General features: G+C 42.8%; 1 protein-coding gene across 1 annotated transcript; it reads left to right on the top strand.

The window, feature by feature from the left end:
- The first annotated feature begins 22,291 nt into the window (after positions 1 to 22,291).
- On the top strand, positions 22,292 to 58,004 carry SNX19 (sorting nexin 19). The gene is made up of 11 exons (XM_039334536.1): positions 22,292 to 24,734; positions 25,218 to 25,356; positions 26,589 to 26,689; positions 27,357 to 27,476; positions 28,985 to 29,115; positions 31,519 to 31,606; positions 31,708 to 31,885; positions 34,007 to 34,136; positions 53,135 to 53,319; positions 55,065 to 55,152; positions 56,915 to 58,004. The coding sequence occupies exons 1-11, from the start codon at positions 23,085 to 23,087 to the stop codon at positions 57,048 to 57,050; spliced, it is 2,946 nt and encodes a 981-aa protein (XP_039190470.1). The 5' UTR covers positions 22,292 to 23,084; the 3' UTR covers positions 57,051 to 58,004.
- Positions 58,005 to 72,089: the final 14,085 nt, after the last annotated feature.

Raw genomic sequence — 72,089 nt, 5'->3', positions numbered from 1 at the left:
TGAACTGTGGTTTTATTGGCCCTCAGTTTGTGGACATGGTACAGTTTCATTAACTTTTACCGTTATTCTATGATAGCATTTGCAATCCAGCCCATCAGAAGGGAAACAGTTTGGGGAAGAGAGACAGGCTGTCCTGATGCTTTTAGATTCCTGGACTTGGCCCTTATTTTATGGCCTTACTTCGTCCATTGTTTCGACCGCTTTATGTAAAGTGCTGTTAAAAGCTGCTGTAATTAAAAAGCCAGCAATGCCATAATGATAATTTCTGCATATAAGTGGTCTTTCTCTGCTCCCCTAGAATCCATTCCAACTCTGCAATTTCTTTTGACCATTATAGAGGCAGATCTGATTTGACTTTAAGGACCTTTATGTTTGCACTTGCAAAACTATTAAAATCATGATGACCGAGCATTAGGGAGAATTTTTCTTCCTTTCTTCCTTTTAATGTTAAATAATGTAGTGTGGGAACAAGGAGAGTTCTAATTATAATGACCAAAAGCAAGCAACTCCACCAGACAATTTTCTTGAGGACCTCAAGTGGGCTACATTCCTTCTTCCTTTTCTGCTCTCCCTCAGGTTTCCTAACTGAACCAATTATTATTTTTATTTTAATCCATTTCAACTAATGGATTAAGGACTAACTTAATCCATTAGCTGAAGGGCTTACAGAATACACAAATGCACAATTGATCCAACTTTTTTGTCTAAATAATAAGCATAAGACGGCATATATAGAGAGCGATGGTTAGCCGCTCTGAATAGTATTCAGTGTGATGGAATGTAGTCTGACCTCAATCTTAAACTCTTTGTCCTCTGGGAGGCAGCTCCTCCCTCCTGAAACTTCACACTCCACTCCACCACTTTCAGTATTCTTGGTTGTTCAAAAGGAGCACCGATTGCTAGGGCCACTGGTGCTGAACTTTGCCTTGAAATTCTCAATGGTGAATATCCACAAGCTCCCATTCAGATTCCATGCAATGTTCAGAAGCATCAAGGTGGCAATAATTTGTGGCCCACTGTGTACCATTAAAATAGGGTCTATCAGGAACCTTCCAATGGGGAGCAACCAGTCAAAGGAATAACCTCTGGGCCACTGGATAAATCCACCAAGTTAGTTCCGTGGCAGAAAATTGAGGATAGCAGTAGACACTACTGTATACAGAGGAGCCGTTTAAGTCTGGGCCTTTCTGCTCCAGAATAACAGAGTTGGAAAGGGACCTTGTAGGTCTCTATACTATTTCAGACAAATGGTTGTCCAATGTCTTCTTAAAACCCACAACTTTGGAGGAAAATCATTCTACTAATTGTTCTAACTGTCAGGAAATTTCTTCTTAGTTCTAGGTTGGTTCTCTCCTTGGTTAGTTTCCATCCGTTGCTTCTTGTCCTGCCTTCTGATGTTTTGGAGAATAGCTTGACTCCCTCTTCTTTGTGGCAGCCTTTAGATATTGGAAGACTGCTATCATGTCACCCCTAGTCCTTTTTTTCAATAAACTAGACATACCCAATTCCTGCAACCGATCTTCATATGTTTTATCCTCCAGTCCCCTAATCATCTTTGTTGCAACATCTTTTTTATATTTGGCGACTGAGCAGTTCTCTATTGCTCACTTGAAGAACTACCACAGGTAACACTCCTTCTAGTATTGCCTGTGTTTCCAATTATTGCAAACTGACTTCTCTCCCAAGTAACAAAGCCTAACAGATATTACATACCTTTGCTAATATCTGCCTTTGGATTTGGTCAGAATAAGAAGAAAAGACTAGTTTAATATAACTAAGAACAATTCAAGGCCGCCTCATTTATGGAACACACAGGGCTACGCTGAAGGCAATTTCATAGGTACATGGCAGAAGAGAGCTTGCCAGCTCATGTCTGGATGATAGTTTAGCACAAAGGCCCATGGAGATAGACTGGGTTCATACACTATTAACCTTAGATTGTTGAGTAAGCCAAAAACACCTGGCTTCATAAAGCTGAAGTGCACAGGCAGATGTTCATGCCTTGTTGACCAAACAATGCTATGAAGACAAGCTTGCAGTGACTATCAGAAATCAGTTCTTCTCCCATAGGAGAAAGTCTTCTACTGAAGCTTGACCAACTGCTGTTGTTTCTCTCCATGCTTGCTAAGTCCAACCTCTGGGGCATCCTTTATTTAAACCTGTTCACATTCTCCTTTTGGATGAGAGTAAGACTGGATTGGTTGGTTGATTCTTCTGTTCCTGACTGTGATTTTCTTAAACAAATAGGAAGAGCTGCTACCACATCACATGGAAGAATGGGGGGGGGGGGTTATTGGGTATATTTCATTGGGCAGGAAGAAGGCTGATCCAGGCATTATTACATGTCTTTGCATGCTACATTTCTTTGATTTGTTAAAAGTAAGGCTTTGCATATCATGGAAATCCTTTAATGCAGTGTTTCTCAACCTCAGCAACTTTAAGCTGTGTGGACTTCAACTCCCAGAATTCCCCAGTCAGTCTCGAGTTTAAATTGCTGAGGTTGACAAACACTGATTTAATGAGTTGAAATAGGGACAATAATGGCACCATCCACATCTCCCAGTCTCTTGTTTAGCACACTACTGGACAAAAATCAAGCTGTCCCAAAAGACAAACATATACTGTATCATTTGGAACATAAAATTCAATTTTGTGTGTGTATGTGTGGGATTGTCGATGGCTTCCATCTGGCCCACATTGGGCAGCCAACAGAAAGGTTTGGGAATAGCACAGCTCCAATGGGATTGTGGGGAGAATCCAGAGAAAGAAATATTTCGGGAAATATTAAAAAGGCAGAATATATTTATCCAAGGGAATAATGGAGAAGATCTTAAAGGCAGAAAAACAAGCCCAGTTTTTTTCATAGCCCCAAGCAGAAACTAGGCAGAGGCCAGCTTTTAGAAATGCAAATTCAATAATCCATTCAGGAAGGTTTGGGCCAGGAAGTTAGAAGCTATGAGATTAGGAAGACAAAGACCTCTAAAATCTACATACCCCACCCAAACTCTAAAAGACATGACCTTTGGGGACATAATAGGATTAACCCACCAATACCAAAAGGGCACACTCAGACTTAGGTCAAAGTACATGACACAGGAAATACAAAGCCTCAAATAGGAACAGGAAACAACTTCAAAAGCCCAAGAAGGTATAAAAGCCCACCACTCTGCTCCATGTGGTCAGCTTTCCCAAAGCCATGCTTCTGTCTGGCTCTGCTCTTCAATAAACTATAACCTTCTTTCTAAAGCAGTCTCCATTTCGTTTATTCCCTACTTGGACTGGACCTTGATGAAGATTTTTCTTTCAACAGGATTTAAAGCAGAAAGGATTTGGCTAAGTGGCTGGTTTGATTGTCAGAATGATAGACTTGTATGTGCTTCTTTTCCCTTGGCGGAATGGAACAACTGAATGCAGTGGCCTTACCACTCACACTTCATCCCAGGCCTCTCACTGCAGTTGACCCACCATGGGCATTCATGGCTGGCCCTCCACCAGCACCCCTCTCCCACCACTGGTGTGCTGCAGATCCTTCAATCCCCCTCATCCCTGGTGATTCTGTGGTGGGGAGGCTTGGGGTGAAGTGGGTGTGGTAAGGTGGCTGTATTCAATTGTCTTAGACCCTTCCTTGATACGTGCTTCCTTTTCCTTGGAAAAGAGTGGATGGATAAAGAATTTCACTGCAGCTGAAGTGAAATTCTTTATCCTATCCAACCTTTTCCAAGAATTTTGCCTGATCTCCAGGTGTTCCTTGGTCTACCTGCATTTGTCACGTCCCATTTCATTTGCTTCAAATGTCAAGTATTAGCACCACTCTCCCTCCAGTCTGTCCTCCTTAGCCCTTGCCAAATTCAATTCTGTCTCATTTCTGCAGAAGTGAAATTAGTTTTTACTTAACACCATGGACAATGCAGACTGTTGGTGCCTTTTGAAGGACACGGAGAGGACTTGGAACAAATCAGGAATGGAGCCAAGCAATATGATGTGAATGGAACTTCCTTGAATTGCAGAGTCCAGGGGACTGTCAACTTTTCAAAAAAGCAAGGTCATTTATGGCATCTTGCACAATGCCGGAGGGCTGGCCCCACGCCTATGAAATATAAATACATAAAGAATACAGCTGCATTTGATGCTTTCACTGAGCTGACAGCACCTACACCATAAATATGCAGCAGAAGAGGCATTAGTATGCAATTTTGCAAACTTCCCTCCTTTCCAACACACAGTTACTTTTATGCAGAGCCCAGACAGTTCTGTTTGCTGGCAGTGTCCTCTGGCCAGATTTAATGCTCTTCTACAATCTGTCATGCAATTTTTTAAAAATATTTTTTAATTAAATGTTTTACAAAGCATGTAAAAACTAATGCAAACTAGTAAAGAGCAGGCCATTTGCAGGCCCCATCCCAAATAAAGATCAGATTCAGATCCATAAAAGAAAATATTTATAGCTCAGGGTTGAACTGTGGGGTCCTTGGTGCTTGAAACACCTGATGATGCTACTTAGTATGGCAATGAAATGTCTGCAAGAAAACCACCAAGCTCAAAGAGCACCAAGGACCTCACAGTCCTTCTCCTTCTCCTCCTTCTCCTCCTTCTCCTCTTCCCTGCAAACCACACTTCCTTCTAGCAGTGATGATGTTACATAGTTGGGTCATGAAACGTCTGCAAGAAAACCACCCAGCTCAGAGAGCACCAAGGATCCCACCAATTCAAACCAATTTTTTCATCAATTCCAAAGAGAACTGTAGAAAAATTGAATGCGAATTATGGGAAAATATATAATTTGTTTGCGGAAAGCTAGATCAATGGCATTTGTGTGTATATGGAATGAATAACAAAGGCAGAGATGGAGACGGAGATTGTGTTCCTACAAGACTTTAAATGATAACCTATGTGAAGTTTGGAATACTGTGCAAATCATTAACTAGCCAACAAACCATTGTGAAGCAAGCCAAGGTTGAGTATGTGGTATAAACTCAGCAAGGAGAGAAAATAATATACATGGATAATATCCATGTATGTTATTTTAATGCTGGTTTTCAGTCCCCCCCCCTCCCCCAGCACCATCCAATCAAAGTAATCCCAAGCGATGTTACATCTAGTAAATGAGAAGTATCACTCAATCATCTTTTGGGGCTTCCTATGATTCTTTTCTGCCTATTGCTCATTCTGATCTCACCTTTTTCCCAATTACAGTATAATTTGGAAAGGCCATTTCGAAGGCCCTTCTTTGTCTTTCGACAACATTGCAGAAACACGAAATGTTGCCGTTCTTAACTGAAGCATTGTGCACCTTAAATACACAACACTGCTTTGCTGCATTGGCCTCTGTGTGTGTGTAGTCAGTAGCACCAAGCCAATAGATTTTGGAAATCTCTTCCCTCGACGCATCTCTTCCTAGTTTCACACTGGCAGCTGGTTCTCCCCAAAGTGATCGGAAATCTGTGTGACTCAGCACATGCCCGCCCCAGGCCGAGCAATGCAGTCAGCATCTGTGATCCAAGCTGCTCCTGCAAGCAAGGGGCTGAGATGTCACCATGCAAATCAAGAATGACAAGAGGCTTAGCAGGAAGATTGCCGGCCCAATCTAAGGAGGCCCCTTGGAAAATATAGCTATCAAAAGATTGGCTGGAGGAGATGATTTACTTTCTTTCTCAAAATGCCAGGCAGCTCAAATTTCGCTTCTCATCCAAGAAGCTTCTTCAGCTCTGAGCTGAAGAAACTTCTTGGATGAGAAGTGAAACGCCTTCAAAGGAAAACAAGGAAGTCCAGTTGCCTCTTGAAAAAGCACCTTTGAGACAACCGTGACCTGGATGACTGAGAATCTCCGTAGACAATTTTGAGTTTTCTACAAATTTGGAAGAAAATTACTCATCCCGTATCCGGCCTACAGCATTTCAAGCTATGGACAGAGATTCGGGTAACTAGTCCCCATTTCAAAACTCCAGACTTGGGGAAAATGGCATGCTGTCAATGGGACAGCCAGTTTGGCATATTGGCGAAGACACCAGCCTAGGAACCAGGAGAACCAGTTCTTAGGCATGAAGGGTGGCTGGGTGAGTTTGAGCCATCACTAGGAGATGATGAGTTCTAGTCCTACCTTAGGCACAAAGCCAACTGGGTGACCATGGACCAATCACCAGGAGATGGTGATTTCTAGTCGCACCTTAGGGAAAAAAACCAGCTGAGAGGCCAATCACCAGGAGACTGTGAGTTCTAGTCTCGCCTTAGGGACAAAGCCAGTGAGTGATCTTGGCCCAATTACTGGGAGATTGTTGAGTTCTAGTCCCACCTTAGGGACAAAATCAGCTTGGTGATCTTGGGCTGATCACCAAAAGACTGGACGTTCTAGTCCCATCTCTCTCTCTCTCTCTCTCTCTCTCTCTCTCTCTCTCTCTCTCTCTCTCTCTCTCTCTCTCTCTCTCTCTCTCTCTCATCTGTCTATCTATCTATTTATCCATCCATCCATCCATCCATCCATCCATCCATCCATCCATCCATCTATCTATCTATCTATCTATCTATCTATCTATCTATCTATCTATCTATCTATCTATCATCTCTATCTGCCTACCTATCCTATATCTCCCTCCCTCCATCCCTCCCTCCATCCCTCCCTCCTTCTCTCTTTCCCTCTCTCTCAAAACCTTAAGAAGGAAACAATGGCAAGCCACTTCTGAAATCTTGTCAGGAAAATTGCAGGGACTTGTCCAGGCCAGTCCCCAGGAGTCAACACTGATTTGAAAGCACGTTAAATAAAAAGCCAAACACCACAAAGCCAGAAACCCAAAGAATATTATATATAAGCAGCAATTCAAACAATTGCTTCTATCTCGAGCAGGGAGGCAAGCAAGAAGACCATTAGAGACACCCAAGGATTTCTGAAGGGTCATTGTTAATAATGCAATTATCCCTGATCCTCTACAGTTCTATTCCTTTATTGCCATTGTGTTCTTCTTATGGAGTAATGCTAACTGTACAGTCTTATCTCTGGAATTTATATCATAATATGCTCATTTTAAGCTGTGGCAAAAGTGTTTGCTTATTTGTTCCAACATTTCCTTAGAAATAATAAAGCAATGGAGGGCATACTCATTTCCACTTATTATAGCATCGGGTTTTTTTCTGTCTTTTTTCTTGCCAGTGACAATCTGTTAAACAAAGATGAAAGAACTACACCATGCTTTTTGATTATTCTTGCTGGAAGGTTCCTCTCTGAAAATACCCCAAATATATTCAATTTCTTCTTTCCGTTATCAAGGTAATAAGTATCACAACTAATCGCTCAGTTCAATCAACCCAGATAATTTCTCACGCTATTCAAAATGTTAATTTTTTTCCCAGAGGTAATTTTAATAAAATGGTTTATTTCCATATGCTATAAATCAATTCTGATTTTTTTAAAAAAAAATCCTAAGATTATTTAGCATTTCTTTTCCTTTATGGAATTAGGTTATGTAAAATGAAAAACTTTAATCATTATTATAAACATTCCTCTGGCATCTTTTAAGTCATCAGCAGAGGGAAGGCCTTTAGCTATTTATTGGTTATATGTATAATTGCCTTTCAGCCAGAAGCATCTCCTATGTACAATTAGAAGCCAAATAGATGTAGAACAGAGTTAGGGAAATGAGTTAGGGAATGAAAAAGATTTTGGCAGAAGGAGATCCATCTTCTTATTTAAAGGATTGTTTTTCTCTCCAGAGATGAAAAAGGCTGTGATTTGGCACGCTTATGGGTGTTTTCTTATGAGGTCATGTAAAGCCAGGTTTATAAACTGAGATTTATAGTTTAGCATGTTCTGTAAACTCATCCATGATTCAATAAACCATGACCATATGTGAACCCTATGGATCTGGTTATCACAATAAAGACATCTGGTTACCACAATGAACCGGATGATCAAACCTGGTTTAGTTTTGTTCCTGGTTTTCCTGCTTTGATATCCCAGAGAGCAGGATGAGATAAACATTGGGATAAATATTGGTTGAATGTGCTGATATTTTTTTTTTTTTTACATGATTAGCTCAGGCATGGAACCACTGGCTGAGAAATGGATAGACTCCCCATTTTTAAGACAATGCAAGTGGAAATGAGTAGTCACTGCTGGGGCATCCTAGCACTATATTCTATGCACGGAGTATGGAGTTGAACAGAAGTGACTTGCTAAACTCAGAGGTGGCCCAGGGTGGCTTTTGGAATCTTACTTCATCTGGTGGCCAGGTTTGGAATGAGGATCTGTATCCCATTGTCCTACTGTTCTCCAGCCTCTGTAGCCTAAGGTGACAGTGTCACTTTGTCCTACCAATCTTACTGATTCTACAACTGAAGGATTACGCAACTGGAATTATACTTTTTCTTCCTTTTTTTCTTCCTTCCTTCCTTTCTTCCTTCCTTCCTTCCTTCCTTCCTTCCTTCCTTCCTTCCTTCCTTCCTTCTCTCCCTCCCTCCTCAATATTCATTCAATCTCATTCATTCATGCAAGCTTCCAAATCAACCTTCACAAGAACATTTCTTTCCAACGACACGAATGTGGATAGATAGCAGTGATAGCAATCTTCCCTTCCTCTTTCACTATGTAACACCATTTCTGCCATCCTCAAGAAGATCTTTTTACTATTAGTGCATCCATTTACAATTAGAAGGCCATAAAGCAGCTCATTTTTGTCTATTTGATGCATGGGAACATAGATGCTCCAGAGACAATGCAGCAGCTCTATGGAGCATCTGCAAATAAAAAGAGAGCATTAATTGAATATTCTGTTGAAACCACCTTCAATTAGTGCCTGGATATTTTTGCATGCACATCCATCACAGTGGCTATTCCAGTTTTCGCACATTGGATGTTTAGGGAGCTTGTGTGGTATGAACGCTTTAAATTCGCACGCGTCATTACTCCACATGCAGTAAAATTATTTACTAATGAGGCATTAGCAACGTTCCAAGAATGGAAATCTGCAGAGACGTGACACCATAATGCAATGCAAAGACGGGAGGAGTGAGCAATGCTTTCGTCTGATCCCACTGTAGAAGAGTTTCTGAATGGACATCTCTGCTCAGAGAAGGTGTTCTTGATTTCTGGGACACAGTTTCCAAGTTCAGTTATTGTGATGTCTCCTTAAGATGGGCAAGGTGTGGTTTTTTTCCATGTCTTTGTCTGTGGAGATTCTCAATCATCCAAATCATGGTTGTCCCAAAGGTGTTTTTCAAAAGGCAACTGGATCTTTGGGGTTTTTTTTCCTCCCTTGAAAAGTTTCGCTTCTCATCCAAGAAGTTTCTTTAGTTCTTACTATTCAGTCTTCACCATGTAGTCAGAACTAAAGAAGCTTCTTGGATGAGAAGCAAAACATTTTCAAGGAAAAGAAGAAACAAGAAAGCCCAATTGCCTTTTGAAAAGTACCCTTGTGATCTCCGTTTATTGTCAAATGCCCATCTCAGCTGCCAGTGGTGATGACCAGGCATGATAAGGCATTGGAACTGCAGTCCAGTACTATAGCTACAACTTATATAATTAGTTAGGATGATGATGGTGCTCTTGGGACTCCAGAAACCTTAGACTCCCAGATGATCCAGGTAGCATAATTATTCAGGAACTGTCGCACCAATATTTCTGCAGCACATCAGTTGGAAAGACTAGAATAGATACTGAAATTTGGACCAAAGCAAACATTTGTTTTAGAATAAATAAGTATTACAATTCCCATGAAATTTTTAGCTTGGGACTTCTGTAGGGTAGTTCAAATAATAATGTGAACCTATATATACGGTACACATTATTATTTGAACTTAGATTAGCCCTCCCCATCTTTTAATTGCGCTGCAGTGTTTGCCTTTATTGTACTAACTTATTTTTGTTTTTAGTTTATATAGTTTTTTATCTTTTACAACTGTAAGCTGCTCAGTATTACTTTGAGGTAACATGGGTAGCCAATAAATTTTACATATAGGTAGGTAAGGAGGTAAGGAGAGGCAGAGAGAGAGGGAGAGAGAGAGAGAGAGAGAGAGAGAGGATAGGTAGGTAGATAGAGATGATAGATAGCTAGATAGAAAGACAGATAGACAGATATGATAGTACTTAGCAATAGCATTTAGCTATATTCTGCCTCATAGTGCTTTACAGCCCTCTCTAAACTGTTTACAGAGTCAGCATACTGCCCCTCCCCAACAATCTGGGTCCTCTTTTACCAACCTCCGAAGGATGGAAGGCTGAGTCAACTGAGCTGGTCAGGATCGAACTGCTGGCAGTCAGCAGAATTAGCTTGCAATACTGCATTCTAACCACTGTGCCACCATGGATAGATAAGATAAACAGACTATAAAGGACAGATCATCCCCTTCATATCAGGCTGCAATTTTCCATGGCTGGACAAGTTAACTGGACACCAGAACAGAAAATCCCAGACCATTTCTTGGTTGCAATAAAATTGCAGTGTTAAGAAGTTTTTATCCACTTAGGCTGGATAACTCTAAGAACAGCAGCTGCAAAAGTGATCTGCTACTGGCCCAATCGTGGCTTAAGTGTGAAGAGGAAACTAAGGGCAACTTTAAACTATTTAACTTACAAGATGCTACAATTTCTAATCAAAATCGCCAGTGGTGGATCCATGCAGCGCCTTCTCAAAGTGATCCATGTCAAGAGTAGAGCTACTTAAAGATCACGGATCAAATCTGCACACAATCAGAAGCGTCCCACAACAGCATCTGCAAAAGCAAGTCGAAGAATAAATTGTTGATCCCCAGCTCACACACACACACATACATGCACGCACACACACAGAGAGACAGACACTCCAAATTCTGAACATGGAACGCCCCCTCATCAAGAGATGATGAAATTGCAATAAAAACAAAACAATCCACAGGCATCTTCATTTTAAAACTATAAATAAATTGAACTCCAGATCTAATGAGAATTGTATTTTCCGTGTTGCCGTGCTGTTGCGTCGCCACTGCTTTTTAACCCAGCAAGGCTCCACTTTCCAAAGGCTGGGATGCAGTTTATTAAACCATAAACCCTCTATGAGAGCGGATTAGTCAAGGAGGATCCAATTGACAAAATGTGGTTAGATCCCTGCTGCTATTATGATCTGCATAATTCTCCATTCACTTGTCTAATGAATAACAAACAGCCTCGTTACTGGCAAAATAGAGCTGGGAGAAACTCTCCAGAAGCCAAGATGGCGGAGGCAAAGCTGCTGTTGTCATGCATAGCTTCAGTTATTGATTTTGTGGGGAAAGAAACAAAAAGTGAAGATTTGAGAGAGAGAGAGAGAGAGAGAGAGAGAGAATTTTCTGGATTAATAGAGCTCTTTAGAATAAAACAATAGGCTCACACAGTTGTTGAATACCTGAAAACATTTGTTTGCAAATAACAGCATTCCCCCTTTCTGGCAAGGATTATCAGTAATCCTTTGCAAATAAATAAGTATGTCGATATAATCATGAGGAAACTCAGCCTGGGAACAGAAATGAGGCTAAGACTTGGGATGCACAATTCATTTACAAGTTTCTAGGCTTTAAAAGGCAAAGCAGATGGCAGAGAGTTGTTCCCAAAGATACGATTGTCTTCAGCAGTATCAATTAATTCCATATGTACCCACCTCAATCCACCAGACTCTCAGCAGTTTGACCACCAATGGGTGCAATAATGATACAATTCAACATTCACAGCAGAAATACAAAAAATGCCCAATACAATGGCTATGGGTATGGCTAGTCTAGTAAAAAGAAGGGCCAGGGGCGACATGATTATAGTGTTCCAATATCTGAAGAGCTGCCACAAAGGAGATGGGGTCAACCTTTTTTCCAAAACAACAGAAGGCAGAAGAAGAAACAATGGATGGAAACTAATCAAGGAGAGAAGCAGCCTGGAATGAAGGAGAAACTTCCTAACAGTGAGAACAAGTAACCAGTGGAATGGCTTGCCTTCAAAAATTGTGGGGGCTCCATCACTGGAAGCTTTTAAGAAAAGACTGGATAGCCGCCTGTCTGAAATAGTATAGGATATCCTGCTTGAGCAGAGTTGGTCCCTTCCAACTCTTGATATTTTAGGTTCTACAATGAAATACCAGTTCAGAAAAACAGGAAGATTTCAACATCAATCATTGACCAGTGTCGTCTCAGTCCCCATCAGACCTTCAAACCAATTAGAAGGCCATTTTGGAAGATCAAAAATATGAAAGCCAGTTTGATGTCCACCATAAGGCTGTCCCATAACAGAGGCCTTCGAAAAATAATACATCTCAACCCACGACTGCTCCCCTCCAACTTCACAAGTACCACAAATAGTTTCTCCTGTAATGTGAAGACCAAAGATGTGGATCTTGCCTCAAGAAAATGCAGTTATTCGGGCGTCCTAGAGCCAAGTCATATAGGGCTTTTTAAATTAAATAGAACTTAGAAAGATATTAGGCAGTCAGTCCAAGGCCTGGAGAACCAGCATAATGAATCTTCTGAGATGTCTTCAAAGATCATTGTAAATTCTTCACCTAAAGTGAGCATGGTTGTTAAGGCTTTGTGTCTATCTGCAGCCTAATAAACTTCCCAGAAAGTTCTTCTTTTGCTTTGTTTTCCCCAATTCTATTCTACGGCCTGACAGTTTTAGTTACACTTAACTAAGAGTGTAAATATTTAAACACCCATTAATTTTGCATCCAGAATTGATTGCCAGTTTCCATTCCCATTTACTATTAAGCATGCCTGGGATTTGTTGATTTGCTTTTCATCATGAAGCAAGTTGCTGTTATTTTAGCCCCATTCCCACTTGATCCCTTTAACAGTTTCCCTAGCGTTCGGTACGAAGGTCTCTCTTTTCATTAATACCCAAATTTGCCATTTCCTCATTATTATTTTTAATCACCACCACCCAATCTCGGGCAATAGTGATTTATCAAGCCTGGAGCCTGCGGCTTTGGTGTCAGCTTGTCACTGTGGCGTGATGAGCCAACTTTGGACAATCAATCAGCGCTCATGTGCAGAAGCCTTTTTGAGATAAGGACAGGTTACAATAAGCCACTCAACAGATGAGAATTTAGGATGATCCGAGATTTCATCTCTGTTACAGAATCATCTTCTCTTGCATTCTGGATGTCTCACTTAGACTTCTTAGCCTTTGTCTTAGATGTTTTAAAGGTAGAAGTTCAAGGGCCTTTGAGAACAATATTTTGCTCCGCCATTATTTGTTTGTTGGCTTGATCAATTTAGGTACTGCCCATCTCACTCTCAGAGTGACTCTAGGCAATGTACAGATAGTCCTTGACTTACAACAGTTCACTTGGTGACCGCTCAAAATTACAACAGCATTGTCTTGAACCCAGGCTGTCAGCTTTGCATCTTTAACCACTGAACCATCAGCCACCTCAAACATCTTTAAACCTTTAAATACTTTGCGACATTCAACAAATTCAATTCTCCATTTCTTAAATATGCAAGGAAGCAGCAATTGATCTGTATCTCAGCTCCCCTTCTGGTACTTAAGTCTATCCTGCATGTTTCTTTTAGCCTTTCTACGCTATTTATTTGTTTGTATTATTTTTACAAATAATTCAAGGTGGTAAGCATATCCAAACATTTCCCTCCTCCTATTTTCCCCACAACAACAATCCTATGAGGTGGGCTGGGTTAAGAGGAAATGGATGCCTCAGAGTCACCCAGCTGGCTTTCATGGCTAAGATGGGATTTGAACTCATGATCTCCCGCTTTCTAGCCTGGTGCCTTAACAAATGGACTAAACTGACCCTCGTTATTGCAAGGGACTCTGGTTGATGGACATCTGGATTTTAATCAAGAACGAAGTCTAACTCTGCTCATCCTTTCTCAGCTGTCACCCACTCCCATCAACCTGTCGTTCCCACTTCATGCCTTCCGTACATAAACACTGCCCGTTGCTACATTCATAAAGGGCTGCCAAATTCACAGCTTGTCACGGTTTCAAATTAATCTCTTTTTAATTGGTCTACTTTCCAGGCAGTGTACAATCAATAGCTCACAGCAGGATCCCCAATTCATCCTGGTAAGAAAATCCCCCGTTCCATTACCTAAGCCACCATCTTCTTCTCCAACAATTTTGTCTTCCCTTGCACTGTGCAATTTAAAACACCCAGCTGTCCTCCTGGGCGCAAAATGAAGTCATTTGTCATGTCAGGTGTCAGCCTCAAAATGACACTTCAGATACCTTGTCATTTGTTTCCACATCTTCCAGGAGTCTCAGGCTGAAATCACGTTTAGCATAAGAAATGGTTACTCAGACAATGTATGAGAGAGAGAGAGAGAGAGAGAGAGAGAGAGAGAGAGAGAGAGAGAGAGAGAGAGGGAGTGAGGGAGGGAGAGGGAGGAGGGAGGGGGGATGGCAGGTGAGGGAGGGAAGGAGGGAGGTAGAGGGAAGGAGTGAGGGGAGGAGGGGAGGGGGAGGGAGAGAGAGAGAGAGAGAGAGAGAGAGAGAGAGAGAGAGAGAGAGAGAGAGAGAGAGAGAGATAACAGCTTAATCTTCCCAAAAATAGTCTTTAAAAAAAAAACATCTCCCAAAGGAATGGTAGCTAAGGAAATTTACTCATCCAGCATTCTTGGTGAGGTTCAAATCTACTCCAAGAGCTTCTAATGGTGACAACTTTCTCCATCATTCATTTTGCCAAGATATATTTTCCTCTGTTTCAAAGTCACTGGAGTAATGACAGAATTGTACAATTCCCAAAACATTTTAAAACATGCTCCTGATTTTCACACACATAGCCGCCACCCTCCAAAACTTTTATCTTGTTGGACAATTTCAGCCCATGTTTGAAGATATTTTAACATGACGATCAAATGGGGGTGGATTTCATAAAATCGCTCTATTTATTACAGTGCAGTGGCGTCCCAAGAATAATCTAAGTTGTTTGGTTTGATCATTCTCTGATGAACAAGAAATTGGTTGGAAGCTTCAGCAGAAAAACAGGCTAGCCATCATCTTAAAGACAGCAGTAAGTACAAAATCATGTCAGGTGAGAGAGAGGCTTACAATATTAAAAAAAATGTCACAGTCAAATGATTGTGGTTTGGGAAAAGATTTGATTAAAATGCACGTCTACAAATACAGACATGACGCAGTCTTTGCAGGGTGGAAATGAAGAAAGCAACAGAGGAAATCAACCTTCGGCAGGTATTCTTCGACTTACGACCAGGACTGAGCCCAAAAATTCTGTTGCAAAGTGAGACACTTGTTAAGTGAGTTTTGCCCCGTTTTACGACTTATCTTGCCACCATTATTAATTTGTGGTTGTTAAAGAGAATCTGGCTTCCCCATTTGACTTTGCTTAGTCAGAAGGTCACAAACGGGGCTCGCGTGACCCCGGAGCACTGCAACCGTCATAAATACATGTCAGTTGGCCAGTGTTTGAATTTTGATCATGTGACCATGTGATGCTGCAGTGGTTGTAATTGTGAAAAACAGCCACAACTCCTCTTTTTCAGTGCCATTGCAACTGAATGGTCACTAAATGAACTTGTGTTAAGTCGAGGACTACCTCTATTTTATACTTACTGAGTGCAACTCCTCCAAATGATCCTTGCTCCAAGTGCTGGGTACTGTAGTGGCTAGTTTCAGTAAGAGTAAATGCTACTGGGAGAGGAGTGAGTGGTGTTTCACACTCCCAACGTGAGTAGCATTAACCCTGTCTGGAAAGAAAAATGGACCTTGACAACGGACACCGCCAGGCTTCTCATGATGCTGCTGTTAAAACCCAACAAAGGTGGGCAACCGGGGAAATTAAAAAGATCATTACAAGACATTTAACAGAATGACAGAGTTGGAAGGGACCTTGGAGGTCTTCTAGCCCAACTGCCTCCTTCAAGCAGGAGATCCTACCATTTCAGAGAAAGTGGCTGTCCAACTTCTTCTTAAAATCTCCAGGAATGGAGCACCACGAGTGCTGGAGGCATGCCGTTCCACTGATTAATTGTTCTAACTGTCAGGAAATTTCTCCTTAGTTCTAGGCTGGTCCTCCTCTTGATTAGAACGGAATTGCTCTTCTACCGATCAGAGGAAGGACATGAAATGGGTTCTGATTTTTCACTCTAAAGCAGAGGTGGGAAAACAAAGAGATGATCTGCAGGTAGCTAACACATCTGGAGGTAGTTTGTAGCCATGTCATCTCATCTCCTGTCCTATCCTATCCTACTATCCTATCCTATCCTATCCTATCCTATCCTATCCTCTATTCTATTCTATTCTATTCTATTCTATTCTATTCTATTCTATTCTATTCTATTCTATTCTACTCTACTCTACTCTACTCTACTCTACTCTACTCTATTCTATTCCCATCGTCATCCCCATATATTCTATTCTATTCTATTCTATTCTATTCTATTCTATTCTATTCTATTCTACTCTATTCTATTCTATTCTAATTCTATTCTACTCTACTCTACTCTACTCTACTCTACTCTATTCTATTCCCATCGTCATCCCCATATATTCTATTCTATTCTATTCTATTCTATTCTATTCTATTCTATTCTATTCTACTCTATTCTATTCTATTCTAATTCTATTCTACTCTACTCTACTCTACTCTACTTTAGTCTACTCTACTCTATTCTATTCTATTCCCATTGTCATCCCCATATATTCTATTCTATTCTATTCTATTCTATTCTTCTATTCTATTCTATTATTCTATTCTATTCTATTCTTTATTCCTATATTCTATTCTATTCTATTCTATTCTATTCTATCCTATTCTATTCTTTATTCCTATATTCTATTCTATTCTATTCTATTCTATTCTATTCTATTCTATTCTATTCTATTCTATTCTATTCTATTCTATCAGAAGCCAGGAGACTGTGAGTCCTAGTCCCACTTTAGGAGTAAAAGAAAGCTGGGTGATTTGGGGCCTATCTCTCTCAATCCAACCCAGTCATAAGATTATTATTGTGGAGAAAATAGGTGGAAGAAGGAGCATTAGGTAAATAAGTGGAGGAAGAAGCATTAGGTATGTTCACCACTTTGAGTTATTTATAAAGAAATAATAAAGGCAGGAGATAGGTAGGTAGGTAGGTAGGTAGATAGGTAGATAGATAGATAGATAGATAGATAGATAGATAGATAGATAGATAGATAGATAGATAAAAATTATCACTTTTGCAAATATCTGTTCAGTCCAGTTAAACTCTTTAAGTAAACAAAATTGCTAATCTGCACTGGATTATGCTGTGTTTTGCTTACAATACCTAGGCTGGGCTAATATTACCCAGTCTGTAGCTTGTGGCTTACCCTTCATATAAAACCTGCTAGGTCAAAATCAAACTACACAATGGCTTAATGTAATAGAAAAGCAGTAAGTCCTTCAACTGGAGGGAAGGCAAAACTGCACAAGCCTCTGACCTTCAGTGACCAGATGCGCGTCTTTTCCTGGGGCTTTCAGCTCTGTGTCTCTCCTCCTGCAGGCAACGGTGTAGAAATCTTAGGTCTTAATATATGTCATCCAAGCCTTAAAAAAATGAAAAAAAAAACAGAGAATCTTTGATTCACCAGCAAAGAAAAGTCCCTTCATTTCTTTTCCCTCAGCATCTCAGTTTTCACTCCCAAATGTACAGATCACTTTCAGAAGTGTGCTTATTATTGGGCTGGTTATGGGAATGGAAATGTCTTTTTTTTTCTTTTTTGGAGAGTTATGCTCAGCTTAACCTTCACCTGTTGGGAAACAAAACGCAAGGGAATTTCCATATAAGATTGCATAATGTGTTCTACTGCTGCTCATAACTGTAAAAAAAAATTTTAAAAAAAGAAGAAAGGAAGCTCTTAATAAGGTTCCTAGGAGATCTGCAAAAGTCCCTGCTTGGGAATTTTACTGGTCAGGTAGACCACTAGAGGTCCTTAAGGGAGTTTATTGGCTTTTAAGTTGTGATGTGAACAGTGAGATTTTATTTCTGATGTTTTGAATAGGCCTGGAGGCAACCAGATGCTGGAGATCGCATTTCGAAGGGGGACATTTTGAAGTGACTTTGTCCAAGCTTGAAAAAGCTAAGGAGAATGTCACCACAAAAGGACACCACACAAAAAAAGCAAACAAACCCTGAGAAGAGAATATTTGTACCTCAGGCTTCAACTGGAGGATTTTTGGCATTCTCTGAGCTTCGTTGTTTGCTTGCAGACATTTCATTGCCCAACTAGATAATTTCTCCAGTACTAAAAGGGAGTGGAAGAGGAGGAGGGGGAGGGGGAGAGGGAGGAGGAGGAGGAGGAGGAGGACGACGACGACTCTGGGGTTCTTGAGCTTGGTTGCTTTCTTGCAGACTTTTCACTAATAAAGGAGAATATTTGTAGCTCAGGGTTAAAATATGAGGTCCTTGGTGTTCTCTGAGCTTGCTTGTTTTCTTGCAGACATTTCATCACCCTAACTAGGTAACATCATCAGTGCTAGTAAGGAATGTGGTTTGCTGCAGGTTTATATTCTGGTGTCTTGCCTATCTGGGTGGGTAGGGGGTGGTCTTAGGGATTCTTTGGTTGGGCTGTTTACTAATGGCTCTTTGGCAGTTACTCAGTTGGGGTATTGCTTACTCGATTATTAGTCTGAAGTTGACCTTGGAGTTAATCTACGCTGAGTGCTGATTATTGGTGGGGACATGCTGGGGTCTTTTTCTCTTTTGGGCTGGTGGATTCTCTCTTTTGCATAGTCTATAGATGCTGTTGACGTTTATGTGTCTGTGGATGGCTGATTTGTCAGAGTGCCAGGTTTCTAGAAATGTCCTGTAGTTTTGGATTTGGCCTGGTCTAGGATTGTCACATTTTCCCAACTGAAACTACGGTTAAATCTGTCTATAAACCTGTGAAATTAAAGAATTTTCATCATGCATTTTGACTGCCAGTTGGAGTTCAGGGATGGGTTCATGGAGACGTTTCACTAACCAACCAAATAACAGTGCTAGTAGGGAGTGGGGTCACCTAGTTACTCAGCTAAGGACTAGCTGTGTAACGCATGGAGATCCACAGTTGACAAACCAGGTAGATGATTAAAGTTGAACCCAGAGAAAACCAAGATTACAGTGTGAACTATTAATGTTCAAAGCTCTAGCAGCCACCTTCCCCAACTTTCATCTTGAATGACAATTTCAGTCCATGTTTGAGGGTATTTTAAATTGATGATAAAATAGGGATGGATTTCAAAGTGTTTCTATATTTCTGTAAAACTTGGAATTCCCCTAAAAGTTCTGCTCACAACTGGGGCGTTTGCTAGAGCAGAATTTGCTGAAAAACCAATTTCAGCACAACATGAACTTCTTTGAATGTTAACAACTGTTGAGCGGTGGAAGGGCCCGCCTCAGGTGATTAAGGCGATGGACACACTTTAGTGGAAATATTAAGCTGAGGACGAAGGCAAGTAGAAGGCCACCAGGGATAGAACTGGACCAGAGCAGAAGTAGGTAATGAATTTCAGACCACAATCATACCTCACCCCCAGATTAGCTAAAGGCATGACTTCAATCTTCAATGAGGTGTTAGGATGCTAACAAGGCAAATACTGTTTTGGGGTGCATAAAAGGGAGCCCCACCAGAACCTTCCCTGGGAGCCACTTGGGTGTACTGCAGTGGTGAAAGTCACTGGAGAAAGCAATTTGGAAGGGCTTGAAAAGGAAACCAGGCCACCAAGAACATGGTGATTGGACACCATCAAAGCTGACCACACGCAGAGCGTAAAACAACTCAAATTTAAATCGCCAACTTGGACTGGACAGAATGGGTAATGTCATCATTAGTGATGATGGCATCACTCTAAGAATGGGGGTGTGTGTGGAGCGGACCAGGGTGGCATGAATTCTAGTCCTGCTTTAGGCACAAAGCCAGCTGGGTGACCTTGGATCAGTCCCTCTCTCAGTCCTAGGAAGCAATCATTGGCAAACCACTTCTATTAACACCTGGCCAAGAAAACTGCCAGGCAGGCAGGCAGGCAGGCAAGTCCTCCCTACTCCTGGCATGCTGTTATTATGGGATAGAGCCAGTCATTGGCATCATTCTTTGAGTAAAAATTCAAACTGGAGGCCTCAATGGAGATTCTCAACCATGGCTGTCCCAAAGGTGCTTTTTCCAAAAGACAACTTTCTTGTGTTTTTTTTTTCCCCCTGTGAAAACATTTTGCTTCTCATCCAAGAAACTTTATATGAAATAGAAACAGGGATAGGAGGAGTAGGAGTAGGAGTAGGAGTAGGAGTAGAATAGAATAGAATAGAATAGAATAGAATAGAATAGAATAGAACAGAATAGAATAGAATAGAATTTTGGGAGAGAGGAGAAGAGAAGAGAAGAGAAGAGAAGAGAAGAGAAGAGAAGAGAAGAGAAGAGAAGAGAAGAGAAGAGAAAATATGGAATGGAATGGAATAGCATAGCATAGCATAGCATAGCAAAGCATAGCATAGCATAGCATAGCAAAGCATAGCATAGCATAGCATAGCATAACACAGTTGGAAGGGACCTTAGAGGTCTTCTAGTCCAGAGGTCTCCAACCTTTTGGGCACCAGGGACCAGTTCCGTGGAGAAAGACTTTTCCACAGACCAGAGAGTGTTTGCTTTTGTGTGCTGCCTGCATCCCGCGGATGGAGCTTTGCTTGTTTGTGCGGCCCGGTTTCTGGCATGCCGTGGCCTAGTACTGGTCCATGGACCAGGGGTTGGGGACCCCTGTTCTAGTCCAACCCCCTGCTTGGGCAAGAAACCTTATAGCATTCCAGACAAATAGCTTTCCAGTCTCTTCTTAAAAACCTCCAGTGTTGGAGCACTCACAGCTTCTGGAGGCAAGTCGTTCCACTGCTTAATTGTTCTCACTGTCAGGAAATTTCTCCTGAGTTCTAGCTTGCTTCTCTACTTGATTACTTTCCATCAGTTGCTTCTTGTCCTGCCTTCAGGTGCTTCTCAATAAGGTGACCAACCGTCCTCCTTTTGGGAGAACAGTCCTCCTTTTTTGAGTTCTGTCCTCCCTCGAAAATGTCCTCCTAAATGTCCTCTTTTTCTATATTTGAAGACTAATCTGCAGGGCTTCTTTTTCCTCATAGAATGCCCAGAAGGCGTTCCGGGACCTTTTTTTGATGGTTTTTTTTCAACTTTTGCCTGAGCTGTGCTACTCCCCCTATTGGCTTTCGAAAGCCAATAGGAATTGCTGCTGAGTGCGCCAAAACACCCAGGCGGCAAACTTTGCACATGCAAGTTACAGGAACTTTGCACCCCTCACTGCTACCCAACTACACCATCTCTTACTTATTTCTGCAGATAGCTGGAGGAGACTGGAGCGGTAAGTTTTTCTTGATCTTCCCTGTTTGGTTCTACATGGGGATGCACAGGGTAGGCGGTGGTGCTGGGTGGTGGCTGCAGGGCCGGAGCCAGAGTGGCTGGTGCTTTGTGAGCCACGGGGCCAGCTCTACGGGGATGTGCAGGGTGGGCAGTGGTGCTGGGGGGCGGCTGGGGGGGGGGCGGCTGCAGGGCCGGAGTTGGCGCGGCTGGTGCTTTGCCTTTGCGAGTCGTGGGGCCGGCTCTACGGGGATGCACAGGGTGGGCGGTAGTGCTGGGGGGGCGGCTCAGGGCCAGAGCTGGCTCGGCTGGTGCTTTGCGAGCCGTGGGGTCGGCTCTCCATGGTAGGGCAGCAGTGCTGGCGGAGCGGCTGTGGGTGGGGGCGTGGCGGGCAGTTGACCTTCCATGGGCCGCGCCAGCTGGTGGTCTATGCAGTGCTGACCTGCGCTGCCACCACCTCACCCTGCACATCTACATGGCCATTCTGGAGCGCCTGGCTCACAACACCTGCCTCCGCTGCCCACCCCTGCACAGTCCAGCTGTGTAGATTTTTGGAGAAGTGAGAAATCACGGTTGAATGTTGATACTCTAGCTGCAGCACTTGCCATAAAATTCAATATGTTGTTGTTGTTTCTTGTTCAGATATTTCCAATATATTGTTAGAAGGTGATACATTGACAAAAAATATTCAATGGAAAAGTACTCATTTAAATAATTAATAGGCATGTAAGCATAATTACAATACAAAATGTTATTGTTACAAATGTTTTTATTATGCATTGATCATATTGTAGTGTATTCTGTATTATTCTTGCAATGAATACAATGTTTCTTTTATTTACGATGTTTTTTTCTTCTATTTATTCGTGTCCTCCTTTTTGTTGTAAAAAAGCTGGTCACCTTATTCTCAAAAAAGTCCAGTTGTCTTTTTTTTGGGGGGGGGGGGGGAAGCATCTTCATGTTGAACTGGAGACCGCAATTTAGGAGCTCGGGGGGGGGGCAGAAGAAACCCTGCCAGAAGCGGCGATCCAACCAAGCCCACGCGCACAGCCTCGATCGCCAGGTGGCACTGCGATTCCCCGACGCGCCCGGGCTCGCTTCCTTCTTGGCAGCTCTTTAGCGGGCTGGGGAAGGGCCGGCCAGGCCAGCCGGGGTTGCAAAGCTCCAGCAAAACGCCCGGTCGGCTTGCAAAGGAAAGGCCGGGCGGCGGGCGAAGGAGACCTTTGGGGCGTGGGGTGAAGGTGGGCGAGCGGGTGGCGCGCGCGAGAGAGAGCCGGAGGGGCAGATACGATGACGCGGCGCAGGAGCCTCCGGAGCGCGCGCGTGGGAGGAGCGGGCCCAAAACGTCAGCAAGCGGGCCCCCCCTCCTCGCTTTGCAAACGGGACGCTCGTGCGCTGAGTTGAGCTGATTCGTCTTTTTGCTTATTTTCTTTTTCTCCCCTCTTTTTTTTTTTGCATTTTATATTTTTGCATTGCTACCCTTGGAGAGGCGCATGCCGTGCAGCCTCTTGGGGAAAACAAACAAACAAACAAACAAACAAAAAACAAAACCCGAGAGGATTTATTTGCATTTATTTACTTGTGTATTTATTTACTTATTTACTAAAAGAGGGCTGAGCGCCCTCGCTTTGCCTTTTTTTCCGGTTTTAAATTGGCTTTCCGATGGCAAGGGAAGCTGCAAAATGGACTCTGTGTCGACTAAGCAAGAGAGATGGGCGGATGGGTTTTTATGAGTTGCATCCCTCACCCTGAATGCAAAGCCACCTATGGGGGAGCCATCCCGTTATTTTTAAAGCAATAGAGCCTAATTTAAGATTAAGGTCCGAAGAAGATGCTAAGGATGCCAGAACAAGGTGGGGGACTGGGCGATCTGTCTGGCAGTAGGAAGCTGATGGCCTTAGGGGCTCTAGTGGGCTGGTTGCTGGTGGTCCACTTACTGGTCAATGTTTGGTTGCTTTGCATCTTATCAGGCTTGTTGGCCTTACTGGGGGGCTGGTTGGGTTCCCAAATGATGGTGGGCACCAGCCACAAAATTCACCTGGAGAGGTTTCTTCCCCTCGAAAGCTGCCCCCCGAATCCCGAGGCAAAGAGGGAGTTGGATGAAGAGATCCGGAATATTATTCAAAAGATCATTCGGGATTTTGTATCTTCCTGGTACCGGTCTGTGAGCCACGAGCAGAACTTTGAGAAGGAGGTTGAAAAAGCAATGATGGGGTTGGCTCTGGAGCTCAAAAGGAGGATGCTTCTGGTGGACAAGACGGCCTTGACCCAAAAGGTCCTCCTCCTGGCAGGGTGCCACCTGCAGGCCTACAAGAAGGTCCAGGAGAAACGGAAGGAAGCAGAAAGCCTTGGAGACCCTTCCGAGGAGGCCAGTAGACTGTGGCAAGCCTACTGTGAATTCTCAGAACCTCATTTGGCTGTTCAAAGTCCTACACACCAGGTGGAATATACTAGGCGCATGGTGGACTTGCTGCTACGTGTCTTGGTGCCCGAGCCCCATCTGGAAAGCAGGACTGGGCGCTTTGTGGTGGTGGAGCTCGTGACTTGCAACGTGCTGATGCCTGTGATTAACAAAATGGCAGATCCTGACTGGCTCAACCAGCTGTGGATTGGCCTTTTCTCCAGGAAGGCCACCGGCACCACCGAGGTAGTGGAGACTTCCCCAGAAGTATCGCCCGCCTCCTCAAGCCAGCCCACGGTGCCCAGTGTTTTGCCCCTGGTCCTTCAGCCAGAAATGGCTACTGAGGGTGATAAAACCCTACCGAAGGATTTTGAGCCTTTCAACAGGAACGTGGTAGATAATTTGGAGAACTTCTTGGTGGAGGGAAAGGAACCAGTTGACCGAGCGCTGAGCATTCCCATGAATGAGAAAGATAATGGTAGCGTGGCTGCACCCCTACTTCACTCTGCTACCCTCGGGTCCTTCTTCCCCAGTGGAGACTTGGAAGTTGAGTCCCCCATGTCTGATGCAGGGAAAGACTCTAGTTCCCTGATTGTTGTGTCCGCAGAAGAGCTCTTTGCTAGCTCCCTTCTTGATTTGGAAGGGTCTGTTGAGGTGGATGCAGAAGACAGTTTGGGCGAGAAAGACAGGTGCGCAGAGGATATTGCTGAGGGCTTCCCCTCTGAAGCCAACCTCCATGCCGCCTCCCTCGGCCCATGTCCTGACATCCACATAGAGCCAGTTGCAGAAGACACCTTAGCTTCTTTGACTGCTCTTTTGGAGGATCCGGAAAAGACTTTCTTGAGACGGCCATCCTACCTGGTGAAAGAGTTGGAGCCACCTGGAAGCTTGGCACACAGCCCTCAAGATCTGCCAAGTCTGCTTTCTTCCTCCCCCACTGCCCCTATGGGCACCTTCAGCTTTGAGCCACTCAGTCCTGATGGCCCTGTCATCATTCAGAATCTGCGTATCACTGGAACAATCACTGCTCGGGAGCATAGTGGAACAGGATTCCATCCTTACACCTTGTACACTGTGAAGGTAATCCTGGTTTCCTTCCTTCCTCCTTCCCTCCCTCAATCCCTGTTTTTCCTCCCTTCCTCCCTCCCTCCTTCCATTTTTCCTTCCTCCATTTTTTCCTTCCTCTCTCCCTCCCAAGCAAATCAAATATGATACATGCTTGAAAATCTTTGTTTTTCATCAACAAAAAAACAGAAGCTAAACAGCCAACCAACAGTGTTTCTTGTCACGCCATCCCAAACATCTGAGATGACCCTTCTGAAATGCCAACAGAATCGGCCCATCTCTTGAAGTCAAGTCAAGCTTTAGACCAGGGGCCTTCAAACTTGGCCCCTTTATGACTTGTGGACTTCAGCGTGCCTGGCTGAGGAATTCTGGGAGTTGAAGTCCACAAGTCATAAATGGCCAAGTTTGAAGAGCCCTGCTTTAGACCATTATACAGTACAGGGTTTGGTTTGGCAAATAGTCACCTCACTCATGATGGTGTTTTTCTTCTTCCCGTAGTATGAGACAACATTAGACAGTGACAGCACTAACAGCCTCCAGCAAGTGGCATACCATACCGTGAACCGAAGGTACCGTGAGTTCTTGAACCTACAAACCAGGCTGGAAGAGAAACCAGATCTACGGAAGTTCATAAAAAGTTAGTCCTGAATTCCTTTTCTGTAGAACAGTGGTTCTCAACCTTTTTAATGCCGCGACCCCCAACCGGTCGTAAGTCAAGTCAACCGGTCGTAAGTCAACTGGTGCAGCACCATTTGCAGAATGGGACTTTTGGCGGACTCAGCAGGGCAGAGACAGCCTGGATAATTCCTATTGACTTTGGAAAGCCAATAGAATTAGACTCTATTCAAGAGAGTCTATTCTATTGGCTTTCAAAAGCCAATAGAATAAAAGGGAGTAGCACAGCTAAGGAAAAGGGGGAAAAAATGGCGGACTGCGTTGTTTGGCGACCCCCGTGAAATGGTCGTTCGACCCCAAATGGGGTCCCGACCCACAGGTTGAGTACCACTGCTGTAGAATCTTGTTATAGGCAAAGTGGGGGTTAATTAAGTTAATGTAGAATGTCTTATCTTGTTTGTTTTTTTTCTCTTCCCCTTTTCTATCCACTGGCGATTATCATTGATCATTTATTTATTTCATACGGCTCAGCAATAGGGTGCATAAAACAACATATAAAATGTGTATTAAAATGCACATAGTTTATATTTTGATACACATTATGGTTAAGTTGGGGACAACAATTTAAATGAACCATCTGCAAAATGTCTGGATATATTGTCCTTGGCCTAGGCAACTTCGAGGAACAAGCTTATTGTCAGAAAAATGGAATAAAAGCAGATAAAGGCATAGTTAGGCTAGTTCTACACCTAATCTCTTTTCACAATCTCTGTTTTAGTTTGAAGCACAGTTCTCTGGGGCACTTAATCCAATAATGTTGACTTTTCTGACATAGTATGCTAACCCTTGATCATCTTTTTGATATTAACCCTAATTGGGCAGGTTCTCACAATCTTCTGGACATTAATTTGACATGAGTCAAATTAATAGAACATAGACAGCAGAAACCACCAATCAAACAACAAATCATATTATGACCTAGTGCAAGGTTTCTCAACCTTAGCAACTAGAAGATGTGTGGACTTCAGCTCCTAGAATTCCCTGGCTGGCTGGGGAATTCTGGGAGTTAACATCCACATGTCTTCACGTTGCCAAAGTTGAGAAACACTAGCCTAATATGATGTAAAACCAACTGAAAAATGCTGGGTTTTATTGCAAGCAATTTGGAAATCTATATTTTAATCATGAATGATGAGCTAGTATGATTAACATGGCAGTAAAATTACTCTTTGTTTTTTTAAAAAAACATGGCAGACATAAAAGGTCCAAAAAAACTGTTTCCGGATCTTCCATTTGGTAACATGGACACAGAGAAAGTTGAAGCCAGAAAAAGTCTCTTGGAATCGTTCTTGAAGGTCAGGATTTCTTCCTGCTATTCATTTAAATCTGGCCTGGTTTTATTGTCATTTTTAAAAACTCACGTAAAAAATACCTCATAAACATAAAAGGAATAGCAGCCAGTGCAAATGTGATCCTCCCTCTTTTTCTTGTCTACTTCAGTATTCCCCTCGCTTCAAAATGTTGAATGCGGCCCTCTGCTCTTAATTATGACCCACCTCTGTCCTAAACCTCTGGTGGGATTGTGTCAAGGATGAAACTTTGGCAGCTACGTGCCTCTGCGTTTCATCTTGCTTTTAGGGGTGGATTAAGGGGTGGAGGGATGTTACTTTCAAGTGGGTTAAATGGAGAAATGAAACCTCTTCGATTCAGCTGAAGTCCGTGGGAGCCTGAAACCTTGTCAAGGACACCAGAACAGGTGTGGATTTGAAGCAGACAGTTCCCATAACAAAATGATATGAATTACGTAAGACGTTAGGGGATTTGGCTGGGAAAATGATTGTTTAAGTCTACGAATTGGTGTGGGAACCTCAGAGTCAGTTTTGCTTCGACAAAACCCTGCAGAGTGTTCAGTAAACAGTAATTTTCGGAAATGGAATCAACCTAGAGTTTTATTTGGATTCCCCAGCTGGATGTTGACAGAATTTTTCTTTGCTTCACTGCTTGTCTGCTTGCCCGTTGCAGCAACTATGCGCAATTCCTGAAATTGCCAATAGCGAAGAAATGCAAGAATTCCTGGCCTTGAACACGGACGCAAGGATTGCCTTCGTCAAAAAACCATTTGTGGTCTCCAGGATTGATAAGGTAATGCATTTGATGTTGTTACACTCCTATACATGATTAAACCAAACCAATAAGCTAGCTTCAAACCACTTCCTCCAATAGCTCTTAATACCTGGTGGGTATTTGAGGATTGTCCAGGTCCATTTCATTCTCTGGGACCTGATGGACATCAGATTGCCTATCCATAATTACTTCTTTAACTTCTTGTAAGATATCACGTTCATGATATCAATTATGGCAGAGGTCCTCAACCTTTTGGGCATCAGGAATCAGTTCTGTGGAGAAAGGTTTTTCCACAGACCGGAGGGTGTGTGGTTTTGTGTGCTGCCTGCATCCCACAGATGGGCCTTTGCTTGTTTGTGCAGACTGGTTGATGGCATGTTGTGGCTCAGTACCAGTCCATGGACCAGGGGTTGGGGACCCCTGAGCTATGGCATCTGGTAACCTGGTCTTCAGATGACCTCTTTCATTGTGTTTGAGTTTTCAAGCAACAGTTCAAAGATTTTTTTTCTATATCATTTATTCAAAATACTTAAACTTAACTTCCACTATGAATACTTCCAATGACTTATCTTGTTTAACTCCATCAGGTGTTGACTAATTTATTCTTGCTGTCCAAGGATGCTCTCTCTTTTATAGTACTTGTATTAAATTATTAGATCTATATTATAGAGATAAAACTAATACAATTTAAAAAGTATGAAGATGTATAAAATTTGTTTGAAAAAAATTAAGTGCAGAAAACAAAGACCCTCCAAATTGATTTAAGAACTAAGGTTTGATTGAACCTTGAGTTTATAAAAAGTTACATTAATGGCTGAACGGAATCCTACTTTTTGCAAGTCATCACAAAAACGTCACGTTACTACCGTGTAATCACAAAAAACGACAGTAGCAACAGAAACCAGCTGTCCAGAATACATATAGGTGATCTCAAGATCTCTCCTTTCTCCAGAGAGATTTCTGTGATACAGATCCACCCTCCATCTGTTGTTTTGCACTGTAATTTCTCCTGCTATCTACAGGACGTCAGTTTGCCATTTCCTCACCGGAAGTCTCCCCTGTCCAAGATACTCTCAACACTGCTGTCCAGCACTCCATGCAGTCCTCGACTTACAACAGTTCATTTAGTGACCGTTTGACATTACAACAGCACTGAAAAAAGTGACTTATGACAACCACTGCAGCATCCCCCTGGTCATGTGATCCAAATTCAGATGCTTGGCAGTTGACTCATATTTATGATGGTTGCTGTGTTCTGGGGTCATGTGATCCCCTTGGGTGACCTCCCGACAAGCAAAGTCTAGGAAGCCAGATTCACTTAACCGTGTTGCTTACTTAATAATGGCAGAGATTCACGTAACAACTGGGGCAGTGAAAGTCGTAAAATGGGGCAAAACTTAACAACTGTCTCAGTTAACAACCGAAATTTTGGGCTCTGGTCCTATGTTGTGGTCCTATGTTGTAGTTCTATGTCGAGGAGTACCTGTGCTGTCTTTTATGTCAGTGAAGGTTTCCTTTTATTGCAGATTGTAATGAACGCCATTGTGGATACATTAAAAACGGCGTTCCCCAGATCTGAGCCACAGAGTCCTACAGAAGAACTGAGTGAGGCAGAAGTAGACGGGAAACAGCAAAGTGATGGAAAGAAAGCCAGCAGGTAAGAGTTCCTGTTGAGCTCGAATGTGCAGATCCATAGTAGCAACTCTTTTCTGCAGCCTGAAGTCATACTGCCATGGATATCTTTATTGGGTTCCCTTAGGGCAGTGGTTCTCAACCTGGGGGTCAGGACCCCATTTGGGGTCGAACGACCATTTCACGGGGGTCGCCAAACAACGCAGTCCGCCATTTTTCCCCCCTTTTCCTTAGCTGTGCTCCTCCCTTTTATTCTATTGGCTTTGGAAAGCCAATAGAATAGACTCTCGTAAATAGAGTCTAATTCTATTGGCTTTCAAAAGCCAATAGGAATTCTCCAGACTGTCTCTGCCCTGCTGAGCCCGCCAAAAGTCCCATTCTGCAAACGGTGCTGCACCAGTTGAGTGGTCCTCGACTTACGACCGGTTGAGTAGTCCTCGACTTATGACCGGTTGGGGGTCGCGGCATTAAAAAGGTTGAGAACCACTGCCTTAGGGAATAAACTCTCCGTGCCTGCAAACATTAATCCATGTCTTGACATGAGTCTAGTCCTGCTGGTATTCTTCAAAAATGATCAGGTCCAAGAAAGGGCAAAAATACTTCATACTATCCTTCAGGAATAGCTGTTTGATTATTCTGGGTCTTTAGTGGTGATTATGGCTAATAGTGTTGGAATTATTAAGTTGACTATTAAACTTTTGCTGGACCTGAGGGAACGGTACTGTTCGGATTCTTATCTGTATTCCCCCCCCCCCGTAAGAGATCTAATTTCAGTAAAGGGATAAAATGGGGGGGTGGGGGGAGGAGATAACTGGGTTTTCAAAATCTTGGCTGGACCTGACATTCCTAAGCGGTGAACAGACTTTTTGCTTTGTCTTAAGAAATCCCTTAGAGTGTTTGACAAATTTGTGTTTTCTAGTTTGATTGTGTGAATGTGCAGTGTCCCACTGGACTCTCTGCGGTCTGCTTTCCCCTGCTCAATGTGTTGTCCACTTTTGCTTTAAAATGGTCCACTGGAAGGGTGCCTAATGTAGATGCACATTAGATTGTGCCCAATGTAAGGACCTGCCCCAGTTGGTCCCTCAGGCAAGTAAAAGTCTTGACTCTGTTGAGGTTAATCGAAAGAACTTGTATTGAGAAATAGCAACAGCAATAGCACTTAGATTTATGTACCGTTTTACAGCCCCCTCTAAGCAATTTGCAATGTTAGCATCTTGCCCCTAACAATCCGAGTCCTCATTTTACCGACCTCAGAAGGATGGAAGGCCGAGTCAACCTTGAGCTGGTCAGGATCGAACTCCTGGAGTTGGGCAGTGAGTTAGCCTGCAGTACTGCATTCTAACCACTAGGCTATCACGGCTCTAATGGATAAGCAGGGGTAGGCAACCTTGGCTCTTTTATGTCTCGTGGACTTCAACTCCCAGAATTCCTGATCCAGCTATGCTGGCTCAGGAATTCTGGGAGTTGAAGTCCACGAGTCATAAAAGAGCCAAGGTTGCCTACCCCTGGGATAGTGGATACAGAGAAGTCAGGCGGAATCTGAAGGTCCCACGCAAAGCGCACTAACAGAGTCTTAGAAATTTGAATGCACTTTCTTTTTCCTTCTTCATGAGAAATAGGCAGAGTGTTGTCTGAGTTGCTTTCTCAGTTTGTCAGGACCCCAAACCAAGGAAGACACGGCTGGGGTTCTTCCAAGCAGATATACAGGTAGTCCTTGACTTATGTCTATAACTGAGCCCAAAATTACGGTCATAAGTCACCTACAGTTGTAAGTCAAGGCATCAATGTGACCGGAAGTAATTTTCTGGCCTTCGCAATGCTTGCTAAACAAACTCATTCATTTGAATGACTCCTTTTTTATTGTTGTTGAAAAAAATGCCAGAAACCAAAAGCCATCATGAATCCTCACGTGATCATGGACTGCAGTGAGGAGTATTAAAGCTGACCCACCCGACATATCATGTGGCCACAACAGGGCGGTGTGACCATTTATGGTGGCTGATGGTGGCTTGTGGACAGTAAAACACCCATTCTGTGGTTTGTCTAACTTCAAATGGTCCTAAAAAGACTGGCCATTAAGTGAGGACTACCTATATGCCACCATCATGTGCTTCCCAGTGCACACACAAGCGCAACATGAGGGCAGAAGAGAAACAGGCACAAAGATGCAACATGTTACTTAAATGCAAAATGCTTCCTAAAGTAGCACCTTCTGGTATAGACCTTGGAAAGGATTTGCGAAGCCACACACTGTGTGTTTTCTCTCACTTGCTGACAGTGACGTGCTATTGACATTTTTTGCAGCTGCTGATAATCACAGGAATTCTTGTGGAGTGGCCAACCGTTGGAAACAACCCATCGATGGGAGTGATTGAGTTCCTCAGATTAAATGAATGAATATTGTGTTTTCCTGCCTCTCTTTTCACAGGCCTAAGCTGAAATTCCCATCTGGCAAAATGCTGAATGTGGCCGGAACACAGGAGAAGATTTTATATTCTTTCAGGGAAGGCCCGAACGTAAGTCTGTCTTCAAGGCCGAGAAGTGTTGAAAGAAAACTTCCAATAGTTAGCAGAAAGAGGTGTTTCTCCGTTTTGTTCCAATCCTCCTCTTCTTCTAGGTCTCCGAATTCCTCTCCCTGGCAAGGATGGAGTCCTTTATTCAGAACCAGGAGAGATTGATGGAGGCCATGTCCGGCCAAGGTCCAGAGAAAGAGGAGGATGAAGAAGCTCCCTCAGATTTGAATCCAATGCCTGTAGAGATGCTACAGCAAACAGCAGATGAAGAGACAGATTCTGGTATGTCCTCTCCAGCTCCAAAATATGCTTCTTTCTGCTCCTGTTTGTTTCACATGCTACTGTTTTTGTAGGGCGTCTAGGTGTTCTTCAACACTGCTCAACCCAGGTTAGAAATTGCAAATTTCAACTCCACCATTAACATCCTACGGGTTGTTAGAAGCCCAAGTTAAAGAAGGTTGGAAACTGCGGTCCTACAGACCTAAAAAATGCTCAGTTCGGGAACTAAATGACCCCTACTGTGGCAAACATTTTGTGACCTGGCAAAACGAACACTCGTGGCAACCATTTTGTCAAAGTGTATTACACATACAGTGCCAGATGGGCCCATCAGCCCCAGATAATTGGAATTCTTTGAAGTGGACAGCACTGACCTATACAGATTGATTGACGGCTCATTAAAAGACACCTTTTTGCCTATTCTGTCGTGAGAGGTCGTCAGTTTCGAAGGCTAAAAAATAGAGCTTTTGAAATAGAAATGGTCTCCATTGTCAAATCTGTGATCGACCACAAGGTGGCAGTAGAATAGCATGAATTTGAAATAAATCTTCATGAATAAGTACTGAGGGTTTAAACCAGTACCGAATTAAGGACCGGCTTGCAATAATCTATTAAAGGCTTTTCCTACCCACCAAATTCTTGGGATGCAAATGATGGCCTGTGCTGAATTTATGGGCTGGGGAAAGGTAAAGAGGCATGGAGACTGAGGATGGGACGGGACAGAACAGAACAGAACAGAACAGAACAGAACAGAATAGAATAGAATAGAATAGACAGAGTTGAAAGGGAACTTGTAGGTTATCTAGTCCAACCCCTCACCCCAAAAACAGGAGACCATTTCTACCAGATGGCAGTCCAGTCTCTTCTTGACAGGTTGTCAAGAAGCAACTGGACTGTCATCTCTAGAGACGAGAAAGCTTGGGATGTCATCTCTAGAGACGAGAAAGCTTGGAAAGAAATGAAGCCCCTCCGTTCTTACTCCCTGGAGATTTCTCAGGCATCAGCATCTCTTTATAGCAGTCCTGGAAATCAAATCAGTTGTTTCCCGATCTTCTGAATGCCTGTGGCTTCTCACATTGCAGTGCACCGCAGTTCTTAGATGGTTCCCGCATATAAGTAATGATTAAAGCCGAAGCTGCTCAGCTCTTAAGATCAGCCAAGGTTGGCTACAGCTAATCCTTGAGTTACAACTCTAATGGAGCCTGCCCGTGATGGTTCCAACTTGTGGCGATAGTCAAGTGAGGTGCCCATGTGATCGTCTTGCTTAATGACCCCATGCCTGCTCTCCCTGATGCGGTCATTAAACAGTGGCAATGGCAGCATGTAATACTTGCACAAGCAGAAGAAAAAAATGATGAGTCTACGTCTGTAGGCTGAGTGAGGCCTTCTGTCTGGATTCTCCTTAATGTTTTGTTTTTATTCTGCAAATAACTGCTTGATTAACCATTTTCTCCCTTGCTGACTGATTTGTTTTATTGCCTTTAAGAAGGCACAGTAAACGCATGGAAATCTTGTGGCTAACCTGATTAAGCCAAGGAGAGTTGCCACGTTTTGTTCTTTAAGGAGGGATAAAAGCTATTTTTACACTTTTTAAAATCCTGACTTTATTATTTTTATAAATAACTCAAGGTGGTGAATATGCCCAACACTCTTTCCTCCTTCTACTTCCCCACAACAAGAATCCTGTGGGATGGTTTGGGATGAGAGAGGGTGACTGGGTGAAAGTCACCCTGCCTGCTTTTGTGCCTAAGATGGAACTAGAACTGACGGTCTCCTGGTGATTGGTCCCAAGTCACCCAGTCAGCTTTCAGGCCTTAAATTAGAACTTCTGTGATTGGCTCTGGGTCACCCAGCCTGCCTTTGTGCCTAAGGTAAGACTAGAATTCACAGTCTCTTGATGATTGGGCCAAAGTCACCCAGGCAGCTTTCATGCCCGAAGCAGGACTAGAACTCACAGTCTCCTGGTTTCTAGCCTAATGCCTTCACTAGTACCCCAAGCTTAATGGTTAAGTGCATACTTTTCATGGTGATGTGATCTTTAGTATCTCAACTGGACTTAGGAAAAAAAATGAATGGACAATAGTGAAGTGGTAAGCCTTGTGTAAAAGTTTCTTATGTTTGCAGGAACAGAAACTTTGCTGGCCGATATTGTTCTGGACCTTCTTTGTCTGATCATGGTAGACCAGTGGAGTTGGCTATGGTCAGAGAACATGCAGAAGATCCTACAGCTGCTCTTTGGGACATTGATCCAGAGGTAAGGTTTTAGTGTGCAACCAGAATTGCACAGTTGCTCTTGATGCGGGTATCAAGCACACCATGGTTTTGAGTTGATTCCAGAAATTGGAGGCCCCAACAGGAAAATATTGTTTTCTTAAATTATCACCTGCCTTCCCAGTGCCTGGAAGTTTTCCAGAGATGGTCTTTCAGTGATCTGCAATGATAAGAGCCCTAGGGGCGCAGTGGTTCGAATGTAGTACTGCAGGCTAATTCTGCAGACTGCCAGCAGTTCAATCCTGGCTCAAGGTTGACTCAACCTTCCGTCTTCCCAGGTCAGTAAAATAAGGACGCAGATTGTTGGGGGCAAATATGCTGACTCTCTAAACCGCTTAGGGAGGTCTATAAAGCACTGTGAAGAGGTATATAAGTCGAAGTGCGATTGCTATCCTTCCTTTCTTCTTTCCTTCCTTCCTCCCTCCCCCTGTCTCTCCCTCCCTCCCTCCCATGGTGGTGCAGTGGTTAGAATGCAGTATTGCAGGCTGACTCTGTCCACCTGCTAGCAGTTCGATCCTAACCAGCTTAAGGATGACTCAGCCTTCCATCCTTCCGAGGTCAGTAAAATGAGGACCCAGATTGTTGGAGGCAAGATGCTGACTCTGTAAACCACTTAGAGAAGGCTGCGGAGTGGTATATAAGTCTACGTGCTATTGCTATCTCCTAATTCTTTCTCACTCCTAAAAGAAGTTGCCCACCAGGCCCCAAAACACTGTCCAGAATAAGTATCCCCCACTGAAACGGACTTAAGCATACCAACAGAAGCATGCGTTTGTTAACTGACCAGCTCAGTGGCGACGTGGATGTTGAATTTTTGCTGATGGTCTGTTCTTCTCCCCCATCCTACCCCTCCCCTCCTTTCCCTATAACCGTCAGCCCCAAAGGACAGCTGTCTGGGGTACGAAGGACATCATACTCACCGTCTGGCTTATTTGAGCTATTTGAGGCAAAGGTTGCCAAAAAATGTTGAGGTCAAGGGGATGCTAATAGGTACAAGCCTGCTGATTTTCTTTTTAAAGATAACCAGGTCAGGAAGAATGAGGGCGTCTCTGAAAATGAGCTTTTAAAAATGGAGCGAACAAGCGGGAAGTCGATACCCTTGAGAGAAGATGCTTTGAGCACGAGGACATTGAGGGGAATGTCATACCTCACTCAAATGCTGGACTGTCACCAGCCCGGGCAGCTCTGATAAAGATGTATGCTTCTTTGAAGAGAGGAGGATGACATGGAAGCGAGTCCTAACCGAGCGGGCTTGCAAAATGTTCCCCGCACAACGTTGCAACTTATATATATATATAAAGGTAGTTTTGGGCTTCCAATTTTGGTCCGGGTTCAGCTGTTGTAGACCACAAGGCTAGAAGTTGCGTGCAAAATGGAAGGGCTTAATGTCCCCGCCTAGAATTTCTTTCTTTCTTTCTTTCTTTCTTTCTTTCTTTCTTTCTTTCTTTCTTTCTTTCTTTCTTTCTTTCTTTTGTCTCCTTCTCTTTGTTTTCTTTTTCTTGGATGTGTGGTCCTCAGCTTATGACCACAATCGTGCCCAACGTTTCTGCCGCTAAGCAAGACATTTGTTAAGTGAGTTTTGCCCCCTTGGATGACCTCCCTCCCTTGCCACATGCTGTTCAGGGAATCGCTGCAGTTGTGAAGTCAGCAACACGGCTGGTCAGTGAACCTGGCTTTCCCATTGTCTTTGCTTGCCAGAAGATCACAAAAGGGGATCACCTGACCCCGGGATGTTGCAACCGTCACATATGTGAGATGGGTGACAAACAGCTGAATTTTGATCACGTGGCCACGAGGATGCTGCAGCGGTCATAACTGCAAAAATGGTCATAAGTTGCTTTTTTTCAGTGCCGTTGTAAACATCGAATGGTTACTGGAAGAATTTTGTGTGGTAAGTCAAGGACTACCGATAAACCCAGAATCCCAGTTAGGCCAAGAAGGTAGTAGGGCAGAAAGCAACAAAGAAGCATTAAATGGATGCTAATGTTGGCTCTCTGAAACACACTTAACCTCTTGCACTGCTGGTTCGTCGCATTTTGCGAATTTTTAGATTGCATTCATCGGGCCTTCAAAGTCTCTGTGGTGTGAACTTTCAGGAAATCCTGGTTGCTGATGCTTGTGGATCTGTCTTATGAATTAGACTATTTAAAGGGAAAGGGATGAGTTTAAAACAGGGTCAGCTGAGATGTTCCGGAGAAGGCTGATCCAGATGGGAAGAGCTTCTCTGGATTCAGATAAAAAAGTGGGGTAATCAAGTCCCTATATCGGGGGTCTTTAAACTTGACCCTTTTATGACTTGTGGACTTCAACTCCCAGAATTCCTCAGCCAGGCACGCTGCCTGAGGAATTCTGGGAGTTGAAGTCCACAAGTCATAAAAGGGCCAAGTTTGAAGACCCCTGCCCTACATCTTTCTGGTCTTTGGGGCAAATTCTTCCATCCAGGTTTAGCTATGGTTAGGCGCAACCCAGCATAGTTGGAAATAAATCTTCATTCACAAGAGGTATGTATGTCATCTATTAGATCTCAGTAAGGGATAAGGGAAGGCTTTGGTCAACTGTACTGCAGTCTAGTTTTTTTTTTTTTTTTCATTGTGTTAAACCAACATAGTCTTGATAGACGATATAGGAGGAGACATGGCCACAGACAGTATCAGTGGAAAAGCTGTTAGACAAGCTTGACTTTTGACAACTCCTGTAAAATCACTTCCTTATATCCCTTAAAAAAAAAAAAACTTGTGTAAGTAGGCACATGGCATTTTGGCTTAGATATCATACTTGTTTGGCTAATTCTGTATCCCGTTCAGGTAATTCTCAACTTAAAAACCATTTGTTTAGTGACGGTTCAAAGGGCCCTGAAAAAAAGAAAAGACTTGTGACCATTTTTCACACTCAATGACCGTTGAAGCATCCCCACGGTCATGTGATCAAAATTCAGAATTCAGATGTTTGGCAACTGGCTCACAAGGGGTCCTGGGATCACCTCTTGTGACCTTCAGATGAACAAAGTCAATGGAGACACCAGGTTCACTTAACAACCCAGTTACTGACTTAACAACTGCAGTGATTCATTGAACAGTTGTAGCAAGAAGGGTTGTAAAATGGGGCAAAATTCCCTTTAACAACAGACATTCTGGGCTCAATTGTGAACATCAGTCAGGGACTATCTGTATTCCTCTCCCTATCCAACCTAAGAGATTATGGCTATTCTCAACCGAGCAAGGAGTGAAGACTAGATTGCTAAGGCAAAAGAACCCCATGGAAGAAGAGAGTGTAAACCAGTTCTGTGCTTCTTCCAAGATAACTCTGTGGCTATGATATTATCAGGAATTGAACTCAGTTTTTCTTTTAGCACTGTGGGTTTCACAGTGCATGCCTAGATCTTAACTGAAGCACATCTTTCTTTTCCCTGGAAAGAGTCAACAAGCATCAAGCATCTTGGCTTGGGTTAGTTGGCCACGTTCTAGTAGCAATAATTGTTGCTGCTACTCTTCTTTATGGCTATTCTTTGTAAAATGCCTCGAATTCAGGGTCCCCTGGCAATAATGTCAGAGCAAGTGTTGTTCCTGGATCTTCTCACTCAAAGACAGCAGAAGAATACGAGGAAAGTTGCAATCGGCTTATGTTCCAGGCAGGATCATAGAGTTGGAAGAGCTTCTTGTAAAAACTCCTAGCAAGGAAGGAATTGTAAAGACACAGTTCTTTTATATCTGAGTGTTAAAACCCCTATTGCATACAGAAAGTCCACCCTAGAAGTTAGCCCTTGTTCTGCACCCAATGCCAGCCCTTCAACATCTATCAAACAAGGGTGTCCTTCACCTTAAAATCGCTCCGCCCGTGACATGGCGGCCTTAAGCCTCTTTTCCATGGCTGGGAAGACCAACTGGCTGATTGAGCCTGTTCTAAATCTCTCCCAATGATCTGATACTGTGGCAACGTCCAGAGGAGAAAAAGCAGATGACCGAAAAAGGTCTTGCTAGGGAAGGCAGGCGTATCCCCTTCTCCGAAAAGGCAGGCCTGTCCCCTTACGTAACACAAGAGCGATCCTTTTTTTGGTGGCTACTGATGGTAAAGAGATGGTTGGAGCAGCCAGCCAAGAAATGAGATCATCGGCAGCTAAGAAAAGATTTTTCAGCCTGGGTGGGCTCTCCGCTTGATCTGTAAACAATCCCTTTTGGTCCAATGCAGACATTCTGCTGTCCTTGCTAGCAAAATGCCTGTCTTCAGAAGAGGCGCAGTAGACAGAGAAGGGCCCCAGCCCTCCCTCCCCCCTGGAATTTTTTTTACTGTGCCTCTTTCTGGCATAAGGGTAGCCATTGTAGGGGGCTCTCTGGAGATTTGCGCTAAATCCGTGGGCGATGGCAGCTATTAAAAAAGCAAACTGGGGTAATCTCATCTCTTACATCTACACAGCGTGGTCCTGACTTCTGTTTCTGGGCCACACTGCAGTTCGATGGAATGCAAGGAACGAATGTCTGTCTGGGGATAGATTAAGATCTTTATGCACTACTGTCATTGGTGAAAAATCTAGGCCTTTGCGGAAGGCGTATCGGGAACCTTTTGATACTTGTTTGCTAAAGACAAGCCAAAGCATTTCCTGGCTATTAAAGGCATTCGGAGCCCATCAGGTGAGCAAGCTGTAAGCATCCCAACCATCTCAGCCACTCTCTATAAGCCTCTGAGTCAGCTGGGAGATAAAAATACAGATCCCAGCAGCCCCAAACACGAGGTGTCTGCCATTCCTCACGGTGTTCTGCCTTAAAATCCTCCCCTTTGGCAGGTAGGTGGGCTTTCAGTTCTTGGAGGTTTTTGAAAAGGGCCTGGACCGTCACCTTTCTGAGAAGGCTTAATTGATATTTCTACACATTGCAGAGGGCTTGGCGAGAGGATCCTTGTGGGTCTTCCAACGCGTTTATTCCAGGAAATGGGACAGCACCGAAAAAAGGAATAATAGCAACGCATCAGTTGATGCCTGAACAAGGTCTAGGATTCTGGTCCTCACACAGCAGGACAGAACCAGGTTCTAGGTTTCTCAAGGAAAGCCCTGATGGCTTTCAAGGAAAGGCTAAAAGGTTTTGTCTGACAGAACAGTGAGATCTGTTGTGGAAGCAAGAGGCACAAGTTAAAAGAATGTGTAAATCAGAGGTCTTCAAACTTGGCCCTTTTATGACTTCTGGACTTTAACTCCCAGGATTCCTCAGCCAGCATGCCTGGCTGAGGAATTCTGGGAGTTTATTTATTTATTTATGAGACTTATATACCGCTTTAAGTGCAAGCACTCTCTAAGCGGTGTACACCAGTAAGCAATGTATATATATATATTTACATTGCCCCCAACAATATGGGTCCTCATTTTACCTACCCCGGAAGGATGGAAGGCTGAGTCAACCTTGAGCCGGTGAGATTTGAACCGCTGACCTGCTGAACACAGTCAGCTAAAGTGGCCTGCAGTACTGCACTCTAACTGCTGCGCCACCTTGAACTCCAGAAGTCATAAAAGGGCCAAGTTTGAAGACCTTGATGTAAACCTTTGAGAAAGAAGACACTTGATGACGAGAAGTAGGGTTGGGAGCTGAGAATCACAGCCTTTGACTTCTTCTACAAGAAGAAAGATATAGTTGCTTGGCCAGGAACCTTTAGAAGACAACTGAGAAATTAAAAAAAAAAAAATTCCAGGCCAGCTAGAATTAATCCCAATATTGGAGATTTTGCTCAAAATCTCACGGATGACCGAAAATTGGGAAGGGGGGGGAGAGAAGGTGGCGTTACATATGGGTATATGAAAATCATATTGTAGCACTAGCAATAACATTTAGACTTACATACTGTTTTACAATGCTTTACAGCCCTCTTTAAGTGGTTTACAGAGTCAGCATATTGCCTTCGATGGTATGGATCCTTGTAGGCTAATGGTCTTCAATTTATTTATTTATTTCACCTTAACCTCTTTTGTATAGCCCTGAGAACAATAGATAGGTATGTCTCCATTGCCAGTTCCAAGTTGGAGAAGAATGGAGAGATGTGGTTATGGGCCACAAAAGTCTTGAGACCCTATCATCATTTTGCAGGAAGCAGTGTGTGTAGATTTTAGGAGTATACAAAAGGTGTTGATCTTGGAAGCGAACTTTTTAAGAAGTCCAGAATATTCGGCTTCCTTCTAGAGCAGAACTTTCCCAGAGATGCTTTGATGGCTTCCAGAATGAAAAGCAGACACTTCTTTCCTCCTCCTTGCAATATCTAGGACTCATAATCATCTTCTCATTTTGCCAATTTCTTTTGGGTGACTGTCTTTCACTTCTGCCTGCAAACGAGAGGAAACTGGCAAAGCTATGTGCAGTGTTTACACTAATATTGATACTTGTGGCTGTCTGACACCAAGTCAGATAAGTCAGTTAATAAAAGAAAAGAAAACAAACACAGCCTTTCTTTCTTAAGCAGTCTCTCCCAGCTTGGAACAACATCTGCTGGACAATAGTCCCCATCATTCTTAGTCAACATGACTTAAGAAAGATGGGGACTGTAGTCCAGCATATCTGGATGGTGCCAGTGTGTGTGGGGGGGGGAAGACTCTTGAATCCAGTTCTGAGCTATTCCAGTTTGGGCTCCGCTTTTTAATATGCGACACCTCTTTGCCTGTCCCCTTCCCAAGCGACATCTGAGATCCTGGAACTACGCAAACTGTTAATCCAGAGATAAAGAGAATATGTCTGGACACATCCGAGCTGTCTGCACTTGGAAATCTGAGCAGGGTTCAAGCAGAGAACAGGGAGGGGGGCAGGAATGGGGAGTTTGGATGGGTATGTTTTAAAGGGTCAGTGTCCATTTCCAAACAGGATTTAAAATAAACCAGAAACATCCTTAATTTGAGAGAGGAAGCTGAGCACCATTTAAAATCCAGGAGCTGTACCGGTCTCGCTTGCTTTCTCCCAGACCATTTGATGGGACATGGATGCATAGTTTTGCAGGCCAAGTTGTCATTGTTGGCTTGCACACAGTAGTGCCCAGCTCCCTCCTCCTCCTCCTCCTCCTCCTGACCCCCTTCCCAAACAGCAATAAAACTGCTTTGGGTGTTACATAGCCTGCTCCCCCCTCCCTACAATCATCCATGACCACATTTTCTCTTTATAGACCTGCTTGTAAAAATTATCGTTTTCACCTTTATGATACCAATCAGTGTGGGGAGGGGAATAATCTTGCAATCTTCCAGCAGACACGTAAGTTTAGAAACTAAGCTTAGCCCCCCCCCTTCCCCCCAATTTCTACTTTTCAGGTTGCCAATCCCGAAGCGCTCTCAGTGCACAGAACTAACGTACCAGGGAGAGCGATTTTAGCAGTTGTTCCCAACCTTTTATTTTTATGTAGCCGTATCTCATCCCTGACATCTTTTAAAGAGCAGCATCGGAGCTAGGATCCATAATATGGTGCCCCTAGGCCACCGAGGACATGTGACCACCGCCCCAAATAAAATTAAGGCTATTGAGTACAATTCCTGAAATTTAACTGCTGTTGCACTTTCAGGGAACTGGGAAGGTGTTGTTTCCAAGTCAGTAAACAGCATTTGCCATTTAAAATCTTCAGGCTTCAGGAAGCAGAATTTGCCGTTTTAGATCTCCACGGTTCATAAAAGAAATTAAAAAAAAAAATTGCCCGGGGTTAGGGGGAAGAAGTTAAAAAAAAAAAAAAACATGGGTTTAGCAGCCTGTGCTTTTCCACCAGTGTGGAAATTTGTGCTTGTAGGCACCAGAGGGCACCACTTGTCCTGTTGTAAATCAGAATAAGCTGACGTGGAGAGCAGTGCAATTCAGACAGGAGAATTTAAGCACAGATGTAGCCAGTGGTGGGATTCAAACATGTGAACAACTGGTTCTCTGTGTGGATGCCGCTTCCAGAAGTCCTTCTGGGCCTGGGCAACAAAAAATTAGCTACCGGTTCTGCCGAAGTGGTGCGAACCGGCTGAATCCCACCACTGGATGTAGCCCTCCACTGAGCTGCTGATCTATTCTATCAGCTATATTTCTTCCAGGAAGGAAGAAAAAATAAATGCTTCTCTCTTTTCTACTGTTGCCCAAACTTGTTTTCAACACAGGACTATAATTTCTCGTATTTAGAGGGGTTGGGAAGGACCCATGGAACACATGCAGAAGTTGCTTGATCGCCTACAGTTGTGTTTCCCAGCCTTGGCCATTTTAAGATGTGCAGACTTCACGCTGGCTGGGGATTTGTGGGAGCTGAAGTCCACACACCTTAAAAGAGCTACCTTGTTCTCTTCTGGGAGGAGGGGGCTCCATGGTATCCGAAGCAGAACATCCAGATTCAGTCACAGCTTTGTTCCATACAGTATTAACCTTATGAACGCTAAAGCTTTCTCCTTCCGTATGTATTCAAGATGGACAGTGATTAATACTTATAGGTAAGGATGTAGGTCTACTCATATGTTGTTTATAGTATGTTTAAATGTGTGTTATGTATGTGTACCCTTTGAGAGCAAGCAACTAAATTTCATTTTTAATATGTGCCATTGTGCCCACAGTAAAAAAAAATGACAATAAAGGTTATCTAATCTAATCTAGCCAAGGTTGGGAAAATATTGCCCTACAGGGTATATAAAAGGTAAAACTTTTTGTTACATTGTATGGCAGGTTAATGGACTGGAAAATTAGGGATGGGGACAGTGCAGGAGAGAATTTTATCTGAACATTTGGCTTCATGAAAAGCCTTAAAATAGGGTGCCCAACCTTGGCACCCTGTTTTAAGGCTTTTCATGAAGCCAAACGTTGGCAACTTTAAGACCTGTGGACTTCAACTCCCAGAATTCTTGGCAACTTATAGAGTTGAAGTCCACAAGTCTTAAAATTGCCAAAGTTGAACACTCCTGTCTTAGAGGATTGCTCTCACTGTCTTGCTGAAAAGAACTTTGGCAACTTTAAGACCTCTGGACTTCAACTCCCAGAATTCTTGGCAACTTTAAGGCTTGTAGAGTTGAAATCCACAAGGCTTAAAGTTGCCAAGGCTGGACATCCTGGTCTTAGAGAGGGTTGTTTTCACCATCTTGCTGAAAAAAACCTTGGCACCTTTAAGGCTTAAGGACTTCATCTCCCAGAATTCTTGGCTTCTGGAATTACAGTCCACAAGTCTTAAAGTTGCCAAGCTTAGACACCTCTGTCTAAGAGTATTTGTCTCACCGTCTTGCTGAAAAGAGAAGAAAAAAGGAAGATAGATTTCTAATTGAAAGGTAGATTGGATTCTTAGTTATACCAGATTATTGATCTCATGCTGTTATAGTAACGATGCTTCAGCAATTGTTCTAGATCTGGTTCTAGGTTTGTAGAACTATCCTGGGCAGATATATTTCAGCATCTTCAAAGAGCCCTGGGCTGGAGATACCAATACAAGATGTGACACACAGGGATTCCTTCTTGATATGACCATCGGAACAGGAAATAAAATAGTTTCAGGGTTGGAACTTTGCAAGATAAATGTGAAAGGGAATATTATATCTGACATAGAAACCCAGTCAATGAGCCAAAACAGATGATTCCTAAGGAGCTTTGCTACTTTCAAGGAGAAACTTACAATTCCAGGACTTGGCTCAAATAATACATCTTGCAGGTGGAAAGTGTTAGGCCGATTGATCCAAACCATACGATAGTCTTCAGATTGAACGTAGCCTAATAAATCAGTCCAATTTACTTGCTCCTAATAATTAAGTGGATTGCTAGAAGGGGAAGTGGGTCAAATTACATTGTAATTTTATAGGGTAATTTTTATTAGATTATAGGCACACATTCTGCAGCTAATTGGCAGGAAACCGAGAACCGTTTGTTCAAGACGGCTGCTGATGCTAAGGCAGATATTATAATACACAATAGCATAGCGCTAGGACTTTCCGGAAGCAAGGAAAGATGAGGGTTAGAAATAACTGAAGGCTGGGGATTTAGGCAGAGTGATAGGGGAGCACAGCTGTTTCTGGGCTGGGGGGGCTACTCATGGTCATTGGGTAGCATGCCAGAGGTGCACTCCAAAAATTGTAAAAGAGGCCGGGTCTATAGCCAAGTTAGACTTGATTTCATTTATGTTAAATGTAGTTGCAGAATAGTAATGTCTGTAATAATCTACCCCTTTCATATGCTTTTAATTTCTGGAATTGATTGGGAGCTGATTTCAACATTATTTGGCTGGTGCACGTGAACCCAAGTTCTCAAATTATGCCTAGTTGCCTGTTTTGGTTTTGACATGGGTGGTGCCATAGCGCCTCCTATAATTCCAACTACATCCCAAAAATGTAACCAAGAGAACTAAAGACCTGCTGTGCAAGATGGCTAACAAAAGCCAACCATCTGCCACATTGGATGTAATCCTATTGCAGGGGTTCTCAACCTTGGCAACTTTAAGACTTGTGGACTTCAACTCCCAGAATTCCTCAGCCAGCAAAGCTGAAGTCCACAAGTCTTAAAGTTGCCAAGGTTGAGAACCCCTGTTCTATTGTATGGTCCTTGTGCAAGATTACAGTTGAGGTTCTACAAATGGCAATTGCATGTAGCTGACTGCCACAGAAAAAGAAATGATCAGCCTATTTCCCAAAGCATCAGAAGGCAAGACAAGAAACAGTAGATGGAAACTAACCAAGGAGAGAAACAACCTGGAATTAAGGAGAAACTTCCTAAGAGTGAGAACTATTAACCAGTAGAACAACTTGCCTTCAGAGGTTGTGGGTACTCCATCACTGGAGGCTTTTAAGAAGAGACAGGACAGCTATTTGTCTGAAATAGTATAGGGTTTCCTGCTTGAACAGGGGGTTGGACTAGAAGACCTCCAAGGTCCCTTCCAACTCTACTTATTCTGAAATTTTGTCCTAGCAATACTTTTGTTTTCCTATTAAGAACTCATTAACTAGAACATTCAATGGAGGATACATAAAGAGTGGCAGAGACATGAGATGGGAAGAATTACTCTTGTCTTTTACATCCTCATCTCTTTTGATATTTTTTTTTGTAATCTCCATTTTTTCTCTGTCATGTTTCTTCTCAGAAAGCCTGCATTAAAACCAATGAAATGAGCCCACCAGATTTCTAGAACTTCTGATACATAATTTACTGTGGAAACATTCGGGAGCCATTATGAAAGAATTCCAGTGACTATTGTAATGAAAATCAGTCTTTACAATGAATTCCCAATTCATATTCTTGCAACTATTTTTCCCTTTCCCAAAATGCATGGATCATCTGTCTGGTTTTTGGGCAAGGACAGCTCTGATAACAGGTTGTTTTAAGCGAGAAGATTGGTAGTTGTTGCTCCTAATTTCTATCCACTTTTTTTTTTTTTTGCACTGTTGGCATAGCGAACATAGGGTTTAAATCACAGAGATAACCTTGCCCAGACCTCATATTTGTGTCATGTTCTTCTGATCTCACCTGTGCACAGGTGAAACTAGCTCAGTTGGAGAAACATCTCTCAAATGTATTGGCCATTCATGCATATCTCATTTTTCTTCTGCCCGAGATGCTCAGGCCAGTTTCTCGTGGTTGAGCCAAGCTTGTGTTATCCAGGCATGTAGCAGTCCCAAGAAAGTTCCACACCCATTTGCATTCTGATCCACTCTGATAAACACAGATAAATCCCGAAATGGCCTCAACAACTCTCAAGAGAGCCAACAACCGGATGACTGCAAAGAATGCAAATCCTTCCATTCCTCAACCAGTGTGTTAAAACTGAAGAAGCTTCTTGAGCGAGAAGTAAAATGTTTTCCAAGGAATTAAACCAAGAAAGTCCAGTTTCCTTTTGGAAAAGCACTTTGGGGACAACCACGACCTGGATGATTGAGAATCTCCATAGACAATTCAGGCGTTTCATCAGCCATTAGATGGGTTGGGTTGAGCACCCCACTACTCCCAGGTTCCACCCCTTCCCAGCTATTCCATTCAAGCTCTTTCCTTTGCAGCTGTTCATTCCCAGCACCTCCATAATCCGTTCTTTGGCCTTGCTACAATGGAGGTCATTTCCCACTGAGGTGAAGTCACTGAGGACAATTGAGCTCCCAGTTACCACGGCAACCCCTACATCACCATGGCGGCCACTACACCCTGTCCAAGTGCGCACACACACCCCTCCCCAACTCCTTGCCGAGTCTCAGATTGTTTGGCGGTGGGGGGGAAGGACTGGTGAAGCTAGTTAAGCCAAGTTGGGTGGCCGGTTTAATTAGCTCTCCACCCAGGAACCCTGTGCTGAGGAAAGCAGGGTCGGTAGCCTGCTGCTACTTGTTGAATGAGAATATGAGTGGGAAGATTTTGCCCCCAAACTAGAGGGGAAACGGAATGGCGTCGCCATGCTGAACGGCGTGATCTTCTGCACATTTGCTCTGAAAAATCTCACTCTTTTCAAGAAAAGTTACCTCCTGCTAAGTAGGATTGCAGTCTGTGAAGCAAAGGAGAGGAAAAAAATTACAAGTAGTCCTTGACTTATGACCACAATTAAGCCCAAAGTTTCTGTGGGTAAGTGAGACATTTGTTAAAGTGAGTTTTGCCCCATTTTACCACAGAAGAGCAACTAAGATGATCAAAGGCTTGGAGACTAAAACGTATGAAGAATGGCTGCAGGACTTGGGTTTGGCCAGTCTAAAGAAAAGAAGAAATAGGGGAGACATGATAGCAGAGTTCCAGTATCTGAGGAGCTGCCATAAGGCAGAGAGGGTCACGTTATTCTCCAAAGCACCACAGAGCAGGACAAGAAACAATGGTTGGAAACTGATCCAAGAGAGAAGCAACCTGGATTTAAGGAGAGACTTCCTAACAATGAGGACAATTAACAGTGGAACAGCTTGCCTCCAGAAATTGTGGGTGCTCTATCATTGGAGATTTTTAAAAAGAGGCTAGACAGTCACTTGTCTGAGATGGTATAGGTTCTCCTGCTTGAGCAGGGGGCTGGACTAGAAGACCTCGGGATGTCGGGACACCGCAGCCATCATAAATACAAGTTGTTGCCAAGCGTCTGAATTTTGATCACGTGACCATGGATATGCTGTGACAGTTGTGTGAAAAACAGTCGTAAATCACTTTTCTTCAGTGCTGTGGTAATATCGAGCAGTCGCTAAATGGACTCTTGTAAGTCATCGACTATCTGTTCCATAAACAGCTATTTTTGTTTTTGTTATATTCCACAAAGATGTCCAGTTATCCGCCATATTGGTCTGTCTAAGTTTGATTTCTGAGGGACCATGTGGAGAAATCAAGGCTAGCCTGACAACATTAAAGGAACCTTAAGTCTTGCTTAATGATCAGGCTCTAAGTCTCTGGAAGTACAGATGTAGGTTTCTGACATTGATATTAATGAAATACGGAGGTGCAACAGTTTCCATCATTTTAAGGCATGCCTTTTGTCATCCATGTGCTCAGTTTAATGGCTTCTTCTGTGGTTAGGCCAAATGACTGTTTGGTTCTAAACAGGCAAATTGTTGTTTGAGGAATCTCCATAAACTATCTCCACTGATACCTGTTTACAATCCTGTTTTGAACTGGAGCTTTCAGAGAATGTCTTCTCCAAAGCCAGAACTGCCTGGATCAGGACCTTTCTTCTCCTGAGCACCAGAAGATTAAGGGAAGGTGAACGGAGGTGAAGCGTCTGAACTTTGGACACCTTGTGTTCAAGTTTCTACAGCTGTTGGCACCTGCAGCTGCATCTCCCAGGGACCACAAGCCAAGGACGTCAGTGCTGGAGTTTCTCCGGGTCAGCCTGGCTCCTGTGCAATGCCAGATGTAACCTGTCCATTGTCACAGCCAAAACTTTCTGCCTTCCTTCCAGAAGTTCTCATGTTCTGGGCAAGGAAGTCTTCTCTGCACTGTGTACAAGAACATTTGCCTTGGCTCTCCTTTTTCAAGTTACGTGGTATTGTGGACAGCCTGCGTCACGTTGGCAGGTGTGCAGCAATCAATAGCCAGAGGTGTTTCTGCTTGCCATAGATAGGGTGGGTTGTGAAACCCTAGTAAAAAGGAAGAGCTTTATTTAAGACAGATGAGTAGCCCCACACGTAAACAGTGTTGAGGTTTATCTGCTGGCTTCCCCTTAAATCATTTCTGTAGGGAATTGGCACTAGGCAGTTGCAAGACCAAAGATATCTTGTTTTCAGAAACAGACCTGTTGGCTCTTTCCTTGTTTAGCCCAGATGCAAGAAACTTGGATTATGGAGTGGGCTGTCTGTAATCATGGTGGGGGGAAAAAGGGGGAAATCCTTCGAGCCCGCTGACTGCTATTTACGTGATGCTCCTTTTCGTAAGAGATAAATCAGTTAAATGTAAAATAAACACAGAATAGTATGCGTTCGCTTGTTAAATGTTCATTGCAGGCTTTGGTTAGATTGTTATTTTAAAGGCATTGTTTAAATTTTTAAAGAGGCTAAAACATGATGAACTGGATATGACTGGTCTAACAAAGAGAAGGACTAGGAGTGACATGATAACAGTCTTCCAATGTTTGAGGGGCTGTCACAAGGAGTTGGGGGTCAATCTATTCTTCAAAGCACCTGGAGGTAGAACAAGAAGCAATGGATGGAAACTAATCAAGGAGGGAACCAACCTAAAAATAGGGAGAATTTTCTTGACACTGAAAACAATCAGTGGAACAACTTGCTCCAGAAATTGTGGGTGCTCCTTCGCTGGAGATTTTCAAGAAGAGACGGATCAGCCATTTGTCCAGAATGGAATAGGATCTCCTGTTCCAGTGGAATAGGATCTCCTCTGTTACTCTCGTATTTTAATCGAAATCACTGGGTTTTTTAAAACCAAAGTTTCAAAAGCAGTGCCTCCTCTTACAAAATCCTGATAACCCATTGCAGCAAGCGGACTTGACCGTTCCTCCTTGCTGATTTATAGGAAAGGATTCTGCCAAAAGAGCCTCTCTTTGGGGTGAATTAGTCTACAGAGTTAATAGGCCTCTAGTGTGGAAGAATGAATTCATGGTAGTCTGTGAAATCTTTTATTTTTACTTTAAAAAAAAAAAGTCACTGTTCCCCTCTCTGGCTAACTAGGGTTAGTTCTGGCCTCTTCCGTTCTGCTTTTCATTTTGCAGAACTTGTGATCTGAACTAAATTAATGAGTGGTCCATTAATTTACTGGAAACACCCCTTCACCCATGTCAGATGTCTTCAAGACATACACACGCATGCAATTGTTTTTTTTTTAAAGTAAAAAATAAAACCCGTAAACCATTAAAGGTACGTTAATAAATAAAAATAAATAAAACTTCAGAATCCGTCAAGTAGGAGATTAAGGAATGTCGTATTCATAAACATAAGCCAACGGAGCTAAAGCCTTTTACATAGCTATCAAAACAATGTAAACTCCTAAGAGTCTTTATAAGAGGATGGGATCATGGCTAAATAGGTGCTGTTTTGTTTTCTTGGCCTCATATGCACTCGTCGTTTGCTAAATATGGAGAGGAAGTCTACTGAGCAGAAATTGTCCAAGTGCCTTGGGCTCTCTCGTTTTAAGTTTGCTTATTATAAATTTGATTCGTTGTTATGAAGTTTGTGTTCTGTGGAGCGGTTGCAAACAAAGCTGGTTTGCACAATCTTGGAGAGTTGAAGATGGTGAGAAAGGCACCGTGGATCAAACGGCGAAGCAGAAAAAGATTAGATTATGCCAAGAGCTTGGATTTGGGATGGAAAAGCTGGGAGCTCTTTTGCTGCATTTTGAATTATGTCAACGTAGACTTAAACCCGCAGTTTCTGTACATCTCCTGTGACAAAATGAGAGAACACCATGATAGACGTTTTCCCAACACAAGTAGTTTTATGACCACAATGGAGCCCAAACTTTCTGTTGCTAAGCGGGACATTGGTTCAGCGAATTTTGCTTCATTTTACGACCTTGCATCTCCCCAATTGTTAAGTGAAACACTGCAGTTATTAAGTTAGTAACACATCTTTAAGTGAATGACCTTGCTTGGCAAAAGGTTGCATAATTCCAGGACACCAAGCGTCATAAATATGAGTCAGTTGCCAAGCCTCTGAAATTTGCTCACGTGACCAAGGGGAATGCTGCAACAGTCATAAGTGTGAAAAATGGTCGTAAGTCACTTTTTTCCCAGTGCTGTTGTAACTTTGAATGGCCGCTAAGCGAACTGTTGTAAGTCGGGGACTCAATTGTTCATGCTTCCCAAACTGGGCAGCGTTATTAGAAGGAGCTGGAGAGAAAAGGAAGGGTTGCTATTGACCACTGAATTCAGGAGATCAATCCTTCTTAATAGAGGACAAGCTTAGGTGCAAAGAGTTTATTGTCCTTCTGGGGCTCCATTGGAGCCTCATGAATTAAATCAAAGATGATTTAAGATAAGGAACTTCCTCCAATCATTAAACATCAAGCCACTGCCAATTCTGTGGCTGATGAAACGTATACCTTATGGAGTGCCTGCAGTTTCGTTCCACAACTCCATACCTGTCCCCACCATCCTGCTTTGCAAGAATTACTCTAAATGTTTAGAGTAGGGGTAGGTAGGGTAACATTTAATCTAAAGCAGTGGTTCTCAACCTTTTTAATGCTGCGACCCCCCAACCGGTCATAAGTCGAGGACTACTCAACTGGTGCAGCACCGTTTGCAGAATGGGACTTTTGGCGGGCTCAGCAGGGCAGAGACAGCCTGGACAATTCCTATTGGCTTTTGAAAGCCAATAGAATTAGACTCTATTCAAGAGAGTCTATTCTATTGGCTTTCAAAAGCCAATAGAATAAAAGGGAGTAGCACAGCTAAGGAAAAGGGGGAAAAAAATGGCGGACTGCGTTGTTTGGTGACCCCCGTGAAATGGTCTTTCGACCCCAAATGGGGTCCCGACCCACAGGTTGAGAACCACTGCTCTAAATGTTTAGAGCAGAAATTCTGGGAGTTGAAGTCCACGAGTCATAAAAGAGCCAAGGTTGCCTACCCCTGGTTTAGAGCAGGAAGATCAGTTGCCTTTGGCCCTGGCTCCCCTTTAACCTAAGGGGAGAGTAGATTCAGGCATAAGGCTTGTGCCTTCCAGATCTAAGCTGGCAAAGCCATCACCGTGCATTTCTCCACCAGGTTTTGGGATCAGAAAAGATTGAAGATCTGCTAAACAAACCCTCCATTGCCCTGTTTTCCAGCCAGGGTACAGGACACAGTGTTCAGGGTTTACACCATTGTAAACTTCTGCAGGGCAGAAGGCAGGAACAATTCACGTAACATATTGGGCCGTTCTCGGCAAATCTTGGCTGGCTCTCTTGAAAAGTTCCAACCTCCTCCTTCATATATACTGATTTATAGGCTGCTTAATTTGGGGAGTGCTTGTATTTGTCTCCCTTGAAAAATACTTAGCAACTTGTTCGGCTGCAGGTTTTATTACTCTGCGCAGGGCTGCTAGCTCCCAATTTTTCCAGCAAGAGAGAAAAGGCAGGAATTCATATCGGGAAATTAGCACAGAAGAATGCCAAGCGTGGGTGATCTTGCTTAATAAAATAAAGGCCCAGGAAATGAAGTTTGTAGATTTGATAGAAAGAAGAGTCATCAGGATTTCTTGTGAAAGCACCACTGTTGTTCGGAGCCCAAGCTCTATACGGATAGTCCTCGACTTATCTCAACTGGGATTAGAACATCCGTTGTTAAGCAGTGTCAATTTGTGGGTCGCGCCTGATCTTACGGCCTTTTTGCCACGGTTGATAAGGGAATCACGTGGTTGTTAATTGAATCCACACCCTACCCTTGACTTTGTTTGTCAGCAGCCTAGCAACTGTTTGCATTATGAATGCTTTAGTGAGCCGTTGTCAACATATCATAAAGTTTGGGTGGATTTAGCAGATAGAAATTGATTGATTGATTGATTGATGGCATGCCACTAGAAGTTTAAGATGCTGCTTTTCTGCCTTTTGTTTTTACTTCAGTGCCATCTGGTTCTAAATTGCTCAGATCCAGTGTGGTCATGTTCTGTTTTGATGGACGAGACAAGGCTCAAGTGGGGGGGAGGGAGGGGTTGTTTCTCTTTTTATAGACACAATCAGTGTATTTTTTGCTCGCCTGTTTGTTCCGAAAATACTTTGTCAAGCACCTCCAAAGTCAGTTCTCCTATGTCTGGGTCCTCTGTGTTCTTCTTTTGGGTTTGTTTATTGTCTGTGATGTGTCTGCTATCAAATACAGAGGGAACTGTTCTAACCTAATGCATCGGGGGTGGGTAGAGAGATGTGTTAACAGAATAACAGAATTGGAAGGGACCTTGGAGGTCTTCTAGTCCAACCCCCTGCTCAGGCAGGAGATCCTGTAACATTTCAGACAAATGGCTGTCTGATCTCTGTTTGAAAACCTCCAGGGTTTGAACAACTTCTGGAGACAAGTCGTTCCACTGATAAATTGTTCTCACTGTCAGGAAATTTCTCCTTTCTTCTAGGTTGGTTGTCTCCTTGACTAGTTTCTATCCATTGTTTCTTGTTTTGCCTTCAGGTGCTTTGAAGCTGCCAGGGCATATCTATCTCTTCCTCTTTCTCTCTCTCTCTCTCTCTCTCTCTCTCTCTCTCTCTCCCTCCCTCCCCTCTCCCTCTTTCTCTCTCTCTTTCTTTCTTTCTTTCTCTCTCTCTCTCCCTCTTTCTCTCTCTCTCTCTCTCTCTCTCTTTCTTTCTTTCTCTCTCTCTCTCTCTCTCTTTCTTTCTTTCTTTCTTTCTCTCTCTCCCTCTCTCTCTCTCTCTCTCTCCCTCCCTCCCCTCTCCCTCTTTCTCTCTCTCTTTCTTTCTTTCTTTCTCTCTCTCCCTCTCCCTCTTTCTCTCTCTCTCTTTCTTTCTCCCTCCCTCCCTCCCCTCTTCCTCTTTCTTTCTTTCTTTCTTTCTTTCTTTCTTTCTCTCTCTCTCTCTCTCTCTCTTTCTCTCTCTCTCTCCTTTCTCTCCTCCCTCTCCCTCTCCCTCTCTCATTTTGTTCTACAGGTTTGCACTCTTGTACCTGAAAGTATCCACTTGTTCCTACAATTCCCTTCCCTTATTTGTATTTTCTCCCCTACAGGTGGGTTGAAGTCCAAGTAGACAACTTGACCTGCACCCAGCATTGGGTGCAATACCTTCGGCTGCTCCAGGAATCCATTTGGCCTGGCGGAATCTTGCCCGTGGTGCCCAAACCACTCAGGACGGAAGAGCAGAAGGCTGAGACTAAGGAACAGGCCCTGCAGATTCTCATGGCAATACTGCCTGGTGGGTAAAACCCAGACATAAAGAGTTTCCTCCTTGTAGACCAATGGTTCTCAACCTGTAGGTCAGGACCCCATCTGGGGTCAAATGACCATTTCACGGGGGTCGCCAAACAAGGCTGTCCGCCATTTTTCCCCCTTTTCTTTGGCCACAGCCCTGGCACCCGGTGATGTATAAGTGGTTGGGGGTCACCACAACATGGGGAACTGTATTATGGGGTCGCGGCATTAGAAAGGTTGAGAACCACTGTTGTAGACAGTCATGGGAACGGCCTTGAGGGACAACCCTAAAGACACTCATTCCCTGATCCCTGGGAAAGGTAATAGTTCTAGGAAGAGACACAGTCTGCCCCCCACCCCCAAGTCATAGGGGAGGGGAAGAAAAACACAATCAAATTTGCAAGATAATCAGAGAAAATAAAAGATAATAGAGCTATCTCACTAGCACTGATGGTATTACCTAGTTGGGTCATGAAACATCTGCAAGAAGGCCACCAAGCTCAGAGAGCACCAAGGACCTCACAGTTCAACCCTGAGCTGCAAATATTCTTTTCTGTTTCAATATAGCTTAATTCTAGAGTCTCTTTCCTGATCTAGGGAATCCCCAAGAGCTAACACAACTTACAAGAGAAATAGAGCTGAACGAAATGATAGAAAGCCTATCATCCATGAACATGCAAAATTGCTCCCAAATGGGCTCGTTCTTGGCTACAATTCACCCCCATCATTTCTTTTTTTTTCGAATCCAGCATGCTAATAATAATAATAAGCCATAATCATGCTCATCAAATGGGCCTCTTGGTTTGAAAGCTCCCACATACAAAAGGTGTCCTGTTGATTTCTTCAGCTCTAAGCATTTTTTAAAAAAAACATTTTATTTATGTGTAGGCTGAAAAGACATACCGTACACAGCACACATTTCTTTTAAAACATAAAAAAGAAAAATCACAAGAAGCAAACATAAAACATCAGTGTTCCACAACATTAAAAGGACTGGTGAAAAACTATGTTTTGAATCTCTTCCTAAAACCCTCAATAAGCAAAGGACGGCTTGTTCCATAACACGGGCTCTGCTCGGGAGAAAGCAGAATTAATCATTGATGTCAAAACACTGATATTTCCCTAAATATGCCCTGTGTGGTCTACGGAGATTCTCAATCATCCAGGTTATGGTTGTCCCAAAGGTGCTTTTTCAGTAGGCAACTGGACTTTCTTGTTTTTCTTTGAAGACGTTTCGCTTCTCATCCAGGAAGCTTCTTTAGCTCTGACTGGATGGTGGGGAATGGAAGGATTTATACTCCTTGCAGACAGCTGGTCATTTGCCTTCTTTCAAAGAGCTGTTGAGACCACTTGGAGGTTGATTTGTGTTTTCAAGGTCATCTTAGTAGAGCGTGGAGCCTTCTTGGAACTGCTAAAAGGACGGAGTTGTAGACTGGAGATAGATGATGTCATATCCCTCCCCCTCTGTTGAGAGAGGGCTGTTCAATTTTGACCTGGATGGCCTCTTTGACCTCTCTTTCAAACCAGTGGTCCTCTCTGTCCAAGATGTGGACTTAGCTGTCTTCAAAAGAGTGCCCTTTGTCTTTTACATGCAGATGGACTGTTGATGGATTTGTTCTCCTATTGTTCTCAAACAAGAAACTCCAGTGGCCTCTTGAAAAAAAAAAACACCTTTGGGATGCCCTGTGTTGTATTATACTGTTACCATTTTTTTTCTTGTGAATTCATACCAGTCTCTGATTCCCACAGAGTCACTCCAAGAATTTTTAGGTATCAATAAATGTCAACAAAGCTGGAGCCTTGTCTTAGAATCCATGCAGCATCCAAGCATCAACAGGTAACTTTTCGCCGTATGATATCAAGATAGGAAAATGAGTCAATACTTACACTGGGCAGAGCCATTGAATAAAATAACAAGTGGCCCTCAGCTTAGGATCACAGATCTCTCATCAGTAAGACATGCGGTCACTAAGTGAGTGCTTTTCCACCTTTTTTGCTGCGTCCTTAAACGAATTTGGCTTCCCTCGTCAACTTTGCTTGTTGGAAGCCAACTGGGAAGGTTGTGAATGCCATTTGTATAGAACATAGAACAATGGGATCTTGGAGGTCATGTAGAATAAAGGGATCTTGAAGGTCATGTAGTCCAACCCCGTGCTTGAGCAGGAGAGTCTATACCAGAGGTCTTCAAACTTGGCCCTTTGATGATTTGTGGACTTCAGCGTGCCTGGCTGAGGAATTCTGGGACTTGAAGTCCACAAGTCATAAAAGGGCCGTGTTTGAAGACCCCTGGTCTATACCATGTCAGATAAACGGCTGTCCAGACTCTTCCTGAAAGCCACCCATGTTGATGGGGCACCCGTAACTTCTGCAGGCAAGCCGTTCCACCGTTAGGAAATTTCTAGTTCTAAGTTGCTTCTCTCCTCCATCAGTTTCCATCCGACGGTTCTTGTCTTGATTTCTGGTGCTTTGGAAAATGGGTTTTTTGGTAGCCCCTCAAATTCAGGATGCTGCAATTGTTGTAAATCCGTACCAGTTGCCAAGTATTTGATTTTTCATCATGTTACCGCTGGCTGGGAAGCTACGATGGTTATCAGTGCATGCATCAGTCACAGGTTCCTTTTTTCAGTGCCATTCTAATTTTGATCAGTCCCTAAACAAGGACTACTTCTAGCACGGGATCTTGAGAGATAAAATGGAATGCTAGGTTTAGTAAATAGGCAAGACCTACAAATGGAGGGCTTCCTGTTAAAGCCGTTCCATATTTTTTCTCCCAGCGATAAGTTCTTTCCCCGTAATCTAAATAAAGCGACACTATAAAAGGTCACTCCCCAGCTGGATGCCGGCTGTTAATGTGATGTGTTAAAGTCCTAACATCTCTTTGAGCATGAGATTAGCGGGGCTCCTATAAACAGCTGACAGCATCTAGAAGGCTTTGACTGATCTTGAAAAAGCAAAGCAGGTTGAGATTGATTTAGTCCTCGGATAGGAAACCAACTTAGAAAGAAAAGTGTTGTGGAAGAAGACAGAAGCCACCTCCATATTGTTGCTAAGAAACTACCTGGCTTTATCTCATAGGTCCATGGTGGCGAACCTATGGCACAGGTGCCACAGGTGGCATGCAGAGCCCTCTCTGTGGGCACACGTGCCCTCGCCCCAGTCCTAGGCCTTCAGCTGGGTTTTATAAAACCTTTTTGCTTTAGACCTCTCTCGTCATGTGCAAAAAAAAAAAAGGTTCAATCAATCAATTTCAACTTCTCGTGGGAAAAAAAAATCTCGCAAAGTTGGAATTGATTGATTGAACTTTTTAATCCCACCCCATCTGCCGTTACCAGCACAGCCACGCCCACCCGATTGGCCACACCCATCAAATGGGCCATGTCCACCCGGCACCCGATGATACATAAGTGGGTTTTGGGTTGCAGTTTGGGCACTCAGTCTCTAAAAGGTTCACCATCACTGTCATAGGTGATGATGTCTTGAGCTTATTATTCAACAAACCACACCATTAAGCCATTTCTAATACTAGAGGATTCATCTCCTTGGATATTTGTACTTGGAATCTACTGTCACGTTGGTTCAAAATCCTTCTTTCTTTTCAGGCATGTCATTTACTCCCTTATGGACATCCTGGTGGAGTTTTTGATCCCCGATTCCCGGATGGAGGCAGCACAAACAACACCACTAATGACTTCAGTCTGTGGAAAAGCTGAAAAAGCTAGTACTTCAACACGTTAATTCAGGGTTCTTCAAACTTGGCCCTTTTATGACTTGTGGATTTCAACTCCCAGAATTCCTCAGCCAGTGTGGCTGAGGAATTCTGGGAGTTGAAGTCCACAAGTCATAAAAGGGCCAAGTTTAAAGACTCATGTGTTAATTCATACTGTGAAGCAAAGAGGCAAAGCCCTAGGCATGATCTCATATGAAACGTTGCTGTTGGTCTGACGCAGGAGCTGTTGAAGAAGGACCAACAGATAAAATTCTGGTAGAGACCAGGGACTCCTATAAAGGATGTTCCAGAGCTATTTCTGCCCAATAAAGTAGTTAGTTCAAGAACCTGGAGGAATTGCAAAGGAGTTCAGAATGAGGAGAGAAAACGTTTTAAATGTGAACAATCTGGAGAATAGGATAAGACTTTATCTACATTCCTGGAGAGATGTAATTTTACTTTCTGCATGTTTTAATTTAATTTTGGTGCTCCTTATGTACTTATATGGGCATTCCATGATATGACCTCTCTGTTTTAATTGCAGCAAACAGCAATTAATCCCTCTTTTTTTTTTTTTTGCTTTCTATTTTGTACATCATGTATTTGTCCTTGAAATTTACAGTATTCCTGGAATCTCAGAACTACCAAGTGAAGGTTTGATTGTTTTCCAAAATTGATGTAAATGGCTCAAGTCCTTTGTTTCTGGAGAGACAACAGAACTCAACTCAATCATTTTGCAGCCCCTCAACTGGCTTTGAAGAAGTGTACTGAATTGCTGTTTGTTTAACCATATGGGATGCTATTACTCATTTAGAGAATTGGGATGGTTTGCACTTTTTTTATGATGGACTTGCTGCAAAGGCCAAACCAAATTGGATGAGTGTAGATCAGGGGTCTTCAAGCTTGGCCCTTTTATGACTTGTGGACTTCAACTCCCAGAATTCCTCAGCCAGGCACCCTGGCTGAGGAATTCTGGGAGTTGAAGTCCACAAGTCATAAAAGGGCCAAGTCTGAAGACCCCTGGTGTAGATCAACCATATATAGATGCACCCAACCGAGGGTGTAAGAGGTGTTTGTAGATTCTTAAGTGTGGAGTTCTTCTTTGGTTTGTCAGTCTAGCTTTAAGTATGTTTGAAGAGGAGGGACTCCCTGAATTGAATACATGGCAAAATTAAAGTTGGTGTTTGTCTACATCTTGTGTGAATTTTCTGTTTGGAAAGATACAAAGATCACCCAGAGTAAATGTCTACGGAGATTCTCAGTCATCCAGGTCATGGCTGTACTGACTGAACTGAAGAAGCTTCTTGATAAGGTAATGTTTTCAAAGAAAAAAAAAACCCCAAGAAAGTCCATTTACCTTTTGGAAAAAGGCATCTTTGGGATTAGCCAGAGTAAGGAAAACACCTGTCCCCCTTAAGAGGGAACCTTTGATAATGAGTTTTCAATGCCTGTTGAGTTTAAAAACTCCATTGGTGAGGAGGAAGGACGTGGGTGATGGTGGACACCAGAGGAGAAAGCCAGAGAAAATTGATGCTGCATTTCTCTGAACCTGATCAAAATTCCTCCATCCTTTGCTACACCTTGGTCTTGGACAATTCCCTGTCCAGAAATGGTCTTCATTCTGTGCCCTCAACTGTAGGGAACTGGGTCCAGGTTCCGGTCAATGTACTAGAGCAGTGGTTCTCAACCTTTCTAATGCCGTGATCCCATAATACAGTTCCCCATGTTGTAGTGACCCCCAACCACTTATACATCACTGGGTGCCAGGGGCGTGGCCAAAGAAAAGGGGGAAAAATGGTGGACAGCCTTGTTCGGCGACCCCCGTGAAATGGTCGTTCAACCCCAAATGGGGTCCCAACCCACAGGTTGAGAACCACTGTACTAGAGCAGAATCAGGCAAATACTATAAGCAAAGAAGGAGTTTATCTGGTGTACTAAAATGTCCTAGCCACAATTTTTTTTTTGGGGGGGGGGGAGACCCAAACTCACTTTATTTTAAAATACCCTGCAAAGTGCTCGAGTTATGTATAAATCCAGATTAAGAGTGCCGGGGAACGATCCCAAATGGCGTGTTAAATTACCTACATTTAAAAAGAACATTTGCATAACGCACGAAGGAGAAAATAGCAGGAATTCTTCCCCTCGTATCCAGCACAGGCTAGACGGAGCCATTTCCTGTGTCAACAGTTCTGCCATGAAGCACTCCCAAGGATTGTGTAGTAATCCTGTACAAAGTAATCAGCATCAAGGTCAAATGGGGAACTTTAAATGAAACAGCTGGGTAGGCACCATCGCTCTAGTTCAGGGGTTCAGGCACGCTGGCTGAGGAACTCTGGGAGTTGAAGTCCACAAGTCATAAAAGGGCCAAGTGGGAAGACCCCTGCTCTAGTTTAAGGAATTATGGAGCTTTGGTTTTAATGGGATTTCCCAGCTTCTCCGCTCCCTTGGTTCAATCATCTTCAATAATAGAAATAGTTCCTTCTCTGTCTCCTGCTTCTGTTGCCCTTTTGTCAATCTTTTAACTGATAACGTTGTGCTCTTGGGCTCAGGACCAGGAACTCTTCAGGTACAGCTGCAGTCAACATGGACAAGAATGAGAGGTGTTGTGTGACGTGGCTTTCCAGAAACAGGTTAGATTGGGTGAACAAGATTGGGTCCACCTCTGCCTGGGGAGATGATACAGGTGTACATTTTTTTTATTGGCTGTGCCTTCAAGGAATTAACGATGGCATCTGTCCTCCTATCACAGCATCTCCTTTGGGTGGAAGTTAGAATTGGAATGAAGGAGTAACATTACATATGTGGTAGCTAGACAGTTTGGTCTAGTGGTGAAGGCACCAGGCTAGAAACCAGGAGACAGCTCTAGACCCATCATGGGCATGAAAGCCAAATGAGTGATTTGGGGCCAATCACACAGAGACAGTTCTAGTCCCGCCTTAGGTATGAAAGCTAGCTAGGTGTTTGGGCCAATCACCAAGAGACAATGACTTCTAGTTCCTTAGCCATGAAAACTGGTTGGGTGACTTTGGGGCAATCACTAGGACACGGAGAGTGCTAGTCCCAGCTTAGATATGAAAGTGAGCTGTGTGACTTCGGATCAACTACTCTCTCTCAGTCCAGCCCACTTCATGGGGTTGTTGTAGAAAAATAGGAGGAGGATTAGATATGTTTGCCACCTTGAGTTGTTAATAAAAAATAATAAAAATGGGACATAAATAAATAACAAATCATTAAAAAAAATAGCCACTAATAAAAGCAGATTGCCCAAACATTCAATCCCTATGTTGTCTTGAGTTTGTTCACACATTTTATGAAACTAAAATATAGATCCTTGTATTTTTGAGCGGACATAACATATGAGCCCTAAATATTGTCCTAAAACTACAAATAATGATTTAGCATTATTAATAGGTGAGCCCAGCCATCATGGTTTAAAACAAACTAGGGTTTCTCATAATATCCAACTTTGAACCTTGACCTTCATGCACTTCTGCAGCTGAAGTTGAGAATTACTAGAGCAAAATTGGTCTCCAAGACGTTCCTTTGTTCTCTTTTCAAAACCACGTTTTTTGTTTTTAAATAAGTGATATTTTTTAAATATCACTTGACCAAATGGGTTTTCCTTCCTGTTCCCAAGATACTTGTAGATCAAATGGTGTACTCAGTGGTGTACTGAGTGAATAATTTTGAAGAATTCGGAAGCAGTGGGGTTCAAAGTCCTTCAAGTTTAAGGTCTTTAAGACCCTTTGCAAAACAAAGAAAAGACTTAGTGAAGTATACACAGTTGTTTTCAAGTGCTGAAAGTACCTCCTGGATCTTTAGAGAGCTCAGGAAGTATATTTATCTTAAACAAAGATCACAGAAGTAAGTGTGTGTGTGGTGTGTGTATGTGTGTTAAAAACATTGCTTTCTGAATACGGTAATTTTTTTCTCTGCAACATCATCTTCAATGCAAGTGAGCACATAGTTCTCACAACTGACTATTTCTTTAGTTTGGAATGTTTTAAAATTCTCTGTTCACACTACCCCTAATTTAGTCTTTTTATGTAGTTGTTTAGATCTGGGAGAAAGAATTTATTTCATGCTTTGCACAGGGAGTCCTTGACTTATGCCTGAGCCCAAAATTGCTAAGCGAAACATTTGTTAAATGAATTTTTTCCCACATTCTTGCCACGGTTGTTAAGTGGATCACTTAACAGTTGTTCAGTTAGTAACATGGTTGTTAAGTGAATTTGGTGTCCCCATTGACCTTTGCTGGTCAGAAGGTCAAAAAAGGTGATCACGCAACTCCAGGATACACACAACCTTCATAAATACAATTTTGTTCACGTGCCCATGGGGATGGCTGCAACATTCGTAAGTATGAAAAACAATCGTGTCTTTTTTTTTCAGTGCTGTTCCAACTTTGAATGGTCACTAAATGAACTGTTGTAAAGCTGAGGACTACCTGTATGGCCACTTAGGTCCATTACAGCTGTTCCAGCCCTGATACTATATCAGAGTTTCATAGCCAGAACCATCTAACATCTCTGTTCCTGCTTTTAATTGTGGTTGTTAATTAACAGCCACATGAGGTGTTTCCCCCCCCCCCTCGGAAGGAGCACGGAATAATTATTGGAAACCTTCATAATGCAATTCTTAAGCCTAGGGCTGCTAAGAGTCATGCACCAATGAACAAGACAGTATAAGTAATCCTTGATTTACAGCCATCTCTTTAGTGACTGTTCGAAGTTACGGCACCACTGGAAAAAAGAACGACTTATAGCCAGTCCTCACTGTCATCTCCACGGTCAGGTGATAATCTTGGCAACTGGCATGTACTTAACAACAGTTGCAGCATCCTGGGTATCATGGGATTGTCACTTGCAACTGGCCCCGATAAGCAAAGTCAAAGGGGCAGAACCAGATTCACCTAACGTCTGTGTGATTCACTTCACAATTGCGGTGATTTGCTCAACCTCAGCAAAACAAAAAAGGGGTGGTGGTGGAAATGCTCATGATTCCTTTAACAACCACCTTGCTTAGCAAAGGAAATCCTGGTCCCCATTGGGGTTGAAAGTGGAGAACTACCTGCATAAAGAGATGAAATTGGAAATAATGGCAGAGGACGCTGAGATTCTGTAGCCCCCAAACAGCAGTATGTATATGGAGGTGACAAGTGTTCAGTGGTTGATAACTGGGTGATATACTGTAGGATCCAGAGTAAACATTTCAAGTAAGCTTCTTAAGACAAGTAAATGTTTCCCTGTCCAGCCAAAGGTGCATCGAACACTGTTACCTTCATACCGAAGTGGTACCTATTTATCTACTCACACTTGCATGCTTTTGAGCTGCTAAGCAGGCAGGAGCTGGAGCAAGGAACAGGAGCTCATCAACAGCCTTCAGATCTCAAACCCGGGCTGACCTCTTTCCAGCTGATAAGCTGAGTGTCTTTAACCGCTGAACCTTTGTGCCCCCTGCTTCTTATTTAACAGTTGATGAAATTAGAAAGGGTGATCTTTTAGGAAAGTCAGCTTTCTCCTTTGTGGAAAAAAACCTGGAGAAGTTCCTCCATCAGAGTCAGCCTCTCTGTCGATTTGGAAGACTATATATGTTCTGTCCCTATTTCTAGCTTTTCTCTGCTATATTCCTAGAGGCACGCAACGCCTGACGCTTCACAGTTTGAGGAAAGCTACTTCGGTATTGGATCCTCAAGATTAAGGCGTGTCTTTTCTCAGTTATTCTCTCATCACTTAGCAAAATCATATTTGGAGAAAAGGTGATTGATTCCAATTGCTGTTATTCTTTCTTTATTTACAACTTCTGGCTAGTGAGCTTGCCTTCAAATTTAATATTTACAAGCCTACGTGACCCTCTCTCTCTCTGCTAGTACACTGATGGTGCAGAATTTCATATTCACTTCCAGAAATGAGGTCCCAGCATCAGCCAGGGCCTCTTTCAGCTTTTTTCCCAAACACGAGGAAAACAAATATGTTCTCAAGAATGAAAGGAGATTTTAGATTGGGGTGGAAAACTTAAAAAGCATTCACAACTGAAAGAATTGACTCACAGCCCAGCTACTTGTGACATAGAAAAGAAAGAAGAGAAAGAAGGAGCTGTGTGCTCAGCTCTGTGGCCTGCTTACCCAGATGATGGCTATCAGGAATAGTGGTTAAAGCTAAAGAACTGCTTTACATTGATCTACACATTGTAGCTAGCCTGGTAAATGCCATATTTTGTCCTTAGACTGTCAGGGAGAAATAGCTCAAATCACAATACATTTTCAAATCTTGTGCTGGGAAAAAAATCATTTCTCCATTCTGGTGAAAACTTTAATCGAATCTGAATTTTAAAAAAAATAGTTTAGCTATATTTACAACTATTTTATAAGTAGGAATATGCGCTACAGCCACCAGTCATAGCTTGATTTGGCTTCCAATCCTTGATTTATTTAGGAGAGACAAAGAATTTGGGGTTCCACATAATGGAAAACATAGTATCACAGGAGGAACGTCCACAATTTGTGGATTCATTCGAATATGATCAAGGGGAACTGATTATGTTCATGGTATAATTCAGAATTATGCCTTATTGTGCCATTCAAATACTGCCCGGGAACTCTACAAGAACTTTTAAAGCCCTTTCAGATTGCTTCAAGTGATCTTTTGCTTCTACTTATTCTTGGCATGGTTAACTGCATCGCATCCTAAGATTCATGAAAGGAGACCCTCTCCAATTTCCAGAATGCCAAGGCGAAGATAAAGCAGAAGACAGCCAAAGAGATGGACAACTTTTCTCTACCTCAGCTATAGAAACAACGCCTTGATGGATTTTGACAAGGCCTTGTTTTTCCCCTCCCTGTGTGGGCTTCAATCATCCCCTACCCCTTTCTACTCATTCACATGTTCACATTATGAGGGGGTGGGATATTTATAATGAAAAACCAACCCAGCACAAAAGCCAGCTAGGAGCTCCTTCTCCAGTGGAGATAATTGAAGGGGTAGGCTTCACTCTCTGTCAAGTCTGAGATCCTGTGTGAGAAAACTGGGATATTATAGAGATAGTAGGGGAGTCCGCCTTAATAACCTTAATCTGGAAAAAAGAGAATCGACTATTAAGGCCCCACTGAGGGACTGTTTTCACAGATACAGCAGGTTGCCTTCAACCCTGTGGCTGGATGAAGTACCTGTCTCCCCAGCAACCACCAAACTTAAGTCCTTAATGTGTTTTGAGGCTCATTGTCTAATCTGGAATACAAAATGGCACCATAAGTCGCTACGACCTACCTACAAAACACATAACCAGCTTGCACCTTCTGGTTGCTGAGGTACAGGGGCCTCCTGATTCTCCACAGGCAGAGGTGGATGAAGTTTGGGCTGGAACAAGGGCCTCCTCTCTCTTGTCGTTGTTTCCATTGTTCCCCTCTTCTAGTTAAAAGACCTAATATTATGTCTTTTAATTCCAATCCTGGAACAGGAGGGGGGCAGAGCCTGGAGGGGTTAGGGGGAGTGGAGACCTCCACTTGGTGGGGAAAGGCCTTAGTTAATGGTGTGTAAAAAAAGAGAACGCAGCAGAGGGGATTGGAAACGTCAACTTTGAAAAGGAAGTCTCCTTGAAGTCAAGGCTGATTCCTGATGACTTCATGATAAAGTCCGTGAAGTTTTCTTGGCAGCAAGAGGCAAGTGGTTTGTCCGTACCTTCTTCTGGGACGTTCGATTTCCCAGTCTAGCCTACAGCTTTGCAGTCTCTTGTTCAAGAACTAATCAGACTCAATCCTACTCAGTTTCAAAATCTTCTGCCATGATACTTAATTGTGCTTGTTGATTAGCATAGCGATGGGTGAGTTCTCGCCTCACCTGGATTGTCATTTTGATGTGGCTCGTGACTTAAATTTGGATCAAACTGATCTGGAAAACTAATCTGGATTTGGAAAAGAGTGAGTTTCAGCCATGCACAAAAGACTTCTGGAATAGCCCAGTCAACGGGAATGCTTTCCTTCGGCACCCCGAGTGTTGATCCTATTCCAGATTTGATTTTGAGTCATGCCTTGGATGAAACTGCATTTGAACTGAATCTCTGAATCAAATCTTTGTGCAGCCTAAACATTGACGTTGGTGGTCTCCACCAAGATGCTGGGGGCTTCTCCAGCATTTGAAGAAGTAAAACTTTATAGGATTCTTATTGCAAAATCTGAAGTGGACTCGGAATTGCAGGAAGCGTCCTGAATGGGACTTCATTAAGGTTTGCTAAAAGAAGAATAGGGCCATTAGTTTAACAGTCACTTCTTTGCAATATGGAAGCTTTGAATCAGGAGTGGCAACATAGCTAGCTGGGGAATTCTGGGAGTTGAAGTCCACAGGTCTTAAAGTTGCCAGGGTCGGACACCCCTGCTTTAAATCAGAAAGAGGAAGCAGAACATCCCAATTAGATCTGAGATCTACTCTTTGGAATCTCAGCAGGATTCTACTTATGGAGCCCACCCTGGTATAAAAGGGACAATAATGTGACGTATGATAGAGCTGGGTTATGGTCTTCCTAATTTAAAAATGTGAGCAGCACAAGATTGCCTGTCTCTATACTTTTTTTCCTTTTCTTTTTCTTTTTTTATAATGAGTAGATACACCCAAAAAGCAGTTTTCTGTGGTATGTTTCTCAGACTATTGGAAAATATAAATGCGATTATACTAACTGCTATACTTAAGCTAAAGTACCTCAATACAGGTACCGTAGTTTTTGACTTACAACACTACTTGGACCGGGACTTCTGTTGCTAAGCAAGCTGATTTTTAAAGTCAGTCACACCCCATTTTATTTCTTTGCCATGGTTGTTACTGCAGTTGTTAAGTGAATCACATGGTCGTTAAGCAAGTCTGGCTTCCCCTTTGACTTTGCAGGTTGGAAGCTGGCTGGGAAAGTTGCATAGGGGATGACCTGACCCCCAGGATGCTGCAATTGTTTTGCCGAGCACCCAAATTTGGATCACGTGTCCGTGGGGATGCTGAGGTGGTCGTAAGTGCGAGGATTGGTCATCAGTCGCTTTTTTCAGCTTCAATCAGCTTCAATTGCTAAATAAATGGTCATAAGTCAAGGACTGCTTGTAGTTATTTAAGGCAAATCAAGCCTACTGAAGCTTTCATGTTATTCATTTCCTTTTTTGCAGATGGCGAGTTCTACGGGACTTATTTTCTTTTTTCCTTTCCTGGCAGGGGAGAAAGGAACAAGTGACCCACACATTGGGATGGTATGACATTACTGTTTTCATCCCAAAGAGATATCAAAGGAGGGCCTTTTGATTTAAAATCCTGTCTGAGCAATTTGTGCTCAATTATTTGGGCTTTTTTTTATTTCATCAGATGCCAGAAGATTAATTATCTTGCTCAATTGCAAGAGAGTTTTGTGCCATCTTAAAGATGATCGGATTAATTCTGGCATACCCTTTCATGGTTGATAGCTCACCCATCAGATGAACAAAATGTTGTTACCAGCTGGTCAAACCTTACCCACGTACACAATTAATTATAAGGGAGAGAGAGAGAGACAGAGAGAGAGAGAGGGAGGGAGGGAGGGGGAAGAGAGAGAGAGAGAGAGAGAGAGAGAGAGAGAGAGAGAGAAGATCGTTGTAAAGCTATCACAACTTTGACCATGTTGGTTTCAGGATTTATTTGCTTAATCCCTGGAAATGTCTCGTAAAACTATTTTTCAACTGGATGAACATTTTAGCAATTTCACTGGACCAAGAATAGCAAAAAAGGATCTAGAAAAAAAAAATCACGTGGAAGGATGAAAAAAAAGTGTGCCAATGAATCTAAGATAACGTCCTGGTTTACAGGATTGTGTGTCATACCTAATACTTAATCTATCAAGAGACTGTTGTGATTTGGGTTTCATATGCTGTATAAAACCCTTGTGGGTTATAAACCATGTCAATGGCTTAGCATGATGCCCGGACTCCACCAATTGCACTGTAGTAAATAAACAGTGTAATAATTCCCCAAGGATTGAGTGTATTTTCTGGACGTGTAGAAAGGCAAAACTAATTTTGTTCTAAGGTATTTTAAAGGCAGGGAGGAGGAGGGGTGATTTTTGTAAAAATAATCAAAGTTGCAAGTGAAGCAAGACAATAATGCTGAAATCAGCCACAGAGACAAAGGTTACTCGAGTCTCCATTTGCTGTTCTCTTGAGCAATACCTGGTACCAAATAAACTAACCAGAAGGGAAACAAAGCAAGGAAAAAGTTTTCCTTTTATAGTAAATGTTCTCTACAATGAAAAATGAACCTATCTTCTTCTCTTTTTTTTTTAGAAGAGTTTTTAAAGAAAAGACTGGACAATCACTTGTCTGAGATGGTATAGGTTCTCCTGCCTGAGCAGGGGGCTGGACTAGAAGACCTCCAAGGCCCCTTCCAGCTCTGTTCTGTTCTGTTCTGTTCCGTTCCATTCCATTCTTCCAGGGGGAAAAAGCTATCAGACAACATTCCTGTTTCCTCAATTCCTTACGAAATTAACCATGCCTTTAAAAATGAAGCAGGTTCACATTCCAGGTTAGTTGGTGTTTTGAGCGTCCAGATCAAGCTAGTTTCATAAAGGCACTTTGCCCTTCTTATAGGGTGGACCTAAAGACCTTTGCAGGGAGTTAAATAAAAATAGTTGTGTAGGAAAGAAATAATTTATTTCTCTTGGGAAGAATAAATAAATAAACTCATTGTCAACTCTTCCAAATAGGAACCACTAGAGAGAGCACTTTGACTTCTTATGCAAAAGCGCCACAGACAGTAGATGTGACCACAAGGTGGTGATCTTCCCTCATCTATTAGAACTGGCATCCTATTTAGCATCACTTAGGAGTCATCATCATCAATCATCGTGAGTCAAGATGGCACCTTCCAGATCTTTTCCTGGGTTTTCTGTAGGCCCGTTTTTTCTCTATCACACCCTTCAAGCTCCCTTGATGAAGACAGTTTTCAATATGTCTTAATCCTGGTTTATCCAAAACAAACAAAAATATTACACAATTCTCAGTACTGTTATTCGCATACCCCATCAGTACATAAAGGTCTTTCAAGAGTAGTAAGCAACCAAGAAAAAGAAATAGCTGTTCACTGGGCTGAAACTATTACAGGAAGTCCTTGACTTACAAATTGGTCACTAAATGAACATTCAAAGTTATGATGGACTTGGAAAAAAAACTTCCTTAGTTAAAAGCCACACCAATCCTGTGATCAAGCAACTGCATTTTGGCATTGGGTAACCTGCTCCCATTTATGATTGGTTGCAATATCCCATGGTCACATGACTGTGTTTTGTGATTATTATTCTTTTTTTATCTTTCCCCAACCAAAAAACGCCCATTGGATAAGCTGGATTCAGACTTAGGATCGTGTGACTTGCAGAGACTGTCATACCAATTGTTTTTGCTCAGCTTTGTGTTTTATGCCACCTCTTGGCTTGGGGTTCATATTCCAGCTGCGATGAGCATATTTAGGGCTGAAGGAGCCAAATGCTATGGCCCAAGATTGCAGATCTCACAAAGGAAGAATGAACTTTGTGCAGAGAGCAGTGCAAAAGCTTTGAAGCTTACGGAGGTGTTGGCTTTGTTTTTCGCCCTAACAGCAGCAACAGCCTGTTGCATTGTGTTTTTTCCCTGGAATATGATGCATCAATTATTCATCTCCAAAACAGTCTTGCAAGTGCAGAAATAGCACCTGCCTTCAGCTGTTGGCAGTTATTGCTGATCTCTGCTTGTTCTCGTTTTTCTTGTCAATTCTAGCCTCCAGGGATGGGATGTGCACGTTTGATGTCAGTGCTAGACCTCCCAGGAAGAATCCATTCTATTGACATCTTTGTACATGGGAATATGGATTTGCAGAGCAGCCAAACACTCCTTTCTTGTTTTTAAAAGATGCTGGTCCCCATCTAGATGTTTGACTGATGCTGGACATTTGGGGCTGTTCTTTCTGTTAAACTGTACTGGGGCTAACTGTGCTTGGGAAGGACGTTAAGGAATTAAAGAGACCTTGGTGACAGGGAAATACAATAAAGAGAAAACATATTTAATTATTCATATAATTACGGCAGCCAGGATTGTATTTGCACAAAATTGGAAAGTACTGGAAGCCCCCCCCCCTAGAGGGAGAGGGGATTGGGAAAATACTGGAATGTGCAGAAATGAATAGACTAACGATGACAATTAAAGATATGACAGAGTAAGACTACTATGAAATCTGGGGAACTTTTTATGATTGGCTGAAAAGAGAATACGGTTGAAAGATAGTTAACATCGATTTAGATGGAAGAAGAAGGAGCAGATAAGGAGGGAGACCCAGGCGACACAGTATTGAATAACTGGAGGTTGTATAAATATTTATAGAAGTATATACCAAGAAGGTTAGATAAATAGAAGTATTAATGTAAGAGAAAATTAATCTTATTGTATATAATACAGATAGGGAAATTTGGAGAGAGGAGTTGCTCGGACATTACCCCTGAATTTTATCTGAAGAGGGATGAGAGGGAAGAAAGGAGAGGAAAGAGAAAAAAGTAAAGGAGGGGAGAAGGAAGCAGGAAGGTTGGAGGAGAAGATAAGTGGGGAGGTGGTGAAGGAAAGAGAAGAGGAGAGGAAGAAGAGGGAAGTAGGGAAGAGAAGAAAGGGAGAAAGAAGGTAGAGAAGAAGGAGTGTGGATGCAGTGAAAGGGGAAATGGGCAAGCAACACCAAAAGTCGTGTACATATTTCATTTTATTAAAAGTATCTTATATATGAATGTAAAAAGAATGTATGTTAACATCTGATAAATATCACGGTATATGTATGGGGGAGAGTTTGGGAAAATAAAAAATAAAAAAATATTATATAAAAAAAAGAGACCTTGGTGACATCTTTCTTCTGGCTGAGGGATTCTGGGAGTTGACGTCTTCAGGTTGCCAAGGTTGAGAAACTTCCCTGCTTTAATGCTTTCCTTTTCTAGTGAAACCGTTTCCGCTGAGAGAACGGGGCAAACTTACACAGAGTGCTATATATATATTGCTTTTTCATCCAAGCATTTTTTTTAAAAAATCATTTTATCCACATATTTGTCTACCCTGCAATTAATATTTCTCAGATCTAACAGTTCTAATCTCCCCAATTTTTAGCTTGGATGGGCTTACACACATCAAGCTAAGCCATTATTTGTTTAACCATTGTTTGTTGGCTTAACAACAGTTGGCTGGACTCACACAAGGCGCGAAATCCAAACCAAGGAAACCACATTATGGCTTACCATGTTGTTTGGATTGAGACATGATAGCACAGCAGGGCATCCCAAAACACTGAAGTGTCTTCATTTCCAGGGTTCGTGAAATACGAAATAGGAAATACGATTAGTAATAAATCCGGAATAGGGAATCCGAAGCCCTCTTGAATTTTGGACTTCGTATCTCATCAGTCTCATCAGTTCTTGGCTAAACATGCTTCCCATCCATGCATTGGTGTGTATACACTATTGTTCTGTAAGCAGGGAAATCTGTGTGCAAAGAATATTCATTAGGAGTAGCTTTCACTTGCACTTTTGGGTTTTGTTACCCGGACTTTATTTTGCCAGTTCTGGGACAGGTAAATCTAAGGAACTTGTACAAGGAAGATAATGAATGGGTGTCAGTGAAGTTCTTAGATCAGTGGTTCTCAACCTTTTTAATGCCGCAACCCCCAACTGGTTGTAAGTCGAGGTCTACTCAATCGGTCGTAAGTCGAGGATTACTCAACTGGTGCAGCACCGTTTGCAGACTGGGGCTTTTGGCGGGCTCAGCAGGGCAGAGGCAGCCTGGACAATTCCTATTGGCTTTTGAAAGCCAATAGAATTAGACTCTATTCAAGAGAGTCTATTCTATTGGCTTTCAAAAGCCAATAGAATAAAAGGGAGTAGCACAGCTAAGGAAAAGGGGGGGGGGGAAATGGCAGACTGCGTTGTTTGGCGACCCCCGTGAAATGGTCATTTGACCCCAAATGGGGTCCCGACCCACAGGTTGAGAACCACTGTCTTAGATGAAAAGGTGGCCCATGCATTAAGGTTCAATCTCTGCATCTGCATGAGATCTCTGAACATTTGCTTTCTCCCCTAATTGTCGTGAGACAGGTAGTATGTAGACTGCATTAAAGGTTAAAGTTTCCCCCTGTCCGGTTGTGTCTGACTCTAAGCAGCGGTGCTCACCTCCGTTCCCTAGTCAAGGGAGCCAGCATTGGCCGAAGGCATTTTCCATGACGATCAGCATGACTATATGCCAAAGGTCCAAGGAATGCTGTTACCATCCCACCCAAAGTGGTACTTATTGATCTGTTATTAATCTGCCACAAAGAAGAGGGAGTCAAGCACTTGAAGGCAGGACAAGAAGCAACCATGGAAACTAACCAAAGAGAGAAGCAACCTAGAACTAAGGAGAAATTTCCTGACAGTTAGAACAATTAATCAGTGGAACAACCTGCCTCCAGAAGCGGTGAATGCGCCAACACTGGAAGTTTTTAAGAAGAGACTGGACAGCCATTTGTCTGAAATGGTATAGGGTTTCCTGCCTGAGCAGGGGGTTGGACTAGAAGACCTCCAATATCCCTTCCAACTTTATTAGTAGTAGTAGTAGTAGTAGTAGTAGTAGTAGTAGTAGTAGTAGTAGTAGTATTGTTGTTGTTGTTGTTGTTGTTATTATTATTATTATTATTATTATTATTTGCACTGACGCGCTTTCGAACTGCTAGGTGGGCCAGAGCTGGGACAGGAAGGAGAGCTCACTCTGTCAAAAGATGCTCAGGTCTTGAACTCAGGCTGTCAGCTTTGCAGCTGACAAGCTCAGTGTCTTTAGCCACTGAGCCATCGTATCCCCATTGAGGACACTACGATGGTTAAAATCTGCTCTCTTCAACCTTGCTATTCGATGGCCCAAAAGCAGTGCCACAAAAATACTCTATAACTCCCAGACAACCTTGCAGATTTTTTTAAAAAAATGGAAAAACCTATCCATCGGCCAAACCTAGTAGTATTTGAGGGGTCCTTGGTGTTCTCTGAGCTTAGTTGTTTTCTTGCAGATGTTTCATTACCCAAACTGGGTTACATGATCAGTGCTC

Source organism: Crotalus tigris, unplaced genomic scaffold (assembly GCF_016545835.1).
Source record: "Crotalus tigris isolate CLP2741 ecotype Arizona unplaced genomic scaffold, ASM1654583v1 scf7180000017631.5181431, whole genome shotgun sequence".
Classification (NCBI taxonomy): domain Eukaryota; kingdom Metazoa; phylum Chordata; class Lepidosauria; order Squamata; family Viperidae; genus Crotalus; species Crotalus tigris.
Note: the sequence above shows the minus strand (reverse complement) of the source record. Positions and strands in the feature narration are given on the sequence as shown.

Excerpts from the sequence above, each read along its gene's own strand:
- SNX19 (XM_039334536.1), top strand. The coding sequence starts at position 23,085 with ATGCTAAGGATGCCAGAACAAGGTGGGGGACTGGGCGATCTGTCTGGC. Across the intron at positions 27,477-28,984 it reads TGGTCTCCAGGATTGATAAG|ATTGTAATGAACGCCATTGT; the intron begins GTAATGCATTTG and ends CTTTTATTGCAG. Across the intron at positions 55,153-56,914 it reads CAGCATCCAAGCATCAACAG|GCATGTCATTTACTCCCTTA; the intron begins GTAACTTTTCGC and ends CTTTCTTTTCAG.